We start from the raw sequence: 56,187 nt of genomic DNA, 5'->3' as shown, positions 1-56,187 counted from the left end.
TTGACTTGGACTGAAATACACTGAGTTTACAAAACACCCGCTCTTTCCATGACATAGATAGACTGTCCAGGTGAATCCAGGTGAAAGCTATGATCCCATATTGATGTCACTTCAATCAGTGTAGATGAAGGGGAGGAGACAGGTAAAAAAAAATATTTTTAAGCCTTGAGACAATTGAGCCATGGATTGTGTGCCATTCAGAGGGTGAATGGGCAAGACAAAAGATTTAAGTGCCTTTGAACTGGGTATGGTAATAGGTAGCAGTAGAACATTAGAAGTGATTGGTACTCACCTCACCATCAAGCACTGATTGTGCAACTATGAAATTAGGTGCCAGCCTACTCAGTGACACCCACAGAACACAACTATGTAGAGTTTACACAATTATTAGCGTCTACATAGCTACATAGTTGTGTTCTGTGGGTGTCACTGAGTAGGCTGACACCTAATTTCATAGGTGCATAATCCATATGTTAGGCTGTACAGTGCAATATGAATGTCCAAAACACACAATAGACTGACTGGGATGGTGATTTCCCACAGTCAAAGTCCCCCAATAAGAGCTAAGATGCTAATATTTGGGTAAACTCTACATAGCTGTGTTCTGGGTGTCACTGGAGTAGGCTGATACCCCATTTCATGGGTGCACAATAGGTTAGGCTATACAGTGCATACTGTAAGTATGCCCCCAATGCTATTCTGAAGTCGAATACATCCACAGTGCGGTTTCAACAGATTTTTTAAATGTGGGGGTCAAATGAACTAATAATTGCAATGTTGTTAAATTTATATAACAACATTTCAACCTCGTTTATCTTGTCAAATTGTTGCATGTTTTCAACAGTTTTAGTTTCAATTGGATCCTTTTTTTTTGAAGGCGAGTCGACGATTCCACTATTGTTGCTCACGCTAATGTTGGTCACAACACACTGGTGAAAAACCTCCGAGAAATGTGACGAAAATTGAGTCATATGTTGCACCGCCCACGCAATATGGCGCCTCCTGACTGGTCGGTAACCCTCATTGCAACTGCATCATTTTGCAGTGTGTTATGTTTATGTCTTCGGTTTAGGCGCACAGGACGTACCATTTGGAAAAGCTTTTTTGGTAAAATAATGGCACGCACAGACAAACCCCTGTTTCGGATCGCGTAAGTTGGTTGAAGCTTCAGTATTTCCGAATCAAAATGTATTTTTTCCATTGTCGTTTCTCACTTCTTACAAAATGAAGCGATGCTTCTGTTAGCTAGCGAACTAGTTACATCTGTCATAATTTTGCCTGCAAATAATGTAGCTATGGAAATAACTGAAATAACACAGGCTGTTACATTTTAGGTATACATTGTACACAAGAACCAAACTTGGTTATATGTACTACAAGAGGCAGATGAGGAAGGCACGCGAGCAGTTCCCGACTGGACATTCCAGAGCACAGCCCATGGAATTTAATGGTAACGTTGGCTGTGGTTCCAACAGGCTACTCATGTTTAGTCATTTAATAATGTGAGCTAGCATAAAGATCAGTGCATCACTTACACGTCTCCTGTCACTCATCTATCTACAGGTATTAAAATCATGCCCATTTCAGTACTGTCTGATAACTACAGCTACCTTGTCATTGACGTGGCCTCGAGCGTTGCGGTGGTGGTAGACCCTGCAGACCCACAGACAGTTCAGGTGGGTGACGGGTCATGGTTATGCCTTCTTTGAAGATATTCTTTCTGACCATTTTAATACTCTCTCTTGAAATAGTTGGGACACTATGAAGACTATGTCATGTAAACTTAACAAAGCATCTGGTGAGCTTAGCATTTCATAGGCCTATGCTACAGTGGATATTCAGTATATAAGTCAGCCTTCACAAAATAATTTGGGGCATCGAGTGATTGAAACCCAGAACACTACACTATTAAATGTAAATATGGATGAGCCTCTGAAAGGGCTGACTGTCATAATGTCTCATCTCATCTGTGGCACTTCCTCTTGGCCTCAATAAGACCCTCTTTGATTGGATGTAGCCGGCTCTGGTTGCCAGTCTGGCCTCTGTCCCATACACATACAATGATTGCTCAGTCTGGAGTAGGCCACACTGTGGTTTATGGTGTCCTAGATATATCCACAGCATGTTTCATATAAAAGTGCATGTTTCATATAACATTTTCGCCCAAATGACTTCAAACATTTCATGTCATCTCTAGTTATTATATATAATACAACAGCACTTTTCAGTTCCAGTCTGTGTTTTACGTCAATCTAGTGTAGCCTATATCTATCTAGTGCTTTAAAGTGGTGGGTTTTAGCCACGGTCGTGATATGAATGTTTATACCCTGTCGATGATAATTGATGCCTCTGTCTGTAATCGTTTAGGCAGTCCTTGAGGAAGAAGGGGTGATGTTAGAAGCGATCCTCTGCACACACAAACACTGGTGAGGACCCGAGAGCGTCATTACTTTTAATGCAAAAATACTTGTAGATAGAGGATTAGATGAACTGGGTTGTAGGTGTCATACATATCAATGGACCTGTTCAATATTTTGTTGTTGACACTACATTCAAGTGTTATAGGTCACATTGCAATGTGATATTAAGTTGACATGTTCTGTGTTGTTCATCTACACACATTTTTATAATGTGATATTAAGTAGCTGTTTTTTTTAAATATTTTTAATAGACATATTTTGTTTTATCCCTAGGGACCACAGTGGGGGGAACAAAGGACTTAAAAAACTGTACAGCTCATGTCGTGTTTATGGAAATGCAACTGATAACATTCCTGGCCTCACACAGTAAGTCTAGGCTACAGCTGCGTAGTGAGTCACGATCCTATCTTTGACAGCTTTTCCGCTCTATTTGGAGTTTCAGCCTTCATCTTACGTCATTATGTTCTAGTGAAAATTGTAGTTATGGCAACATGATATGGGAAATTGCATGTATTTTGCCCAATTCTGTGATTCAAAGTCATAGAGGAGGTTGGTATGTCTCATTGAAGATCTTGATCGAGAGGGCAAACATGCATTTCACTTGCTAAACAGAATGTCACCAGTAGTTCTCATGGCACTGTCCTTTAATATGTCTACTATGGATTTGTGGAGAATCCTCAGTCTCAGATTACATCAAATCAGAAAAGGTCAAATGATTCACTGTGACATCACAGCTTCTCACTATTATTGGCTTGTATTTAGCATGTTAATCAGTAATTCATATATCATCAGTGCTTGACTTGGGATGGAAGAAGTACTGGAGCTGTCTTTTTCCATTATGCGAAAGAGATCTGAGTAGTTTCTGTTAACAGTTCTTACACATTTTCCATGACTTCTCCGTGACTTTTAACCACATTTTCATGACGACTATTATAGCCTACATGAAAAAGTAAACATTATTGACACTGGAAAGCTACTGTGTCTGATCCCATGTAGACCTACCACCTCCTGCCGTTGTGCCCTTGATCAAGGCACTTATCCCCCCCATATAGAACTGCACTGTTAGTCGCAAGTGGTAAACCTTCCATCTGGAGAGCTCCTGGGTGTGCAGGCTTGTCTTTTTCAACATTACAACCAAATACTTTTGTCTTTATGAAATGATTCCCTCATTCAATAAATCAGGGATCCATTGGATAAGGTAGGCTACTGCGAAGCAAGATATCTAACTAGACATGCGGTCGTTAAGACACTAACAGCTTACAGACGGTAGGCAATTAAGTTCACAGTTATGAAAACTTAGGACCCTAAAGAGGTCTTTCTACTGACTCTGAAAAACATCAAAAGAAAGATGCCCAGGGTCCCTGCTCATTTGCGTGAACGTGCCTTAGGCATGCTGCAAGGAGACATGTGGACTGCAGGGCAATCCAGGGCAATAAATTGAGGACTGCAGGGCAAGCCAAGGCAATAAATTGCAATGTATGTACTGTGAGATGCCTAAGACAGCGCTACAGGGAGACAGGACGGACAGCTGATCGTCCTCGCAGTGGCAGACCACGTGTAACAACACCTACACAGGATCGGTACATCCGAACATCACACCTGCAGGACAGGTACAGGATGGCAACAACAACTGCCCGAGTTACACCAGGAACGCACAATCCCTCCATCAGTGCTCAGACTGTCCGCAATAGACTGAGAGAGGCTGGACTGAGAACTTGTAGGCCTGTTGTAAGGCAGGTCCTCACCAGACATCACTGGCAACATCGTCGCCTATGGGCACAAACTCACCGTCGCTGGACTAGACAGGACTGTCAAAAAGTGCTCTTCACTGACGAGTCACGGTTTTGTCTCACCAAGGGTGATGGTCTGATTCGTGTTTATCGTCGAAGGAATGAACACTACACTGAGGCCTGTACTCTGGAGCGGGATCGATTTGGAGGTGGACGATCCGTCATGGTCTGGGGCGGTGTGTCACAGCATCATCGGACTGAGCTTGTTGTCATTGTAGGCCATCTCAACGCTGTGCGTTACAGGGAAGACATCCTCCTCCCTCATGTGGTACCCTTCCTGCAGGCTCATCCATGACCCTCCAGCATGACAATGGCACCAGTCATACTGCTCGTTCTGTGCGTGATTTCCTGCAAGACAGGAATGTCGGTGTTCTGCCATGGCCAGTGAAGAGCCCAGATCTCAATCCCATTGAGCACGTCTGGGAACTGTTGGATTGGATGGTGAGGGCTAGGGCCATTCCCCCCAGAAATGTCAGGGAACTTGCAGGTGCCTTGGTGGAAGAGTGGGGTAACATCTCACAGCAAGAACTGGCAAATCTGGTGCAATACATGAGGAGGAGATGCACTGCAGTACTTAATGCAGCTGGTGGCCACACCAGATACTGACTGTTACTTTTGATTTTGACCCTCCCCTTTGTTCAGGGACACATTATTCCATTTCTGTTAGTCAGATGTCTGTGGAACTTGTTCAGTTTATGTCTCAGTTGTTGAATCTTATGTTCATACAAATATTTACACGTTAAGTTTGCTGAAAATAAACGCAGTTGACAGTGAGAGGACGTTTCTTTTTTTGCATAGTTTTATAAGGCTAAAATATTCCTGTTTCGGGGAAGATCTATGCACCGCAAGTTATTTGTCAATTAGGCAATTTTTTTGAATATTTTTAACATTGCAATTACATGGCTACTGTTTAATAGAGGGGAATTCCAGCTTTCCAAGGTGGCAGATTTATTTAAGCTACACCGTGCCGGTGGAAAGGCAACAACAAAATGAATGCTTAGTTAGCTATAGTTAATGTATAGCAGTTATCTCGCTAGTTGTGTTTTGAATTGGTGATCTATTTACTCTGTCATTATTTTATACCTGCTGCTGAAATGTCACGCTCTCCGTCCTTGGGCAACGGCCCACTTGCACTGGCACACGCAGCACCACAGACACGCACTGAAAGGTCAATCCGATAATGGCTGATATGTCGTTTTTTAATTGATTGATCATATTTAAGTGTGCTTTCATTAACTACATTAACAACAATTAGGAACCTAATTTCCATGACTTTTCATGACCTTACAAACCTTAATTTGACAACTTGAAACAGCGCATCATGCCATACAGGCTGGCACATTCTCAATCTGCGCAATCTTGAACAGCCTACTGTCACTCTCAGATTAGCGGCAAATAAACTTCAACAAAGCGGAATCAGGAAATGAATGCCCAATCACCATTGCTATTCAATGAAGGTCCCGCCTTCATTCCGCCTTGATCAAACTTGTTTGCCTCTGTGTGTGAATCTGGGCCAGCGATAGGCTACTTTGTTTTTATAGAGGAGTCAGTATGCAAATCCCCCAAAATTTGAAGTGCCGGTACAGTGTTCCTGGACAGCTCCAGCCCAAGTCAAGCACTGTATATGATACATTGGGGGTACAGCACTGTGGTAGACTAGCGTCCTGTCCAGGGGATGTACTTGTACATCCAGCTGACTCACGCTACAGAAACAGAAGACAGGCTCCTGCTCCTTTAAGCCGTTCCAATTCACACAAACCAAGGCTTGTGCAAGGCGACTTATTTGTACTTTGAAGCATCTCACTGTTATCTGAGTGGTGTGAAGAGGTAAGCAGTGGTATGTGACTCGAATATGCACATCAACTGGCCAGGTGGTCACATGCATGAAGCCTTTTGTCTTCTGCTTGGTTTCCAGCCCACTGACAGACAAAGACTCCATAGACGTGGGCCGTATGCACTTCAAGGCACTGTTCACACCTGGACACACAGTGGGTCATATGATCTACCTCCTGGATGGTCGTACCATAGGAGCCCCCTCCAGCCTGTTCTCAGGTGACCTGGTGTTCCTCTCTGGATGCGGTAAGTCCAGCTCCAAATCAGCTCTGTAGTTAGTTATTTTGAAGCTTTTAGTGAGCAATGTGCACGTATTGAAAAGCAGGTTCACAGTTGTTCGGCTTCTGTAGCTGTAATGCACTATGTTTGCTTTGAGTTTCATCCATTGTGTCATGTGTGTGTACATAACTTGGTAATTGCGGTAGATGATCTATTTTGTCTGCAGGGAGGATGTTTGAAGGCAGTGCCTTAACTATGCTGTCATCACTAGACACGGTCGGCTCCTTAAGTGATGAAACCCTCTTATGGCCTGGTAGGGGAATGAGCTCCTCCTTTTTGTTTGCATTAAGTGCAAATGTATGCATTAGAATTACAAACACAATATTTCAGCACCAGTCGTCTGAAAGAGTTGTATTGATGTCTCTGTTCCGTGTGTACGGACTTGTATTTCCCAGGCCATGAGTATGCAGAGGACAACCTGATGTTTGCTGCCGAGGTGGAGCCCCACAACGCTGCCAGGGAAAACAAATATCAGTGGGTCCTACAACAGAGAGGTCAAAAGCTGTGTACGGTACGGAGAATAATCCATCCTCATTGTTATTCCTTACTGGCATCAAATCCCAAAGGTATTCACTATCCCGGGCTGTGTGGAAGAGAGGCTTGTCAGCAGCCCACAGGGCAGTCTTTGTCAGAATGCCTTTGCACTCCCTCCTCTCACTGAATGCTCCCATCTTTGGTGGTACAACAGTACTACTGTAACTATGCCGAACGTGTTAAACAGCGCAAATCAATTCTCATAACCTCATGTCTATGAAACCTTTATATGTAGGAGACTAAAAATAGCCCTACCATCAGTGATCCCATCCTCCTAGTGTCTTTGATGTTAGTGGATGCAGATTCCAGCGGTGGAATGCATGCCAGACTAGAGCTGTGGGTGGGGTTTTCATTTGGTCAGGAGGATAATACCCAGTTTTTGCTGTGTATTTGACTAATCTGAGCTGCTGGGATCAGGGTGTGGGTCTGATGCCTCTGCCCTCAGGGGAAGCTTTACTAACAAGCAGGGTGTCTGTTATGAAAATGTGGCGCTGAACATTTGACCTGCAGCATTTACATTTTTTTAATTGACCGGACGTTTGAGAAATTTACCGGACCCATATGCATTGGGTGCGTAACCTAATTAGGGCGTCCACTAACGGTGCTCAGAATGTTAGAAATCACATTTAGATTATGGTAGTTAAACATAACATGCAAGTTGAGGATGCAATGACGTGTGTCCTTACCGCGCACTTTGAAAATGTTCGAGTAACGGTCCACATCCTCAGCCAACAAGACGAGTAACGAACAGTCAAATCACTAGTCTATGTACGGACGGTGCGTGAGTTTCAAGTTTGGGGAAGCGCATTTTCACCATAAAAATGAACCTTTATAATAAAGCATTCCATGCATCATTGTATTTGCCGACTTATGTGATGAGTAGATTGGATAGTCATAATTTAGGCTAATAATATAACTCAATCACTGTTTGCAAAAAAAGGCTGTTCAATGCATGGCTGAGCGTGTATAGCGGAGAGGTACGTTTCTTCTTTCTTTGCACGGGAAAAACACATTTCATGCAATTCTACTGCACTTTATATGACTGGAGACATTAGCAGAATCTTTTTTAATACGACAAATTCCAGGTTAGGCTACTCTGATCTGCTTGTCAGTGTCAGCAATCAAAACGACGTTGTCCTATGAGAAGGGGAGACACAAATAGAATATGACGTCTGTCTAAACTGGAGGAGGAAATGATTGTCCAAAAACAAACGTTTAAGTAGCACTGAGCCAACAATGATAGAGTGAATATGTGCAGTGCGCACTTACCGGCGATATGGCCGATGCTCTTCGCTGGTGCCAATACGGTAGGCTATAGGCCTTCTGCTGTTCGGTCAATTAAGTTGAGACTTTTGATAACTAAAAGACAGATTAGTCTTTTTATTGTCTTCTCTTTACAGCAATAGCCATTTGCTTTACGAACAATGTTTTGCGTCAATTGAATTTTGAAGAATTGCGATATGCCTGGCTGGGCCTCATTACTCAACAATCATGTATTTGGTATTTTCTGGGCGCACTGCATAAATAGCACTCTGCCTCTCCTTCCAACTGTTAAATAAAGGTTAAACAAAAATAAACTGTAGGCAATACGATTTTAAAACAATCCACAACTTTTTTTTTTGTAAGGCTATGGGAAGCTAATGATCCTCTGTTGCCAAGTCATACTTTAGTAGCCTATTTTGAATGATTTGATTTATTTCTGTATTGACAGGAGTAGGCTAATTAGGCTATATCATTTTGGCAATTTCATTCAATTTACGTAGGTTCATAGGTGGAGATGTTGTTTCCTACCCGCACCACCTGGGGGCGGCCTGTCAGAAAGTCCAGGACCCAGTTGCACAGGGCGGGGTCGAGACCCAGGGTCTGGAGCTTAATGACGAGTTTGGAGGGTACTATGGTGTTAAATGCTGAGCTGTAGTCGATGAATAGCATTCTTACATAGGTATTCCTCTTGTCCAGATGGGTTAGGGCAGTGTGATTGCGATTGCGTTGTCTGTGGACCTATTGGGGCGGTAAGCAAATTGGAATGGGTCTAGCTCATTTACCTTAGCTTTCTTGGGAACAGGAACAATGGTGGCCCTCTTGAAGCATGTGAGAACAGCAGACTGGGATAGGGATTGATTGAATATGTCCGTAAACACACCAGCCAGCTGGTCTGCGCATGCTCTGAGGACGCGGCTAGGGATGCCGTTTGGACCAGTAGCCTTGAGAGGGTTAACACGTTTAAATGTTTGTCACGTTGGCTGCGGTGAAGGAGAGTCTGCAGGTTTTGGTAGCGGGCCGTGTCGGTGGCACTGTATTGTCCTCAAAGCGAGCGAAGAAGTTGTTTAGTTTGTCTGGGAGCAAGACAATGAATCTGGTGTAAGATCAGAATGTTTAGCCTAAAATGTTGCTATACTATTATTTATTAACATTATTAGCGCAGCAATTCGCACAAGGCAGTAGGCTATGGGCAAATGTGCATTTGGTTACCAGACAATGAAAGAAAGGTGAGAACATGAGATAAGTAAGCTACTGGTTTCAATAGTTTATGGAAGTCTTTATAGAATAATTGCCTACAACGGATATGGTCGGATTTTGCCAAGGCTACTCGAAAGCAAGGTCAAATATGCGTCATAGTATGAAGTAAAATGTTCAGGTTTCAAACAATTAAGTAGCTATATGTTTTCAAAATGCATACGGCCTCCAGCTCATTGCAAAGTGTTGTGACGCGCTTCAATTACCAGTTGAGAAATAAAACTAGTAGCTCTCTTTAATTGTGGCCCCAAAACTATTTTTAACACACAATTGCATTTAGAATGGTTGTGCAATGATTGGGCTTATAAAATCACTGTTTGACAGATTTTCCATTCAAAAGCTCTGTCTCTGTATGCTGTGCTCGTGTGATAGATGAGATACATAACGAATATTTTAATTCCACTAAAATATGCACATTTACGGCATGACGGCTCAAATGTATTTCCATCAAATGGTATTTCCATCAATGAACAGGCTAAAAAGCGTTATTTCACAATGGGATTATTTTGGCAGATTTTTTGTTTTTGTTGCCCTGTTCCAATTTTATCGGCTTTTCTATTTTGTTGACGGCCAAAAGCCGGCTAACAAGTCACCCCCCAGGCAGAGACCTATTGTGACTACCAGCGAGTGTAAAGGATGTCACGCTGCTTGCTTAGCGAGTACCGCTTCCTCCTGATTCGGCTCACAGTGAGGCTCGAACCCAGGACCTCTGCCTTTGCCAGCACACGTGACCACCCTCCTGAAGCGTCTTACCAATCGGGCCAGGCGTAAAGCTAGCTATCCGCTACCGCACGTGGTGACCCTTCAGGCTGAGGAGTACATTTTCCACATTCCCATGTGCTACACGAGCATACCTCTCTGTCTTTACATACAGTACATGCAGATCATTTCTATCAAACCATTCATTGAAGAAACATTTCAGACCTCTACTTGGAAAAGCTAAGGCAAAAACAACCTATAGTATGTTGAATTGAGAGAATGACTATTACTCTTTGTTCTTCATACATTGTTTACGTAATCATGTGGTTTCAGAGTCCCTCCACCATTGGAGAGGAAAAGGAGTACAACCCATTCCTGCGCATCCACTCCTCTGAGCTGCACCAGGCTTTGGGCCTCCAGCAGGACCAGGATGAGGACTGGACACTGTTCCGGGCTCGGGTCTTGGAGGAGCTGCGAAGGCGCAAGGATATTTACAAGGGCAGATAGAGATGAGAATACATTTGAACAAAATGCCTTTAGGTGAATTAAGCCAATAGGGAACTCTATATTGATGTAATGTGAGGTTCAAAACAAATATAGGCAGATGGCATTTTTTTTTTAAAGAATGCCATGTTCCGTTCCATTCCATGTTGGTTGTTCTTTACCTTCCAGCTCTAATATTGCAGGTGACAAATATGAAACCTATTGCTTGAAATATGCACACAGAAAAGTTTAGTTCAGGACACTAGTTGTAGTATCTCACTGTAAAGTTGATCTTGTGTGTGTGTGATTCTAAAAGTTGACATGGCCAACAAATGTATTACTGTAATGCAGCAGTCTTTTCAAACAATTGTACCATTTCTGGTACTCAAACTAGACTGTGTCTAAAAGACTTGTTTGCACATTCATGTTATTTGTTGTCAGATTTCATTAATATTGAACTATGAAGATCAAGGGATAGGTACTGTTAGTTAGCTGCTATTATATATATTTTTTTCGACACGCGGTGTAATAGGAGTAAACAGATTGATATTGGAAAAACTGCATTATATTTTTTACGGTTCAATTACAAACTTCAGGCAGGTACATGCGTGTTAACTCAGTTTTACTGGACCATATTGATACCACTTCAGTCAATGGGCACATGTTTCTATCTTGTATTTTGGCTGAATTGATACTGTATCTCGACATTGTATGCTGTGATAAAATTATTAAGAATTGTTGCCATTTTATGATTTTTTTCAAATGGCTGTAGATTAAGTTATTATTGTTATGTGCAGAAATGAATTCAAGAAACCCTCTAGTTTATAATAATTACAATATTCTTTATAGGTGACTGCTGACTTCTGAAAAGTTAAATATTTTTTATAACTACTTTTCTTGAACGGGTTACTTACAAAAGTTAGATATCCTTTATATTGCATTGAAGGAGACGATTACAAGTCATCATCAATAATAAGTTTGATATTTGGTAGAAGATTGAGAGCACTGGTTATTTGATGAAAATGAATAGGATTTTATTGCAATAAAGATTTTCAAATAAAAGTTTTTGTCACATGCGCCGAATACAACAGGTGTAGACCTTACAGTGAAATGCTTACTTATCAATAGTGCAAAAAAGGTGTTAGGTGAAAAATAGGTAACTAAAGAAATAAAAACAAGTGTAAAAGAGAGGCGAAATACAGTACAGTAGCGAGGCTAAGTACAGACACCGGTTAGTCAGGCTGATTGAGGTAGTATGTACATATAGATATGGTTAAAGTGACTATGCATATATGATGAACAGAGAGTAGCAGTAGTGTAAAAGAGGGGGTGGTGGGTGGCGGGACACAATGCAGATCGCCCGGTTAGCCAATGTGCGGGAGCACTTGTTGGTCGGCCCAATTGAGGTAGTATGTACATGAATGTATAGTTAAAGTGACTATGCATATATGATAAACAGAGAGTAGCAGCAGTGTAAAAAGAGGGGTTGGGGGGGCACACAATGCAAATAGTCCGGGTAGCCATTTGATTACCTGTTCAGGAGTCTTATGGCTTGGGGTTAAAAACTGTTGAGAAGCCTTTTTGTCCTAGACTTGGCACTCCGGTACCGCTTGCCATGCGGTAGTAGAGAGAACAGTCTATGACTGGGGTGGCTGGGGCAATTTTTAGGGCCTTCCTCTGACACTGCCTGGTGTAGAGGTCCTGGATGGCAGGCAGCTTAGCCCCAGTGATGTACTGGGCCGTACGCACTACCCTCTGTAGTGCCTTGCGGTCAGAGGCCGAGCAATTGCCGTACCAGGCAGTGATGCAACCAGTCAGGATGCTCTCGATGTTGCAGCTGTAGAACCTTTTGAGGATCTCAGGACCCATGCCAAATCTTTTTAGTTTCCTGAGGGGGAATAGGCTTTGTCCTGCCCTCTTCATGACTGTCTTGGTGTGTTTGGACCATTCTAGTTTGTTGTTGATGTGGACACCAAGGAACTTGAAGCTCTCAACCTGCTCCACTACAGCCCCGTTGATGAGAATGGGGGCATGTTCGGTCCTCCTTTTCCTGTAGTCCACAATCATCTCCTTAGTCTTGGTTACGTCGAGGGATAGGTTGTTATTCTGGCACCACCCGGCCAGGTCTCTGACCTCCTCCCTATAGGCTGTCTCGTCATTGTCGGTGATCAGGCCTACCACTGTTGTGTCGTCTGCAAACTTAATGATGGTGTTGGAGTCGTGCCTGGCCATGCAGTCGTGGGTGAACAGGGAGTACAGGAGGGGACTGAGCACGCACCCCTGTGGAGCTCCAGTGTTGAGGATCAGCGTGGCAGATGTGTTGCTACCTACCCTCACCACCTGGGGGCGGCCCGTCAGGAAGTCCAGGATCCAGTTGCAGAGGGATGTGTTTAGTCCCAGGATCCTGAGCTTAGTGATGAGCTTTGAGGGTACTATGGTGTTGAACGCTGGGCTGTAGTCAATGAATAGCATTCTCACATAAGTGTTCCTTTTGTACAGGTGGGAAAGGGCAGTGTGGAGTGTAATAGAGATCGCATCATCTGTGGATCTGTTGGGGTGGTATGCAAATTGGAGTGGGTCTAGGGTTTCTGGGATAATGGTGTTGATGTGAGCCATATATGTCCAATATTTCACGGCTAAGGGCTGTTCTTAGGGCATAGCCCTTAGCCGTGGTATATTGGACATATACCACCAAGAACAACACTTAGCTGTGGTATATTGGACATATACCACAAACCCCTGAGGTGCCTTATTGCTATTATAAACTGGTTATCAATGTAATTAGAACAGTAAAAAGTATGTTTTTGTCATTCCCATGGTACACGTCTGATATACCATGGCTTTCAACCAATCAGCATTCAGGGCTCAAACCACCAAGTTTATAATTGTAAATAAATCCTGTTTGTGCATTTGCATAACTACAGATAAATCCAACAGGAGAGTTTGAGTGATAAAAGTTGGACAGAGGATCTCGAAATCTCTGCAAGCAACACTTGGAAGAATATAAAGAAACGAATGTTAGGCAATTTTTTGGCAATTGTGCCGTTATTATGTGCCATATACAGCTCTGGAAAAGTCTGCCTGACTCCAGCCTTGCTGAAGCACCCCCAGATCATCACTGATCCTCCACCAAATTTCACAGTGGGTGCGAGACCTGGAGAGGCCTACAAGCCACAGTGTCTCGCACCCACTGTGAAATTTGGTGGAGGATCGGTGATGATTGGGGGGTGCTTCAGCAAGGCTGGAATCGGGCAGATTTGTCTTTGTGAAGGACGCATGAATCAAGCCACGTACAAGGTTGTCCTGGAAGAAAACTTGCTTCCTTCTGCACTGACAATATTCCTCAACTCCAAGGATTGGTTTTTCCAGCAGGACAATGCTCCATGCCACACAGCCAGGTCAATCAAGGAGTGGATGGAGGACAACCAGATCAAGACCCTGTCATGGCCAGCCCAATCTCCAGACCTGAACCCCACTGAAAACCTCTGGAATGTGATCAAGAGGAAGATGGATGGTCACAAGCCATCAAATAAAGCCGAGCTGCTTGGATTTTTGCGCCAGGAGTGGTATAAAGTCACCCAACATCAATGTGAAAGACTGGTGGAGAACATGCCAAGACGCATGAAAGCTGTGATTGAAAATCAGGGTTATTCCACCAAATATTGATTTCTGAACTAAAACATTAGTATTGGTTTGTTTAAAAATGAATATTAACTTATTTTCTTTGCATTATTTGAGGTCTGACAACACTGCATCATTTTTTGTTATTTTGACCAGATGTCATTTTCTGCAAATACATGCTCTAAATGACAATATTTTTATTAGGAATTTGGGAGAAATGTTGTCAGTAGTTTATAGAAACAAAAATGTTCATTTTACCCAAACACATACCTATAAATAGTAGAACCAGAGAAACTGATAATTTTGCAGTGGTCTCTTAATTTTTTCCAGAGCTGTATATATACAGTACCAGTCAAAGTTTGGACACACCTACTTATTCAAGGGTTTTTCTATATTTTGACTATTTTCTACATTGTAGAATAATAGTTTAGACATCAAAACTATGAAATAACACATTTGGAATCATGTAGTAACCAGAAAAGTGTTAAACAAATCAAAAATATATGATGACAGCTTTGCACACTCTTGGCAATCTCTCAACCAGCTTCATGAGGTAGTCACCTGGAATGCATTTCAATTAACAGGCGTGCCTTGTTAAAAGTTAATTTGTGGAATTTCTTTCCTTCTTAATGCGTTTGAGCCAATCAGTTTTGTTGTGAGAAGGTAGGGGTGGTATACAGAAGATAGCCCTATTTGGTAAAAGACCAAGTCCATATTATGGCAAGAACAGCTCAAATAAGCAAAGAGAAACGACAGTACATTACTTTAAGGTGGGTAAAATTTTAAGAACGTTGAAACATTCTTCAAGTGCAGTCGCAAAGATCATCAAACGCTATGATGAAACTGGCTCTCATGAGGACCGCCACAGGAAAGGAAGACCCAGAGTTACCTCTGCTGTAGATGATAAGTTCATTAGAGTTACCAGCCTCATAAATTGCAGCCAAAATAAATGCTTCAGAGTTCATTGTAACAGACACATCTCAACATCAGCTGTTCAGAGGAGACTTTGCAGCAATTCATGGTCGAACTTCTGCAAAGAAACCACTACTAAAGGACACCAATAATAAGAAGTGACTTGCTTGGGCCAAGAAACACGAGCAATGACATTAGACCGGTGGAAATCTGTCCTTTGGTCTGTTGAGTCCAAATGTGAGGTTTTTGGTTCCAACCGCTGTGTCTTTGTGAGACGCAGAGTAGGTGAACTGAAGCATGGAGGAGGAGGTGTGATGGTGTGGGGGTGCTTTGCTGGTGGCATTGTCTGTGATTTATTTACAATTCAAGGTAAACTTAACCATTATGGCTACCACAGCATTCTGCAGCGTTACGCCATCCCATCTGGTTTGCACTTAGTGGGACTATCATTTGTTTTTCACCAGGACAATGACCCAAAACACCCCCAGGCTGTGTAAATGCTATTCGACCAAGAAGGATAATGATGGAGTGCTGCATCAGATGACCTGGCCTCCACAATCACTCAACCTCAACCCAATTGAGATGGTTTGGGATGAGTTGGGCTGCAGAGTGAAGGAAAAGCAGCCAACAAATGCTCAGCATATGTGGGAACTCCTTCAAGAATGTTGGAAAAGCGTCCCTCATGAAGCTGGTTGAGAGAAGGCCAAGAGTGTGCAAAGCTGTCATCAAGGCAAAGGGTGGCTACTTTGAAGAATATAAAATATATTTAGAATTGTTTAACACTTTTTTGGTTACTACATGATTCCATATGTGTTATTTCATAGTTTTGATGTCTTCACTATTATTCTACAATGTAGAAAATAGTAAAAAATAAAGATTATTATTTATTTTTTTATATTTTTTTTTATATAGAAATGCCATAGAAATGCCATGCAGTGCAATTTAGAAGTAGCTCAAAAACCCACCACCTGTGAACAATACATTTTCACTAGCATTGTTTTCAAAGTAACACAATTTGGAGGGAAAACCGTGAACATGGATGTCTTACGCAGCGGGTTAGAATAAATAACGTAGCAGTTTAGGATAATTAGGCTAAGGTTAGAAAATGGGTTAGGGTTACCTAACATTTTCTGTTAACCTGCTACGAAAAGTCACTTCCGGTCGTAGCTGTACTCTATCCAGTCACAACCCATTCATCCCGATTAATTCACGCCACTGGGGCAAATATTTTTTATAACTAATGCAAGATAGAGCAGCACCTGCCGTTTTGAATAGTAGCAAATGACTCACAGTGGGCAGAGCCAAGCAGAAGCTAGAGAGAACCAATGGGCTCGTTCTGGCAATTATTTGCATATTTCCGTTGGGGAATACCTGCTCTTTGAAGTGCTCCTGAACAACACAATTTTGGGAAACTTTGACGAAGGGTAAAGTCTACAAAAACGGATTCCTCTCTGTTTGTTGCAGGTATGGAGATCAAAAGCTTCATGGTTAGAAAATTAGCAGAATGTCGGCCAAAATCCACCCCTCTCCATCTTCTCCCATTTGGTAGGAAGTGGAAACGACAACCGGATGCTTCACATTTATACATCCGTTGAAATATCTGGCTTATTGTTCTATGACTGAGGTATAAGGTTCTCTTTCTGACACACAAAATAACTCAAATTCCCATAATCCTCAGTTTTACGCGGTGACGTATTGAGCATAACAAACAACTCAGGAAGAGCATATTTGATCCAGGTTAGACAGCTACCTACACATTCAAAATGCTGAAGGCTGTGATTCTCATTGGAGGCCCGCAGAAAGGTACGTGTTAAATACATCACTATTTTACAAATGCCTACATGTTCATTCTCCAGTACTGCTATATAGCCATGTATCTTGCTAACGTTAGCTAGCTAGCCAGCCTTGCTCTAAAGGGCTAAGTTTAGCTAGCTAGTTGTAATGAATGACGTGGAGTGATCATGGAAAACCTCAGGTGCAGTTTGCCTATCTAAACATTCTAGCAATAAGCATTTTGTCGAAAAAGCAAGCAAACAAACGATTACATGGGCTGACAGCTTACCATCAAGATAGTTGATAGCCTGGCATAAACATTCTGTGCTAACTACCAGTACTTGCATTGGCATTAATTGAACGAGGTGGGTGCGTTCAACTCCGTAGAATATAATAGGTTGGAGTGCTTTTTACTACATCAGAATCTAGAATGGAATAATACGTTTTTCCTTTTCCTAAGGTAACTTCTGAAAATGTTATGTGATCAACTGAGCAGGTGACTTTCATTGTCATACAGGGACACGGTTTCGACCGTTGTCATTTGAGGTCCCAAAACCCTTGTTTCCAGTTGCTGGTGTGCCCATGCTACAGCATCACATTGAAGCATGTGCCAAGGTCAGTTAGCACTGATAAAATGATCAATTTCTACATCTTCATTGGTAGAAAGAAACATGTTTTTAATTTTCCCCATAGGTGCCAAATATGAAGGAGATTTTGCTTATTGGCTTTTACCAGCCAAATGAAGAACTTACCAGATTCATTTGTAGCGCACAGCAGGAATTCAAAATCTCAATCAGGTAAACAAGAGGATATTACAGAAATGTCCTAAAAAGAACATAGAACACATTCAGAATGGATGGATCATTGATAAACTTGTTGAACCTTTGTAGGTATTTGCAGGAGTATGCTGCTTTGGGCACTGGGGGTGGAATCTACCACTTCAGAGATCAGATTCTATCTGGTGGCCCAGAGGCATTCTTCATCATGAATGCTGACGTGTGCTCTGAGTTTCCTCTACCAGAGATGCTCAACTTCCAGAAAGAACACGGAGAGCCAAGCAGTTTCGTCATCCTGGGGACAACTGTGAGGAGACATCCATGATTTCTATGGCTCAATACAGGGAAAGTTGGCCAATGAACTGTTGGGAGTATGTTTGATGGGGACATTGGGGTATAATTCCTTTGACTTTCATTTGTTTCTTTGTTTTGCAGGCAAACAGAAAGCAGTCCATGAATTATGGCTGTATTGTGGAAAACCAGCAAACAAATGAGGTGATGATGCAGCACATTTTAGTCATGGGCAATTCCACAGTAACAGAATTTGCGCTGAGACTCTATCTTTCACTTTATGTATGCCAAACAAAAACCATTGATTTAAAAGTTTAACAAACCATACAACTCTATGCACAAGGACTACTTTTAACAATTTACACTGGACATTTTGCAGATGCAAAGTTAGGTAATGGAATTTCTGTAAAATCGCCATGTCTTCAAAACTCACATATGCTCCAAATTTAGATTCAACAAAGTCTGCATAAAGAATGGGATGTCAGCTATGACATGACACGTTGACTTTGAAAAAAATATTTTGTTATTGAACTACAGTAAGTGAAGTGGATTTATACCCGGTAACAGAATTTTATCATGGGTCCTTGATCTTTACTACACAGAAATGCATAATTAAGGATATGAATGTCATTCTCGTCATGGTGATGTATCCTAAATAGGTACACAAAGGTTTAAATAGGCAATATCCCCTTAGCATATTTGGGTATTATTCAACACACTGGTTATTCTTTTAATGAGCTCTGCCTTCAAACCGGCCAAATCTGAACCAATTATAGACATCTGTGTTTCACAAGTTTGGACATCAAAGTACAACACAGTAGAATTCAGTACAGTTCAGTAAAATATACACTGATGAACAAAATATTAGGAATATTAGACTGACCGGGTGAAAGCTATGATCCCTTATTGATGTCACTTGTTAAATACACTTCAATAAGTGTAGATGAAGGGGAGAAGACATGTTGAAGGACTTTTAAGCCTTGAGACAATTGATCGTGTATGTGTGGCATTCGGAGGGTAAATGGAGGGTGAATGGAGGGTGAATGGAGGGTGAATGGCCAAGACAAAATATTAAGTGCCTTTGAACGGGGTATGGTAGTAGGTGCCAGGCGCATCGTTTTGTGTGTGTCAAGAACTGCAACGCTGCTAGGTTTTTCACGCTCAACAGTTTCCTGTGTGTATCAAGAATGGTCCACCACCCAAAGGACATCCAGCCAGCTTGACACAACTGTGGGAAGCATTAGTTAACATGAGCCAGCATCCCTGTTGAACGCTTTCGACACCTTGTAGAGTTCATGCCCCGATGACTTGAGGCTGTTCTGAGGGCAAACGGGGGTGCAACTCAATATTAGGAGGGTGTTCCTAATGTTTTGTACACTGTAGTTCAGTAGAGTACTTTAAAATACAGTACATTAGTGTGCTCTACTGTGTATTGTACTGAACTCTACTATACTTTTCTTTACTGTACTGGGCTGTCCCAACTTGTGAACCCAACTGGTCTGTGACTACTATGATTTCCCATTGTAGCCAATTTAATTGCAGAAATTCTGTTATTAATTTTTATTTATATACACACTACCGTTCAAAAGTTTGGGGTCACTTAGAATTTATTTATTTTTCCCATTAAAATAACATCAAATTGATCATAAATACAGTGTAGACATTGTTAATGTTGTAAATGACTATTGTAGCTGGAAACGGCAGATTTAAAAAAATATATAAAAAAATAAAAATGTATTTTTATGGAATATATACAAAGGCGTACAGACTATAGAGGCCCATTATCAGCAACCATCACTCCTGCGTTCCAATGGCACGTTGTGTTAGCTAATCCAAGTTTATCATTTTAAAAGGCTAATTGATCATTAGAAAACCCTTTTGCAATTATGTTAGCACAGCTGAAAACTGTTGTTCTGATTTAAGAAGCAATAAAACTGGCCTTTAGACTAGTTGAGTATCTGGAGCATCAGCATTTGTGGGTTCGATTACAGGCTCACTGGCCAGAAACAAAATAACTTTCTCCTGAAACTCATCAGTCTATTCTTGTTCTGAGAAATGAAGGCTATTCCATGCGAGAAAATGCCAAGAAACTGAAGATCTCGTACAACTCCCTTCACAGAACAGCGCAAACTGGCTCTAACCAGAATAAAAAGAGGAGTGGGAGTAGTACATTAGAGTGTCTAGTTTGAGAAACAGACGCCTCACAAGTCCTCAACTGGCAGCTTCATTAAATAGTACCCGCAAAACACCAGTCTCAACGTCAACAGTGACGCGGCGACTCCGGGATGCTGGACTTCTAATCAGAGTTGCAAAGAAAAAGCCATATCTCAGACTGGCCAATAAAAAGAAAAGATGGGCAAAAGATCACAGACAGAGGAACTCTAGAAGGCCAGCATCCCGGAGTCGCCTCTTCACTGTTGATGTTGAGATTAGTGTTTTGCGGGTACTATTTAATGAAGCTGCCAGTTGAGGACTTGTGAGGCGTCTGTTTCTTAAACTAGACACTCTAATGTACTTGTCCTCTTGCTCTCTCCAGAAATTCTGTTACTGGTTTGGTAACGGAATTGAGTTAATCACGTAATAATTTATAAACAAAATTGATATCATTACAAACACTAATTAATTGATAGGTCTACCTTCTGAACTTTCATTAGGGAGAGATGTGAAAATATCTTAAAGATATGGGTTTTTGGTAACGGAATTTTAAGGCAATGTTTCTTAAACTTACAGAAGGCAGAGCAAATTCTAACAAAACTAAACGTGTTGATATTAGTTGGCAGGGGTCTTTACTTCATGATTGTGTTTTGATGTAAATACCTTCAGACTTTTTCTCCTAGATGTTTTCTATGACCCCTTATCCATCTATTTGACCTAAATTCAAAGCCTTTGCTTATTTGTAATTTTTAGGATGGAAAATGGTTGAAAAATGTCTGCCTCCATTTTTTCTGAAGTAGACTTACCCTTTATTTGACATTTTTGTCATTTAGCAGACATACTTATCCAGAACAATTAGGGTTACGTGTCAAGGGCACATCGACAGATTTTTCCTCTAGATGGCTCAGGGATTTCAACCAGCAACCTTTTGGTTACTGGCCCAACGCTCTTAACTGCTAGATTACTTGCCATCCACTTCATGTTGGTGCTTTTACATGCTTTTCTACAAACATTTGACAGTTCTTACTTGATTCAGAAAGTAATCTCCTGCTCTTATTTCAGGTTTTACATTATGTGGAGAAGCCTAGCACTTTTGTTAGTGACATCATCAACTGTGGAATCTACCTGTTTACCCCAGAGATCTTCCAACACATTGGGGCAGTCTTCCAGAAGAACCAGCAGGACATGCTGTTGTGAGTGGGAGGGATCCCTCGGGGACCCTATCGCGGGAGCATAGAGATCCTATTAAGATCCTAGGATTTCTATGCGTGGGAGTGGTGCATGTGCATTTGATCAATTCCTATCCTTGGTTGTCCTCATGTCTTTATTTTCCCTTTCCCCTTTCCTGCCATCATTCCGTTTCCCATCACCAGATATCCATATGAGGGGTAAGTCGGTACAGCTAGGCTGCACAGTGTGGTTGTAGAGCTGGGCATTAGTAAAATACGTCACACAAAAATATGTATCTAGAAAGTGTGTTTCTTCATGGAGTCAATACCAGCACATGGGGTGATACAGTTCTTAAAGCTGCAATATAGCACTTTTTGGGCGACCTGACAATTCACAGAATGAGTTATAGATCTGTCATCCTCATGCAAAGCAAGTCTAAGAAGCGGTAGATGTTCTATGTGCACTATTTCTATGCCTCCTGTGTTTAAGTCTTTTGTACACCAGCTTCAAACACAATATTTTTGGTTATTGAAAATATTTCACAGCGATTTAGATGTAGAATGATTATCTATACTCTACATTGGAAAGTTTGACAAAACAAGCACACACTGCACATCATCACTTTTCAATATAAGTTGGCATAGATTTATACAATTGGTTATTAATCACATGTACAATCATTTCAATAACATTTGGACACATTCAAAGGGGTTGTGATATTTGTATATTAAGATTCTTTGAGTATGTGTACCATTACTCAAGTCAAACATGTTGCCTCTGATTCTTCTGTCAAATAAATGTTCCTGTCACAATCCATTTGAATACTACTGTGGTTGTCAACTTAACACTCCATGTATCCTTAAGCACTTGGTGAATCCTACTCACTTTTGTTTACAGCCCTTCAAACTGTCTTGTTGCCTTTCAAAAATGTACTACAGAATAGTCTCATACATTGATCTCTTCCTCAGAGATGAGCAGACCAATGGCAACGGCTGGCATCGGGCTGAGGCCATTCGGTTAGAACAGGACATTTTCACAGCCCTGGCTGGGCTGGGCAAGCTCTATGTCTACAAAACACCTGCCTTCTGGAGCCAGATCAAATCTGCAGGGTGAGTAAGTCGTCTCCGTCAGTGAAACCTGAAGACGTAGTGTACTGTCATGAATCTCCTTCGACTCATTTTTGTTAACAGGTCTGCAATATACGCCAGTCGGTTGTACCTTAACCAGTACCATAAAACACATCCTGAAAGACTGGCTACAACTGAGGATGGAGGGCCTAGAATAACTGGTAAACTAATCCAGTACTTTTGTTAGCTTTGCAGTTTCTGGTTTGTTTACACACCAGTGATTTGGTTTTGTGTCCCAGGAAATGTTTACATTCACCCAACAGCCAACATTGACACTACGGCGGTGGTAAGTGCTTCTTCCTCGGTATTACTTACACAGCACAAGACAACAAAAACATTTTCCTAATAATGTTTTTCTATAGTTAGGTCCCAACGTCTCCATAGGCACAGGAGTGACCATCGGGGCTGGGGTGCGTGTGAGAGAGTCCATCATCCTCCACGGGGCTACCCTACAGGCAAGCAGTTACCAGTGGCAAAAGTCATTGTTTAAATTTGCCAGTTCCCCAGGAGAAAAATTAATGCTTAACTGGCTCTTCCCATGATAAATATAAAAATGTGAGCTATGATCATGTCCACGTGTTTTAAAGTAGGATTGATAATTGAGTGACCCAATTCCATTGTCATATGGTTCTTTTTAGGATCACAGTTGTGTGTTGAACTGTATAGTGGGGTGGGACAGCACTATTGGCAAGTGGGCCAGAGTTGAAGGAACTCCCAGTGACCCAAATCCAAATGACCCCTATGCAAAAATAGACAGTGAAACACTCTTCAGAGATGGAAAACTCACACCATCAATCACCATTCTTGGTAAGTTTCAAATACTTTTACATTTAACACTGAGTTGAGCTGTGCTGGCTTGGTTACGCATACACCATAGTTTCTGAAACCGTGCTGAAAAGGACTACAATAGAGCTAGCACAGTCCAACGTTAGTGAAAAAGATATTGGATACGTGTTTAGATCATGTGAAATAATTGTATACAAAAGTTAAACGACATACCACCTGCCCAGACCCACTCATCACTTTCTGCCACATGGCCTCAAACTGCACCATTCTGTTTGTCGTCCACGCTTTTTCAATATTTAGTGTGTACGACAGGATTGGCTGATTTCCAGTTGACAAGGTTTTAATATTGCTCTTTTTTTCCCCCCAGGTTGTAATGTGACTATCCCATCTGAGGTGATCATACTCAACTCAATTGTTCTGCCACACAAAGACCTCAACAGGAGCTTCAAAAACCAAATTATACTGTAGATAATTTGCTGCGTTCTGTGTTCATTTAGTGTCAAAGTAAGGATTGTAGCTTGAAGAACAATGTCACTGCCTCTGGGTTATTGTATATAAGATGACACTAGGTGTTTGGAAAGATTGTAGGTTTTAGCCTTTATGAATTAACGGATGTTATGAGATGGTTTGGAGGATGATAGTGGGTTGGTTATTTACCTCACCATGAATGTCATCCCGTAACCTAACACCCGCCTGTGTTTCGGTAAAAAGCTGAGGAATGAGCCTGGAGAAATGTAACCACTCAATTTCAGAGCTATGGATGCAACCATGTTGAGGCTAGACAGTGTTTAAACATTGGAGTAAAACAAGCTTTTATTTTGGGTTCTGATGGGGTACAACAGTTGAACTAAGCACATGCATAAGTTAATCTTCAAGAATCAAAATGGGTGTGTTCACACAATTAAGTCAAATGGATGTAGCAACTAAGGATTCTAGTTTCACATTTCTGCACTATCCCTATGATTAGCTCTACCATGTAAGAGAAATTAAAACAATGGTTATTTTGGCATAGGGTTTGCTAGCATTACTTACCATTTGTTGGTGTCAACCTAGTTACTGAAATGTAATCTTGAAAAAAAAGTGAAAGTCTGCAGCTGATTTAGTCAGATTGCAAAATTAAAGGAATTGGTTTGTTTAATTGTGAGGGGTAATTTGGGGGCCTTTTTACATGTGCTTTGATTAAAACATGACCATTAATTGCAAGCGTTTACATTCTTCTTTGAAAGAAATTACTCAGTTTATTTTGGTTAAAAGGGGCAAGCAGCAGTTCGAAATAACAAAGCGGCAACCCTGCCTGTTTTGGTAAATAGCCGAGGGATGGGGCTGTTGAACTGTACCACTTCAAATAGACAACGCTAGGGATGCAAGGACTGACCAACCATGAGATAAACAGTTTAACCTTGAGGCTAGTGTTTGTCCAAAAATGAATGTACCAATTGCAATCAAGAAATGTTTGCCTTCAATTTGAACATGGCAGGGAACCTAAAGATTTGGGGCTGTAGGAGAGATTTACTTTAATGAGTTGCCTTTGATTTTGTACATGTGACAATCAAATGGGAAATTGTTACCCAGTATAAAATTGTTGCTGCATGCCTAATTTGCTTCAAATCAAGCGTTCCTGGTTTTAAAAATACAAAACCACCATTTGTAACTAAATTGCAACAGTCTGTGCCAAGTATAGGAGAAAAGGTGTTGATTGTCACGTTCATGCAGAAGTCTCATTTCACAGATCTCTCCATTTAGAAACAGTATTACAACAGTTTCATAACGTAGTTTATTTAAAGTTTCTCATGCATTAGTGTGGTTCCTAAAATGTACACCGTTCTAACCCTTATACTCCATGTTATGATACGAAACATTTTTACACTGAAAAGATAGCCAAATGTGAAGTGCTTTAGTTACTCATGAATATACCAACAGTCTATGCCACAGAACTAATCCAACTTAGTCTGGAAGCCAATGATATCAGTTGGGGGATGTGAAGAACTTATTTTTGCCCGGGTCAGTCTTTGCCCTGTTACTGCAAAAAACAAAACCCACCACAAGTGACAAGATTGGTTCTTGTAACAATGAGAAGAGCTAGCAAATCATTGTCATACATCCACAAAACTACTTGAGCAAATTACAAAAATGTTTTAATTTAAGAAAAAAAATCTAAAGTGGTCTTACGTATTGTTGAAGGCATTCTTCATTCTGCCCTTCAGGGAACCACTGGTTGGAGTCTTGGGGTATTTACTCAGCTCTGGGGAAGTCAGCGGTTTAAACAGACGATCTGAAGAGATGGGAGATGCATGTTAGAGGCACCATGATGATTTAGCATTTGTCATAGTCCAGCATCATGTACACAAGTAACTCCCGTGACATTTGGGTGAGGGCTGTTGAGTCACCATTGATGGAAAAATGTAACAGCACAGCAGCTTAGTGTTGCTGACAAGTTGTGCGTTTACCTCTGTCTGTACTATGGCTCTCGCTATTGATGTTGGCGTCGACAACTGATGATATAACTTGGTCCCTCGCCACCATGATGAGGCGTTTCCAGTACTCAGCAGGGAACGACAGCATTCTGCCTATGACCTGAGAGAGATTAAATCAACAAACCGGTTTCACAAATACAGAGGCATCACGCCGAATTCAAATTGTATTACCATCTCTATGGGTGACATTGACAGTGGAAGTGTTTCAGCACCGAATCATTGGAAATACTGTGGCACTTCAGGAACACTGCTAAATACTGGAATAGTGACTCAATTGCATTACATTCATGCACAAGACAGTGCCCACCATTGGCTGAATGTTTGTGTCCCTCATAATGGTCATTGGGGAGGGCTCTGCCATTCCATGTCCAACAATGGTTGGTCCAAACACTCTGGACAAATTGTTCTTGTCCATCTGACAGAGGGGGCTCTGCATGACTCTACAGTGAGAGGGGAAGGCAGTGTGCAGTATTTTTTATTAAGACAACCTCATTAAATATAGACTTCCTGTTTACTCATGCAATAAAATGCACCTGAGTGGTCCAATTTTGCTTAACTACAATTATCGTGACACGTTATGGAACTCGACATTTATGGGACTGCAAGTTGAGAAAATGGTTCAACGTCACAAATCAGTGCCCGATCATGGCGAGAAACCAATCACTAAAGCCAGAGGTATCCCATCACCCATAGGCGTTACCTCTGCAGATGAAGCATGAGGAAAGCCAGTGTGTCTCTGTTGGGCTTAGGTAGATCCCCTATGGCCCGGTACATTATTGCTGCGCTGTTGTCATCATCTGGAATCTCTGTAATTGATACACATCCCATCAGCGAAGGCCCTTGGGACACCATAGCATAGAGAACATCGTAACAATGCTGAGAGATACAGTACACCTCAAATCTATACTCACTCAGCAGATTGTAATCTTTCAGTTGATTCGCTCACTTCATTATGACCGAGAAGGCCTCTGGAGAGTGTAGAAATTATAGTTCTCTGTAGCATTAGCATATATCTATTATTGGCTGCCAAGGAAGTTAGACAAAGCAACCCTCAGCTCCCTCAGACGTCAACGCAATTGACAAAAGAGAGGTGCTATGTCCTAAAGTCAAATCGGCTTTTCTAAGAGGCAGCGAGAAAGACTAATTTAGATTGGATAATTCCCGGCACGGTGCAAATTACCACTTACCCTTCACTCAAGATCATATACAAGATTGAAGTGAATATGCTGAAAGTAGACAAACTGGGCTGGGAGAAATATTGAGCGTTGATTGTTTTTACAGTCATCAGGGAGTTTGTCGGGAATTACAACGAAATAACCATCTGCCCTAAATGGATGAGCTTAAGTAAACGCATTCCATGTCTCCAGCACTTTATACCTAAAGCTTTCCAAGGCGATATTGAGATCATTAAAAGTCCATCCATGAGTTACTGCCAAATGCATTCCATTTATGTAGATTACATAGATCAGATACTCTAGTGCGGCTTAAAACCAGAAGCCAAATCACAAAGTCTGAGTTCAACACTCAGATCCTGCTTTTAAGTTCTGGGTCCATACGTGTTAAGAGAAGAGAAAACGTGGAATGAAGAATTCCACCTTCTCTCTTTTCAAGTTACGGGGAAGTCTATGGGCCAAAATGTCCCTTCTGAAATTTTAAAGATGCCAACACCTGCAGAAATCATGATTTATACAAAGCACCGGAACTAATGCATCCCGTTGTATCATGACAGCTCTACGGTACCATTTAGGTAGTCTGAAAAAAATCTCGTGGACAGACTACTACTGTATTGGTTCTGCACAGTGGTTATAACCTAGTGCGCTTCGGTGTTAATAATCCAATACAATTGTAATCACAGCTGCTCAACAGGCAATTAAGACCACCGCAAGAGAGGTTGACTATTGTATACCCTCCACTTGAAAAACTATGGCTGCGTTTAGACAGGCAACCCAATTCTGATATTTTTTCCACTAACTGGTCTTTTGACCAATCATGTCAGCGCTTCACATCAACTCTTTTTCAGAGCTTATCCGATTGGTCAAAATTTGTGAAAAAAAATCTGAATTTGTCTGTCTGTAGACGCAGGCCAAGTGTCCTTTCCATTTGGTGGTGTGACATCTTAGTGACAGTGGAGGAGTCCCAAATGGCACCCTATATATAGTGCACTGCTGTACTACTGTTGACCAGGGCCCGTGTGCCATTTGGAACAGTGTGTGGGAACACATACCACAGGCCTCCATGAAGGTTCTATGCAGCCTGAAGGTGATGAGAGGCTCCTTCAGTTTCCTCAGGAAGTCCTTGAGAAGTCCACAGACAACGTGGATCTCACCCACTCTACTGAGCATGAGCGGCCTTTTCCCATTAATATATCTCTCCCTCAGCGCCTTCACCATACGCTCACCCCCAGGAACACGGTAGATGCCTTTCTGCAACAGAGGGAGGAGGAAGTCAAACTTATGTTGATAACTAGGCAAATATAAAACATCTGAATGGAAAGTATTCCATATTGAGAACATACCTCCTCTAATCCTCTTTTCTCAATTTCATTCACGCACTGAACAATAATCTGAGGGATCCTAGGCTGGGTAGGTGGGGCAAAGCTCTCTAACGTGTCCTGCAAGTGAATGTAAAGAATATATATATACTCATCTCAAACAGAACAAAGCAAGGTTGGAACCTTAGGGAATATTGAGTTGAGGTACCTCAGACCCATGAGCTCCACATGAGGCAGAGCAGCTTTCCAGGCACTTCGGTTTACATTCGGGATGCGCTACCACACGGCAGTCCCTGCACTTCACAGCCATCTTCCCAAACCGGATCCTCTTCCCACATGGAACACACGTTTCTGGACGAATCACCTGAAAAGGGCCCAGATGGTTAGAAGTTGCATTCACATTCTAAATAGTACTAACAATTCCTATTCAAGAGTCCATATGTTGTGTAACATGAGACGGGAATCCATGAAACAGTTCTTACCGTTTTAGACAGGAAGTAGTGTCTCAAAGTTTTGCTAACAGTGGGAGTGAACACCTGGTTAAATCTAGGCTCTGTGGTGGACTCCATTTCTGTCATGGTGTCAGGCTCCATGGTAGTTTCAGGCTCCACGGTAGTTTCATGATCAACAGCGGTTTCATCATTGGGAGTCCACACGGACGTTTGCTCTGAAGAACAGAAATGTTGACAATTTCATTGAATGGGAATTGGGAAACATCGCTTGAGCCACAGCGACCGTGGAGTACATCTCCCTTACCGCCAACAGATGAAATCTGGTGCTCCTTCAGGTAAGTCCTGGGTGGTTTCTCAGGTGTTTCCTGGGTGATGTCGATCACCATGTGAATTTGACCTCCGCTCTCTGGGGTTGTGACGGACGCGGTCACAATCGTAGTCTCAACTTCCTGAATAAGAGTGCGAAACACTTGCCATTGTCACGATTCGTATTTCATTAACTAACCTGATCTTTCCATGCTAACGGAGTTAGTCAGTGCTGAATTGTTTGTTCCCTCAGAGTGAAGTGGTCTCTACAGCACATGTGGAAGAAGGAATGTGACCAAGGTAGACAAAGACTGCATCCCAAATGGCACTATTTCTTACATACTGAAGTAGTACACTATAGGAAATAGGGTGACATTTCCACCTGTGCACTGAAAGGATGACACCGAGCAGAGGCCCTGGAGACTGACGAATGAGCCACCTAATAGCAAGTGACAACCCACTGGGCACAGACGTCAGTTCAACGCCTAGTTGACCGAGTTGTCAACTAACGCGAATGCAACAAACAAATGTCACCATGTCATTGGATTTAAGTTAAAAATATGAAATTGCGTTGACCATTTCAAATCCAAGCAGTTTTCCATGTGGATTCAGTCACAGATATCTGGTTGAAATGACATGGAAACAACATTGATTCAGCCAGCTTTTGCCGAGTGGGTAGGTCCAGGGACCCAATGGCCAGGAACACAGATGATTCTGCAGAATACACGTCTAACCAGGAACTGCTAATGTTTTAACTCTATTCTAAACCATCATGGGTGCAAATTAACAATTCTCTGTTAATCCAGCAAGGTTCTTTCTATCCCACAAAATGTTCAATGATTTATTTTCAAAAAGACACAAGCTCTAATGACCTGCTGATAAAATGAATGTATACGTTTGAACTAAAAAACCTTTTCATATTTTTGTGCTTAGGGCTTAAGATAGACTGGCTGAACCAAGTCACCATCTCCCCGGTGAAAAGGCATTAGTTCCACTCCAGCTGATTCAAATAACTTTCCCGAAAACTAGACTGCCATTGCATTGTGAAGCCAAATACGTTTTAGCAGATGATTGTGTAAAACCAGAGGGCATCCATTTTTAAACAAAGGAATAAGCATCAATTTGCAACATGAACAATTCAGAGTCCATTTTTTGTGGTTGAAACCGAAACCCCAGTGAATTTTTCTTATTATGAAAGTTAACAAATCCACGAACCTCAATGTTGCAGCGTTATGTTTATGAAAAGAATGTTTGGTCAAATCACTCATATTTAGCCTTTGCGTACCTTTTCAATTGGTCTTCTTTCAAGGAGATCGTCTGATCGGCCACCTACTCTTCCCCTCTTCCCTGCGTGCGCACCTACAGTCGGTCCCATGGAGGAGCGCTGGTAATGCCCAAGAGTGCAGAATATGGGTCAAAGCACCATCGTAATCACAGCTTCAACCTCAAGACGTCCACACTTACCCTTTTTTCCCTTGCTCTCGACTTAAGTGGTTTCACAGCTGTCACATCCAGGTCCTGTTCATATTGAAACAAAATGTTCACGGCAAAAGGTGACACATGGACAAGCCACATCCAGCTTTGACATTTAATTATGTGGATGTTCAGTCATAAATACCAACAAAAAACACCTACCATGTCATCATCAGTTCTATCATAACTAATATCAGAGTGAGACAGGAATGAAGACTCATCGATGACAGATAATCTAAAGAGAAAGCAGAAGAAACAAAATAAAAAACAAAATAAAGGAAATATGAAGTAATTTAAAAAGTAATGGCTATACGTGTGATACCGTTTGCTCTTGTGCTGGGTGACGTTGGCTCCCCTGTGGTTGAAGTTGGCCAGCAGAGATCTCTGCTCATCATTCAGACACGCATTGGACTTGCTGTCGTGGACCAGTATGTCACACATCAGTTGCATCTGCCGCTGCTGTGTAGGAATACAACATGACAGACCGTTAAAGGAGAACATGCCCCATCTTCATACACACTTTACAAATCAACCCATGCATTTATTTATGAACGTCGAAGTGCATCACTGACAAGTTCACAAGTTTCACGCGAGGTATAATGGTGCTACTACATTTTCCATGAATAGGACACCGGCCATGACATTGTGAAAGACATGGACTTCTAACAGTGTAAATCATGAGTTCCAATAGGACAGTGCAACGAGGTTAAAAGGAGCCATACCAGGTACTGAAAGTCTGCCTCAGCCTTATAGCGCTTCTTAATCTCCACATCGACCTGGTTGCGACAGTGTTTTAGTTTGACCTCCAGGGCAGCCTGGGCTATGTCGGACTTCAACAGTAGCGCCTTGTGCCTCTTCAACTCCAGCTCTGTATGTAGCCATTTCTTCCTTGTGGCATCATAGTTATTCACTACCTCAATAAACTCTGGCGGAAAGAGAAGACAAGTGATGAGGCTTGGGTCAGATACCAATTTGAACACCATAGGCAGCAAGAATTGCCTGTTCCGTGTGTGTATATATATATAACGCCAGAACAAAAAGGATATACCATAACAAGAAATGAGTACATGCCAAGTCTGGTCATAACATCCCACTACAAATCACACATGAACATGTCTTCTAGTGGAATACACCTTGAAAATATTCTCAAGTCACATGTCTGAGACTATACTGTAGTGTACCATTCAACATTGTCTGTTCACATTTTAGGAGCCGTAACGCTTCCCGAGCTGAAAAAAAGCAAAATAGCATGTACACACAAAAATGGATTTGACTGGACATTCACTTATTTAAGTCCCAGGTAAACCCATGGAATGTTAACATCTGAACAGGAATATGGTATTGCAGAGAGGACTTCTAATTCTGTGAAACAGACACTCTGGCCAAAACCAAAATGTATAGTGTAGAGCCAGAAACAAAAACCTGCATTCTGCAACAAGTTCACAACGGCTATTCAGATTGCATTCTTACCAAGTTCAGTGTTGTTCATTGCATTTTCCTCCACAGCAATCCGTTGAAGGCACAGAGAGAGAAGTTCCCTGATAAAGGCTTCGCCCATTATACTGATGGATAGAATAGTTTGCATCTAAATACATTGAGACTAAATTCAGAGACGCATAGCGCAATGGCATAAAAATCGAAAACTATCAATAGGCCTACACTACAGCTCCTCCTTACCTTTCAGGTAGGACGCAGGGTGTCAATTGAACATGCTTTCGGGGAGCCAAATAAAAGCCCATACCAAACACTGGGATAATCCAAAATGCACCTAAACAGGTAGGCTATTTCATGAATTTAAATTAATAAATCAATCAATAATCGATACGTATCACTAGTTTCAAAATCACTAGCCAATAAATAATACATTACAACAAATGGGGATATAATATCACATTAAAATTTGAGGACTAAAATAAGAATACACACCTAAACATAGAACATTCTAATTACAAAGCGCTCGCACCTGCTGCTGGATGTGTGGACGTGACCACCCAGCGCGATCCCGTTGCCTGTCCACAAACAGCTGTGGTGTTTAGTATGCCTGGCCTACCGGTCGGCAATATAATGTAACTTCTTAACAATATTATTTGATGTTAACATTTTAGCCTACACGCTAGTAACATCACAAACATTTACAAAAACTGTTGGTGCTGAATCAGTAGGTCTGTCTGGGCATAGGAGGCAACGATGAATATCGAGTCTCCTGTCTAGCCCAGTTAGCTACCGTTCATTCCCCCCATTATACTAGTGATGTCAAGGGCATAACTTTGTTTTGGATATTGGGGGGTCAGGGTCAATGGGTTCCAGTGTCAAAAACACCTCCAGGGGGGTTTGGAGCGTGCCCCGTGAGATTTGTTGTTTTAAATAGCTGTTTCTGTAGAATTTGAAGGCAAAATACATCCAAAAATGTCCTGATAATTCCGTCAATATACCCCAATCACCATTTTTATCACCATCCCAAAGTGCAATTTTAACCTTCCCAAAATAAAATACTTCATTTATTTTTGTTTGATATGCCAACATATGTCTACCGTAGGACCTACAGTAGGTCATTCACAGTGATTTTAAAGGCTAATAAGAGTACTACTGAAATAAATAAACGGGGCTGTCCAGAAATTCTAAGCCAGAAATTCACCTCTAAAAAGGCCAACATTGGAATAATATTCAAGTCTATTTAGCATAAATGTATAGGTAACTTACAAAATAAAGGGAACACTTGCGTAAATGAGGTATACAAAGTATATTGAAAGCAGGTACTTCCACACAAGTGTGGTTCCTGAGTTAATTAAGCAATTAACATCCCATAATGCTTAGGGTTTTGTACATGTAGGATATAAAAATGCCAGGTTGCCCATTATTTTGTCTACCATGGCAAAAGAAGAGAGCTCAGGGGTCTCAAAGGAGCATAGGGGGTTTAAAGGGCGAGTATGCGGGCGGGCGGGCGGGCGTCTCAGTCACCAGATCTCAACCCAATTGAACACTTATTGGAGATTCTGTAGCAGCGCCTGAGACAACCACCATCAACAAAACACCAAATTATGGAATTTCTCATGGAAGAATGGTGTTGCAATCCCTCCAATAGAGATACGGACACTTGTAGAATCTATGTCAAGGCAAATTAAAGCTGTTCTGGCTGCTCGTTGTGGCCCAATGCCCTATTATGACACTATATTGGTGTTCCCTTTATTTTGTCAGTTAGGCCTACCTGTACATAAATAATTAGCCTACATTTCAAAGTGTAGCCTAGGATATATGTACACATTGATGCTGATATGAGGGAGGCACCAGAAAATGTAGCCAAACTTTTAATTACATAAATTTAGGCTAAACGCCAGTCATGTTTGACAAATATAATGTAGGATTATATTAACATTAACGTCTAAAGGCTTGATTTTGTTGACATACTCAAGGAACAGTTTGTTCAGATCAAATGGTCACAAGAGTGGGGAGAAAGGCTTGTACACATCACCCACCTTGCAATCTGAGCAGAAGCAGTCAGCATTTTGAAACTATTTAATCATAAACTTAATTGTTTAAAACCTGGAGGTGTTATGCAATTTTATGAGTCATGTCTTAACTTGTTTTAAAGTAGCCTATGCAAAATCAGACCTAGTTGCAAAATCCGACCTTTTTGCCATTGAAACCAACATTTCTCTCATGTTCTGTTGGATTTCAAATGAACTTTTTTTCATTGTCCAGCAGCCAAAGACACAATCCTAGTCATATTAACAACCCATGCCAGTTGTTTTTTTATTTTACCAGGTAAGTTGACTGAGAACACATTCTCATTTACAGCAACAACCTGGGGAATAGTTACAGGGGAGAGATGAATAAGCCAATTGGAAGCTGGGGATGATTAGGTGGCCATGATGGTATGAGGGCCAGATTGGGAATTTAGCCAGGACACCGGAGGTTAACACCCCTACTTTTACAATAAGTGCCATAGGATCATAGTGACCACAAAGAGTCAGGACACCCGTTTAATGTCTCATCCGAAAGACAGCACCTTATACAGGGCAATGTCCCCAGTTACTGCCCTGGGATATATATTTTTTGACCAGAGGAAAGAGTGCCTCCTACCAGCCCTCCAACAACACTTCCAGCAGCTTCTGATCTCCCATCCAGGGACAGACCAGGACCAACCCTGCTTAGCTTCAAAGACAAGCCATCAGTGGGAGGCAAGCCAGCAGTGGGATGCAGTGTGGTATGTTGCATCTTTGGATCTCCCCTCTTTCTAAATTTTAAATTGATATTTTCCTCTCTGTCACATGAAACCGCCTGCATGTGCAGTGCACTTTTTAGAACAGCGTGTTCCCGCTAATTGCATTTTGGAACATTTGTACGAAGCCTATGGGCCTACTGCCATGTGCGCATTGCTGCGCAACTAAAAGTGTATTTGTCTGTGGGGGGATACAATCATAAAATGAGGAACTGAGTCACTGCGGTGCGATGCCACATATTTCCAGTAGCTTCCTGGCATTTTACAGTGGGGATTTTTTCTCTCTCCAATCAATCAAACGAATCATGGTAGGATGTTAAGGGGGGTCAAATTTACCTGTTTCTAATACTGGGGGGGGGGGGGGGTCATGACCCCCATCCCCCCTGCAATTTACGTGCCTTAATGATGTGCAGTTTGTGAATGATGTGTTCTTTTTGAACAACTCTTTTTACTTACTTGAGAGTCATGATCTGTTTTTCAGAGTGACTCATTAATTTTAGTCATTCATTTGACTTGCAGTAATGATTTATACAGGAGGATTAATACATGCTCCTCCGGCTCAGCAGCTCCAACTGTCTATCATGTGCACGCAGAAAATTTGATCATGCATGCAGGCAGCATAGAGAAGAAAAGGGCATGTTTAGTACTGATAAATGATTGCATGGTGCAATAATGAATGCAATTAATTGATTATTGAATGTTATCGATGGACACAGCTTTGTAGAACCAAAACATACACAGCCTGCTTCTGCTTAGCACTCAAACTGGAGAACTAATCATATAGGGGGGGCTAATGCAGTTTGCAAATGATATTGTGCTCATCTCCCTTGTAGACCTCGATTCAAAGGTATTCATAAATAATCATATTTTCAGGTCTCTCCAGAGATGCTTGATCTGGTTCAAGTCCGGGCTCTGGCTGGGCCACTCAAGGACATTCAGAGACTTGTTCTGAAGCCACTCCTACATTGTCTTGGCTGTGTGCTTAGGGTCATTGTCCAGTTGGAAGGTGAACCTTCGACCCCATCTGAGGTCCTGAGTGCTCTGAAGCAGGTTTACATCAAAGATCTCTTTGTGCTTTGCTCCGTTCATCTTTCCCTCGATCATGACTAGTCTCCCAGTCCCTGCCGCTGAAAAACATCCCCACAAAATGATGCTGCCACCACTATGTTTCACTGTCGGGGTGGTGCCAGGTTTCCTCCAGACGTGACGCTTGGCATTCAGGCTAAAGAGTTCAATCTTGGTTTCATCAGACCAGAGAATCTTGTTTCTCATGGTCTGAGTCCTTTACATGCCTTTTGGCAAACTCCAAGCAGGATGTCATGTGCCTTTATTGGTTGGTGGAGTGCTGTAGAGATGGTTGTCCTTCTGGAAGGTTCTCCCATCTCCACAGTGGAACTCTGGAGCTCTGTCAGAGTGACCATCGGGTTCTTGGGTACCTCCCTGACCAAGGCCCTTCTCCCCCGATTGCTCAGTTTGGCCGGGCAGCCAGCTCTAGGAAGAGTCTTGGTGGTTCCAAACTGCTTCCATTTAAGAATGATGGAGGCCACTGTGTTCTTGGGGACCTTCAATGTTGCAGAAACATTTTGGAACCCTTCCCCAGATCTGTGCCTCGACACAATCCTGTCTCGGAGCTCTACGGACAATTCCTTTGACCTCATGGCTTGGTTTTTTCTCTGACATGCACTGTCAACTGTGGGACCTTATATAGATTATATAGTGTGTGCCTTTCCAAATCATGTCCAATCAATTGAATTTACCACAGGTGGACTCCAATCAGGTTGTAGAAACATCTCAAGGATGATAAATGGAAACAGGATGCACCTGAGCTCAATTTCGAGTCTCATAGCAAAGTGAATACCTATGTAAATAAGGTATTTCTGTTTTTTATTTTTAATACATTTGTAAACATTTCTAAAAAACTGATTTTACTTTGTCATTATGGGGTATTGTGTATAGATTGAAGAGGGTAAACAATACTTTTATACATTTTAGAATAAGGCTGTAACATAACAAAATGTGGAAAAAGTCAAGGGGTCTGAATACTTTCTGAATGCACATCTAATGAGAATTCCACTAGTTCCTCAATGTACACTGAACATAAATATAAAACGCAACATGCAAGAATTTCTAAGATTTTAGTGAGTTACAGTTCATATGAGGAAATCAGTCAATTGAAACACGTTCATTAGGTCCTAATCTATGGATTTCACATGACTGGGAATACAGATATGCATCTGTTGGTCACAAATATCTTTAAAAAAGGTAGGGGCATGAATCAGAAAAGCAGTCAGTATCTGGTGTGACCAACATTTGCCTCATGGAGCGAGACACATGTCCTTCGCATAGAGTTGATCAGGCTGTTAGCTGTGGCCTGTGGAATGTTGTCCCACTCCGCTTCAATGGCTGTGCAAAGTTTCTGTATATTCGCAGGAACTGGAACACGCTGTTGTACATTTAAATCCAGAGCATCCCAAACATGCTCAATGGGTGACATGTATTTTGAGTATGTAGGCCATGGAAGAACTGGGACATTTTCAGCTTCCAGGAATTGTGTACAGATCCTTGCAACATGGGGCTGTGCATTATCATGCTGAAACGTGAGGTAATGGCGGCGGATGAATGGCACAACAATGGGCATCAGTATCTCGTCACGGTATCTCGGTGCATTCAAATTGCCATCGATAAAATGCAATTGTGTTCGTTGTCCGTAGCTTATGCCTACCCATACCATAACTCCACCTCCATCATGGGGCACCCTGTTCACAACATTAACATCAGCAAACCTCTCGCCCACACAACACCATACACGGTGTCTGCCATCTCCCGGGTACAGTTGAAAACTGTCAGACAGTTTCTGACAGTTTGTGCATAAGTTATTCGGTTGTGCAAACCCACAGATTCTTCGGCTGTCCGGGTGGCTGGTCTCAGACAATCCTGCAGGTGAAGAAGCTGGATGTGGAAGTCCTGGGCTGGCATGGTTACACGTGGTCTGCGGTTGTGAGGCCAAATTCTCTAGAATGACGTTGGAGGCGGCTTATGGTAGAAAAATTAACATTCTATTCTCTGGCAACAGCTCTGGTGGACATTCCTGCAGTCAGCATGCCAATTGGAGACTCCCTCAAAATTGGAGACATCTGTGGCATTGTGTTGTGTGGCAAAACTGCACATTTTAGAAGGGCCTTTTATTGTCTCCTTTGACAAGATAATCCGTCCACCTGACAGGTGTGGCATATCAAGAAGCTGATTAAACAGCATGATCATTACACAGGTGCTCATGAAACATGGGACCAACACATGTTGCGTTTCTAATTTTGTTCAGTGTATTTAAAAAAATCTTTACAGTTCTCTCCCTTTCGATAATCACAGAGCCTCTGCTTTTATAAGCCTATCTCTGCATTCTATGCTAAGTTCTTTAGCTGCCATTTGCTCACGGTGTAGGCTATCATGCAATGTGTCCATTTGGCAGAGGGAGGCGCTCTTGCATTAGATACATTTTCAGTTTTAGAGTTGGCATCATTTTCATTTATATTTAGGGAATTTAGATTACCAACATGACAATGATTTTGAGATACAAATACGTTATTATAATTGAAATGAACTGTTCCATGAAAATGTGCACATGAAAATCATAACTAGCATGCAGATCAGTAGAAATAGTAAGATTAGTTGTAAATTGGCACTCCACATGAAAAAGGTATACGACCCCTGGTTCTAGCCTATTACTGACAACTGTAGGAGCGATACATGAAATGAGTTGCAAAATGAATAGGAAATATAGTCAAGACGTTGACAAGGTCATAAATAATGATTTTTAATTGAAATAATAATTGTGTCCTTCTGTCACGACTTCTGCCGAAGTCGTTGCCTCTCCTTGTTCGGGCGGTGTTCGGCGGTCGACGTCACCGGTCTTCTAGCCATCATTGATCCATTTTTCATTTTCCATTGGTTTTGTCTTGTCTTCTCACACACCTGTTTTCAATCCCATCCATTACATGTTGTGTATTTAACCCTCTGTTTCCCCTCATGTCTTTGTCAGAGATTGTTTATTGTCAGTGTTGTTTTTATGTGTATAGGTGCGCGACGGGTCTTCGTACCCATATTTGTTTATGTTCTTTTCTTATTAGTGTTATGGAGCATGTTACTTGGACATTCATTAAAAGACTCCATTTTACACTCCGTTTGACTCTCCTGCGCCTGACTTCCCTGCCACCTATACACACGACTCTGACACCTTCAAAGTTTGCTTTCGTCAAAGAATCCTCCATTTGCAGCAATTACAGCCTTGCAGACATTTGGCATTCTAGTTGTCAATTTGTTGAGGTAATCTGAAGAGATTTCAACCTATGCTTCCTGAAGCACCTCCCTCAAGTTGGATTGGCTTGATGGGCACTTATTATACTATGTACTTGGTTTTTTACCAAATAGGGCTATCTTCTGTATACCACCCCTACCTTGTCACAACACAACTGGTTGCACAAATGCATTAAGAAGTAAAGAAATTCCACAAATTAACTTTTAACAAGGTACACCTGTTCATTGAAATGCATTCCAGGTGACTACCTCATGAAGCTGGTTGAGAGAATGTCAAGAGTGTGCAAAGCTGTCACCAAGGCAAATGGTGGCTACATTGAAGAATCTCAAAGATAAAATATATTTCGATTTGTTTCACACTTTTTTGGTTACTACATGATTCCATATGTGTTATTTCATAGTTTTCATTTCTTCACCATTATTCTACAATGTAGAAAATAGTAGAAATAAATAAAAACCCTTGAAAGAGTAGGTGTGTCCAAACTTTTGACTGGTACTGTAGATGGTAAAATATCAAATTTCTGGACTGCAACTTTGTAAGATCGTGCCCCCCCACCCCCCCACAGGCACTTCTCGCTCTACAAACATTGACAAGTAGGTTATATTATATTTATTTACTTCAAATAATGCATGAGACACCTTTGCTATCTGTCTCCGTAGTCAATAAATAGTGAAACACTAAATATGATATACTTTGTTCTAACCTACAGTTGAAGTCAGATGTTTACACACTTAGGTTGGAGTCATTCAAACTTGTTTTTCAACCACTCCACAAATTTCTTGTTAACAAACTATAATTTTGGCAAGTAAGTTAGGACATCTCCTTTGTTCATGACACAAGTAATTTTTCCATAAATCGTTTACAGTTAGATTATTTCACTTATAACTCACTGTTTCACAATTCCAGTGGGTCAGAAGTTTACATACACTAAGTTGACTGTGCCTTTAAACAGCTTGGAAATTTCTAGAAAATGACGGCATGGCTTTAGAAGCTTCTGATAGGCTATTAGACATAATTTCAGTCAATTGTAGGTGTGCCTGTGGATGTATTTCAAGGATCCTTCAAACTCAGTGCCTCTTTGCTTGACATCATGCTAAAATCAAAAGAAATCAGCCAAGACCTCAGAAAAATAATTGGAGACCTCCAAAAGTCTGGTTCATCCTTGGGAGAAATTTCCAAATGCCTGAAGGTACCACGTTCCTCTGTACAAACAATAGTACGCAAGTATAAACACCATGGGACTACGCAGCCGTCATTCCGCTCAGGAAGGAGACGCTTTCTGTCTCCTAGAGATCAACGTACTTTGGTGCGAAAAGTGCAAATCAATCACAGAACAACAGCAAAGGACCTTGTGAAGATGCTGGAGGAAACAGGTACAAAATGTACCACAGTAAAACAAGTCCTATATCGACATAACCTGAAAGGCCGCTCAGCAAGGAAGAAGCCACTGCTCCAAAACCACCATGAAAAAGCCAGACTACGGTTTGCAACTGCACATGGGAACAAATATTGTCATTTTTTGAGAAATGTCCTCTGGTCTGATGAAACAAAAATAGAACTGTTTGTCCATAATGACCATCATTATGTTTGGACGAAAAAGGGGGAGGCTTGCAAGCCAAAGAACAGCATCCCAACTGTGAAACATGGCAGTATCATGTTGTGGGTGTGCTTTGCTGCAGGAGAGACTGGTGCACTTCACAAAATAGATGGCATCATGAGAGGAAAATTATGTGGATATATTGAAGCAACATCTCAAGACATCAGTCAGGAAATTAAAGCTTGTTCGCAAATGGGTCTTCCAAATGGACAATGACCCCAAGCATACTTCCAAAGTTGTGGCAAAATGGCTTAAGGACAACAAAGTCAAGGTATTGGAGTGGCCATCACAAAGCCCTGACCTCAATCCCATTGAAAATGTGTGGGAAGAACTGAAAAAGCATGTGCGAGCAAGGAGGCCTACAAACCTGACTCAGTTACACCAGCTCTGTCAGGAGGAATGGACCAAAATTCACCCAACTTATTGTGGGAAGCTTGTGGAAGGCTACCTGAAACATTTGACCCAAGTTAAACAATTTAAAGGCAATGCTACCAAATACTAATTGAGTGTATGTAAACTTCTGACCCACTGGGAATGTGATGAAAGAAATAAAAGCTGAAATAAATCATTCTCTCTACTATTATTCTGACATTTCACATTCTTAAAATAAAGTGGTGATCCTAACTGACCTAAGACAGGGAATTGTTACTAGGATTAAATGTCAGGAATAGTGAAAAACTGAGTTTAAATGTATTTGGCTAAGGTGTATGTAAACTTCCAACTTCAACTGTATATGCATGAAACATACATTATGGAAAACATCCCTCACACTCAGTCAAAGTTAGTAGTAGAATAATGGATTGGCGAGAATTTGGGGCCGTGAACGTTTAAAAGGTTAGTAGGAAAGTTCTACCCTGACTTTGAAAAATAAATTTAGAAATCTATGTTATTCAATTATTGCACCCACACAGCTCGCGCTCAAGGAGGTTCTCCGTTGCCAAGGGCTAAAATAGAAGTCCTTTCTATTTCTGACGCAGATCGCGCTGCAAGTCCTGCCTCTCCCATCTCCTCATTGGTTTATAGAAGCAGGTACCCATGTGCCATCTCCTCATTGGTTATACCCAGGTGGGTAATTGAAATACAAACTGTGTTGCCGGTCGTCGTGGTAATGCTATGAACGTTTAGATGCCAATCACCATATAAGTTCAAAGATGAAAAAGCCTGGAAGGAGGAGAGATGACTAGAAATGATTCGGATGACCGTTTTATGTGTGGATTAATTGTCAGAGTAGAGGACCTTGTGCATTTCAGGTAAAATAACAACTGGGGCGGCAGGTGGTTAGAGCGTTCGACTAGTAACCGAAAGGTTGCAAGATCAAATCCCAGAGCTGACAAGGCAGTTAACCCACTGTTCTAGGCCGTCATTGAAAATAAGAATTTGTTCTTAACTGACTTGCCTAGTTAAATAAAGGTAAAACAATATATATCCCAGGACAATTTAGCTAGCAAAAGCAAGCTAGCTAAATAGGACAAATTAGCTAGCAAGTGCAAGTGTAACAGTATAACTTTAAACCGTCCCCTCGCCCCGACACAGGCGCGAACCAGGGACCCTCTGCACACATCAACAACAGTCACCCACGAAGCATCGTTCCACAAAGGTTTCAGAGCAAGTGACATAACTGATTGAAACGCTACTAGCGCGTACCCGCTAACTAGCTAGCCATTTCACATCCGTTACACTCACCCCCCTTTCAACCTCCTCCTTTTCTGCAGCAACCAGTGATCCGGGTCAACAGCATCAATGTAACAGTATAACTTTAAACCGTCCCCTCGCCCATACCCGGGCGCGAACCAGGGACCCTCTGCACACATCAACAACTGTCACCCACGAAGCATCGTTACCCATCGCTCCACAAAGGCCGCGGCCCTTGCAGAGCAAGGGGCAACACTACTTCTAGGTTTCAGAGCAAGTGACGTAACTGATTGAACCGCTACTAGCGCGTACCCGCTAACTAGCTAGCCATTTCACATCTGTTACACAAGCTAACTATCCATAAATGTTTAATGCTTTTCGACCTGTCCCCAAATTAATGTAATTGGGTCAGAGTTTGTTTTGATATTTTAACCTGCGTGTCGTGATCGCGTTTGGTGTAGGGGGACAAAATAAATGTATGCACGATGGCGCACGCACGCAGCCGGTGTGGTTTCCGTGTTAGCCTAATCATTTAAACCACCTAATATATTCACATTCCCTGAACATTTAGTATTTGAAACTCAAACATTCCCCAACTGCTTTGACTAAAATCCTACAAAATCTTTATCATTCTCCCTACCTTATATTCCAATGCATTCAACATTGTGCATGTCCACAATGGTATTGGGCAGCTGCTGACTCATCTGATTTAGAAATCAAACTCTGGTCATCTTATCGCAGAGCACATTGTATACAGTTTGCCTAGCCTTTTTTAAAGACTGTATTGCAAGGTATATGTGTAGGATATGCCGTGTTGGATAATATGCATTTGCAGCTGTAACGTTCGTTTTTAAACCTCCATTTTAGCATACATGACACACCACACATCTGTCCATTTACAGTACATGCTTTTAATTGTGTTTCTATGCAAATTATATGATTGAATGTTTATTTAAGCCTGCAGCTAGTTAATTGAAATTAGACATATAACCATGCCAAAACATGATTAAAAAATGTAATTCACAGACAGAGTGCTAGCTAATGAAACACTAGCTTCTTGATCAGGAAAATTGACATTTACAGTAGCTAGGCTAGTCAAACTGTAACATTGGCTAACGTTCAATAAATTGGCTAAGTGGTCAACAGAGTTACCTCTTCATATGATCAAGACAATTTGCATTGCATGCTGTATATTTCAAGTGCACTCAAACAGATATTTATGTTACTTCAGTCATAACACACAGAGAGCAGCCAGAGTTTTCAGGTGAGGCTGTGTTTCAATGACTGTCTGTCTGTGTTTACATCTTAAATAGAAGCCGGCCATTGGCTGCCTTCATCACGAGGCATATGTACGGGAGTTCTGATTGGTTCCAAGTTTAGCACTTCGGCAAATTTGCCTGAGAAATAGTGTTGAAATATACTTTTATGAGAAAATGTGCAAGAATTGCCAATACATTTTATAGTAAAATAATCTGCTCCTCCCTAGACGGTTTCGGCCCACCACCTAGAAGTCATAATTCTGAGATAGTAGGTCACAGTGTATTCTGTGTTTGAATCAATCAATCTGATGTCAACACACACACACACACACACACACACACACACACACACACACACACACACACACACACACACACACACACACACACACACACACACACACACACACACACACACACACACACACAATGTTTGATTGACTATAGGACATACACCTCATACCGTCATGACCTACTGACTTACAATCTCATAATAACGACATGCTGTCTCATAATTATGACTCACATATCTCATAACTATGACTTACTATCTCATAATTATGACTTACTATCTCACAATAATGATTTACTATCTCATAACTATGACTCACATATCTCATAATAATGATTTACTATCTCATAATTATGACTTAATATCTCATAACTAAAAGTTTTTTGGGGGCGGTGGGAACAAGCTTCCATAGCAAACAGTTATTGCATAGCCTAGTTGGGATTGAAAATTTCACCTCGCAAACACCTTAACTACTCTTCTGCCACCAAATCAGGTGAGGTTGAATTGAAATATGCAAAGAAATGTCTAGGCTACATTGCTTTTGTTTACTAGGCCTACATGAATAATGTAATGTGCATTATTGCAGTGCAAGAAAATATAGGGTTGGGTTATGTAGGTTGGCTGTGAAAACCTCTGTAGGCGTATGAGTAGGCCTAGTCTAAGGTTGATTTTATTGTGAGGCTTTAGTCCCTTCCATATCCATAGCACAAATTGAGGAAGTGGCAGAAACCAAACTACTAGGAGTGCAGCTAGACAACTGCTTATCATGGTCAGCTCAAATAATTAATCTATTTAAAAATATATATAAACTGCATGCATGATCAGAAGGATAGCTAAATATTTACCGGGAAAGATTCTTAATCGGGAGTCAGGTGAACTGTTGTTCTGTGGTCAAGTTAAATTAGGAGGCTGGAGATTGCACAGAACAAAGCAGCAAGAATTGTTTTAAGGTGGAGATATGCTTCTTCTGTTGGTCCCGTGTGGCTCAGTTGGTAGAGCATGGCGCTTGCAACGCCAGGGTTGTGGGTTCATTCCCCATGGGGGGACCAGGATGAATATGTATGAACTTTCCAATTTGTAAGTCGCTCTGGATAAGAGCGTCTGCTAAATGACTTAAATGTAAATGTTGTAGTCATGCTCTTGGTCGGTCATCAATCAACAAGATAATAAAAAAAACATGCTTATTTTATTTCACAATGCACACCATTTAAAATGGTCAAACTCTATTCACAACGGTATTTAGTTGGTAAGAGACAGACATTCTGTAAATACTAGGAATAGATTTCCCACCATCTATGTGTTATCCTGACAGAAAAGAGAAATAGGCAAAAAGAACATTTCGATTTAGAGCGGTAAAGAAATTGAATCATTTATCTGAGCAAACCAGAAACCTTTCAATATATAAATTCAAACAATACTTTAAAACCATTTAACTATAATAAATTGGAAGGTTGTGCGGGACTATGGTAGATGAAGGAATCAATCTATCTTTTCAGACCGACATATTGACTATCTGGTCATTATGTCAGTGTCATTATGTCTGTTTGTAACAGTGAAAATGTGATCGGATTATAAATTGCATTTTAATGTTTAAGGACTCTTGGAAGATTAGTCCAAACGAGGACTAAAGGAGATCCTAACAAAAGCAAATCAAATCAAGCACTGGCAGTTTCCAGAAAGCAGAGGGTGGATGTTCTCATAAGCATCATGATGTTAATGAATGCTGCTGCAATGCATTCACACATTATTCTGAAGAAGGTACATCATTCATTTGATTGGAGAAAGTAATGCTGTCACTTATTTACAGGAGATGGCAGTGTGATTATTTTCATTATTTCCATAAAATCCTAATTTTGCACATTCGGTACATTTAAGGTTAAAGCGTATCAGGAACTTGGAACTCAGACAGCCACCGCATGATAATAAGTGTTATATTGATGTGTTGTCAAACTATAGTTATGTTCACTAACAAATCTCAGCTACCCTGCTCTGACTGAGCACAAGGGGTATGTTCAAAATCAAACAGTTGTGAACGTTTTTATCACTACGCAACGCGTTTCAGGTTTTACTGTACATCATGGAGTCTGGATAACATATTCAGCAACGTGCCCATTACATTTTTACTAGACCCCGACTGTTCATAGGCCTACTTCATCTGCAGAAGAAGAAGAAATGTTTGTCACCCTGCAAGAATATGTTGTATAAGCCTGGTTAGACAGAGAAACTGGTGAGGCTAATTGTTTTAAGAGACATTTGAAATAGTTGCAAATAGTATATATTTTTTTAACAAACCATAATGTACTATTTTTTTTTTGATAAATGTGTGCTGGGCTAGTCTGACGTTGACTCAGTTACTGATAGCCTTTTTATTGACTCAGTGCACCGGACAAAAAAACCACTCTAATGGTTGCATGGAATAGCCTTGGGTGACGACATAATGGCCATTGACGGTGCATTTTACAGGCTAAGAAGGCCTTTTCTGCATTGTTTGTTGATTCTCTACATTGGCGTATAGAAAACCAAATCAAACCAATCTGCTGTTTTAATCGCAGTACGGTCTAGACGGCCACAGCAGAGTTTATTGTTTGACTAATAATACAGACTTACTTGTGGTATTTTTATTTAATCAATGGCCTCAGATGGTGTTTGCATAGCTCCATACATAACACTTGCGTACTGCTCCTGTAGTGCCAAGGTGATGTGGGATATTGTTTTTTCCCCCCAGTAGAGGGCACTGTGGATATTCATTCTAGGATAGCCAGTAGCCAGTACCTCGTTTTAGTGTGTGGTAGTGTGGCCTCAGTGATTAGGACGATGTTTGAGCAAAGCTTTGTTGTGTTTGGTTGGCTTTACGCTACTCGCAAGAAAAAAATAAGCTCCCTGCTGATATCAAAGGTGTTGGTCCTTTTTTCTCAGTGTTGAAATTACTCTATTACACAAACAGTAGTTCTAGCTGGCTAGGAATCACTTGAATTAGAGACCCATATTTTGACGTGAAATGAGGCCCTTGAGTCTAATGTAGATCACAAGCAACACTGCTTGGTTAGCTCCAAGTTTGAGACACAGGTGTGAAACTGTGATTTTACTCTTGCCTTGAGCGTTTATTCATTATGAGGTAAACACAGACATTGTTGTTAAGCTCTTAATTAGTTTGAAGGTAATTAGCTTCCTATTCATACTGATTTTTGATTATTAGACAGATTGGAAAGTAATTTAAAGTTAAATTACAGTGGATCTACCTCTTTATGTGACACTGGTAGAGATTTTACCTTTGAATTAAAGCTTTCCGCTGTTACACAAGAATGTGTATTGCCTATTAGTTGTAACACAAACGTTCCAAAAAAATAAAATAAGGAAAGTACACTGGCTACAAATAAGTACTTCATATTACGGCTAATGCTTAGCAGAAGTGCATCTGTAAATGTTTTTGAATATTTAACATAAGTCTGAGTGCAGAGCAAATCTGAACTTCCCATGTTTTTAAAGAACATTTTAGAAAAGGTGCAGTATTAGATACACATTTTGACTCTCTGTGATGCAAATATGGTACACTACATCTAGGAGAAAGATAATGTGTAATCTTGCAGGTGAGCCATCACTCCCACCCCCTTACCCTATTTTAGTTGCAATATGTCTATTTGAACGAGAATAGACTAGAGGTATTTTAATGAATCCTTTGTATAAAGCAATTTCTATGTATCTTTCTCTTTTACCCACCTCTCTATCTCCGTGCCCTCTTTCTCACACACTTTTATTCTCTCTGTGCCCCCCTCTCTTCACCCCATGCATATAATTCCAGTGTGATTTTAGAAATTGAGTTTTGGTCTCTAAATTAAATGCTCTCCCAGTGCCATGTTGATAAAAATGTCATTCTGATAGGGAGTGTTGCGTTGAATGCAAAATCTGTTATTCTCCGGAGTATATTCCTATTTGCATTGTTTAGAAAACCCTAAAAATAATCAATTGGGTGATAATAAGACATTTGATTCATGAAAGCCTTCATTTGTGGGGGAAATTGACATTGCAAATGATTTTCCTTGGATTAACACACGTTACTGCTGTTAATGTTTGTAGAGAGAAAATTGTTTTTTGCGTCGTCTTAAGCATACCATTTAAAGCTTAGTTTTCTATTGTGGTATGAGTTCCACTATTGTTGATTGGTTTCTGCCAAATGTATAAATTGGACATCAGGGAGATGCTATGTCAATGTAAATGTACTATATAACAAACTATACACAGATGAAACTTAGTTGAAATGACCATCTAAAAATTATCCCAAATGTATTCAGAATTAGCCGTGTGTTTAGCTTCAATTTTTACTCTACTCTGTAGTCTTGGTAGGGCCACTAGCTGGTCATTGCACCTGTACACAGCCCATCTGTAAATAGCCCACCCAACTACCTCATTCCCATATTGTTCTTTTTTTTTGCTCCTTTGCACCCCAGTATCTCTACTTGCACATTCATCTTCTGCACATCTATCACTCCAGTGTTTAATTGCTAAATTGTAATTATTTCGCCACTAGGGCCTATTTATTGCCTTACCTCCCTAATCTTACTACATTTGCACACACTGTGTATATACTTTTATTTTGTGTTATTGACTGTATGTTTGTTAATCCAATGTGTAACTCTGTGTTGTTTGTGTCGCACTGCTTTGCTTTATCTTGGCCAGGTCGCAGTTGTAAATGAGAACTTGTTCTCAACTGGCCTACCTGGTTAAATAAAGGTGAAATAAATAATAAAATAAAAGATGTCACTTGCGCATTTTAAAGATTATTTTTTGTAATGAGAGTCCATTTGGGCAACTTTTGTTTCTCGCCTCAGTGATTCTACAGTCTTGACCTCCTCTTTCTCACTCTGAGTCCTCATAATTCATTTAAGCTGGTTTCACATCCAGTCCAAAGCACAACTAGTCTAAATAAAAGGAAGAATATGTCCCTAAGAGGATCTAGTATTATGAAGCATTAAGGCTAGACATGAACACAATCTCAACCATCTGTAAGGAAATTATACCTTTCATATATCAATTTGTGCTATATTGTTTGTCTTCTTACCCAGTAGCTATCAGTGGCAATGCACTTACAATAGGCAGTTTTGTTTGCATAAAATAGAATTTTGCTAAAATTCACGGTTAGCCAAGACGACTGATGCAAGTTGAGTAGTATTAGGTTGGGATATTACGTCTTAAGTAAGGTTGTTATGCAAACGTCATTGAGCAAAGACAATTGGTTCTTGTTCATGGGCATGGGTAGGCTATTTACTGTAAATTATTTTACCATCAGAAAATGTGTCACTGTTTGATACTGACGCTTGCTATTGACAGGCCTGCTTGTGCCAATCTGGAACGGTGGTCACCCCAGAGTCTACATCAAATCTCTTCAATTGGAATGACACCATCTACACTGAGAGCCACCACTCTGCTAAGTACAGAACATTCACTTAGTGATGTACTTTGCTTAAACACTGCTGGGCCGGTGAGACATTGATTTTAGTGTGTAGCATTTCTGTCTGTGGTGCTGTTATGAAGGTCGAGGTGTGTACTAAACAAGGGATGCATGGCACTCCAAAATCCTCTGGGATCCATTATCAGCATCGCTGATGCAGGAAATAGATTCAATGTAGAAAATAATACCTTTGAATAATTAATTTGTTTTCAATGTGCCACTAACAGACTGCACCCAGGGGAGGTGGAGCAGGTAAGTTTACAAGTGCTGTTTAAAAAGCTTTGGGAGACCTTGGGACTGTCAATAAGAAGGCAAAGGAGAGAGATTTAAAGCAGTTCTTTAGCGTAGAAAGCATTCAAAACATTGGATCGTTGACATTGAAATCAGATGAAAACAAGAGTGGGGTTTGAGTATGTTCAGCGTACAGCATGTCAGTCAGCTGCAGGGTCAGAGGGTCAAGTGGTCAAATTGTGTGATGACATCAGTCTGGTTGCTGAGGACATTTGGAATTGACATGTGAGAATCTGACGGCTCATGTCTCAGGAGGACATGGGTTTAAATACTATTTCAAATACTTATCTGTGGTTGATTGAGCTTGCCTGGCTTAATAGAGCCAATAGAATAATCGCCAGAGTTATGGCACTCCAGGCAGACTCGGGGACGCTAAGTATTTTAAAGATTTCAAGTAGTATTTAAACCCAGGTCTTTTTTTAGCTAGTTGTCAGAATAAGACCCCAAATACTTTGAGGCATGCTGATTGCTTCAAACATTTGCTGAGGTGTGTTTCTGTGTCAGTTAAGCCAATGAAAGGTGACTATTCACTAGACTGTGGCAAAGCAATGCATAAATGAATTCATGGGTTTTGTATAGATGCAAATTGGAATGTTTGTCGACAGAGGAGGTTTTTTGTAATGTTTTAATGTATTCTAAAGAAGCTTGAAAGATAACCTACAATGGGGGCGAAATGTCAACTTTGAACACGCAAATCTTGTTCCGTCTCGTACGCAGCCCTTTTAAAATGCTTTTCTCCACTGGCTGTTTCCAGTGAGAAGGAGATGTTCAGTACAAATGTCACTACTTGACCTTTTGGTTGCCATTCCATTTAATTAAAGGACGCTAGCATAGGCTTCCCATAAGCCTTCCGAGATGTTTGGTATTAGCGAAATGAAGTGTCCCAATTAGGAATGAGAAATTAAGTGTCCCAATTTTGTCATGTTTTATGTGACTTCAAACCACACTATATGCCCTGATATGTTAGTTGAATCAGCAAGCATGTTGAACTACTGACAAGCTTTGAATAGAACACTTGGCAGCCGAGCACTTCATTTGTTGATTTTGTGGAAATGTCACAGTTTCCCAAATCTTCTATTTGAACATCACCTCCCGCTGCAACTGCTCACTTAGTCAGACTGTCAAATTACTGTTAAGGTTGAGAGGCATCCATCAGCTTCCATCGGACGTGTTCGTTTTTATTTATTACAAGTTATTTTCTTCATTCATGATGTTTCTCCTGAGAGCAACCATCGTTTTTCTGTGAAAACACACACACACAATTAGTGTGAAAACAGGACCCATATGAATTCAGAGTGAATCGGGAGGGAGAGAGTGGTACAAGAGGAAACAGTGAATTCAGGAATGGACTGAAAGTAAACCAGACATAATGAAGGAATCTCTGTTCTACATCTCAGGAAGCCCGTTTATTCTTTATTCATGTTACGTTGATTTGAATGTGTCTTTGTTTGGTTCTTGAATGAATGAAGACACAAGTGGAATTGTGTCATAATGACTTCTGAGGATAGTCTCCCAGCTGGGCGGCTGCTTGTAAGCCCAGCGGTTGTTTGTTGTTTGCATTATATGTATTATGTAGTGTTTGTTGTTTGCTCTGAATCAGATAAGAAGTATGCACATGCATCTGAATACTGTATCTTGCACAAGATTGGTATTCATGCACATTTCCTATGAGAGAGGTGATGATGCCACAAATATACTGTTCTGTTATGCCAACGTATTATACCCCCATGTAAATTGGGTTGTGGTCTCTATTTAGTGATAACGGGTCACTTGAAGCTCAATGCTCATGCTTATGATTAGAGCCTAGTCTGGACATGGCACTACATTAACTCTAGGATGTAGTTGTTTATTTTAGTTTTAGGCATCTTTCCAAATACAATGAGCTCCTGGAAATGTTTGTTCTCTCTTGGTTGAGCCCTTAAGACCACTTGCATTAGACTGCATAAATTAGACTGCTATCAGCCCAAGAGGTTGGGCATTTTTTCCTGATATTTCATAAATAATGGCAAAATTCCAGGTGGCTGAAAGCCCTCAAAGTCATTTTGTTCAGAGTTGGAGCTCCAAGGACTGTGTTTATTGGTGCCTTGGCTGATAAGGTAAGAAGGGACAATTCATTACATGCCAGAGGCCAGTGTTGCTAGATTTCGCTTCATTGTTCAAAATGTCTCTGAAATACTTTTTTTGAATGACCAAATATAGGCCTATTTACCCCCCCCCCCCCCCCCCCCTATCTTGTTTCCATGCTAACCTGTGTTTACTGTTTACACACTAACTATCAAACGAATGAGCCCTTATCATCATATATGGTCAAGATAGTAAGTTAACACAGCTTTTTCAGTGTGCACATTCTTGATTGGTGGAAGGACAATTATTTGCATAGTAGTACTGATGCAACCTTTTACAATAGTTTCTGAGAGTATTGAGTTTAATCATCATGTTGAACACTAAATAATCCCTTAGGAAGCGTTAAACTTCTAGACTTATTACACAGCCTATTGTTTACATTTGTTTGCAATCAGTTAAACGCAGAAGAGAATTTCAGTGTGAGAAAAAAACTCAGCTCATCATTTTGTTACCCTAGCCAGACATGGAAATATTAATTAGTTGGGATTCGTCATTTATGGAAGCTAATTACACAAAGTACATGGTTTTTAGGCATATCTGGGAGGATAAGGAGTGTAGGAAATCGTGATATTTCTGCTCAGCCTGCTTGGGGTAATTTGGATTATTATGAGGGAACTTTAGCAAATTGAGTCGGATTAAAAAATCATTATCAGTCTCTAATGAACATGCAGTTTGGCCTGTGATTTAATTGTGAGCACAATTTTAAACAAACAGGATGAAGAGATTACAGTAAACAATCACAATTTATTCTATATATTTCTGTGTCAAACGCCACAGCACAATTTAATCAGGGAATGTCACGCGAATCACTGCAGGTCTTACAGAAAGACAGCAGGTAAACCTGTCCATGTCTCTTCTGCTTGAGGCAGATATGATATGTTTTAATTAAATGTCCTTGTCCCTGTTGGACCGTGTGTATTATTATTTCCATTTATTCACATTATTCTTTATTTCATGGGCCACACTCCTCTCTGAAAAGTCAAATGATATCTGGCCAGAGGTGTCTTCTTCCGTTTCTTTTCACATTATGTGCGTTTTATTTTTGTTCCAATCGTCTGTGATGCGGAATGATACATTTAGAACTCACTTGAGTGAATACGTTCCAGAGTCCATTACTCTGATGGTAAAAAGTCTTCAAAGAATGAAAGTGGTGAGCCGGTACCAGCAATTAGAATGTCTTTAATTCGCTATGGGACAGCAGGATGAAAACCGACACTTTTGCACTGTCATTCCTCATAGGCCTGCTAATAAACTGCTCACTTGTACATACTTCACGTGTCCTGCTGGCCGCTGGTTCAGACTAATGCAGTTTGTTCTAACGAATGGGAGACATCGTCAAGTTGGCCGCTTCCCCCGCCCCCAAGTATTTGTTCATTTAAATGGTACAGTTTAGCCAAATCTAATAATGGAGAGGTACTGAGGAGAGTATGGGGAACAATCACAACTCTCTTAGAAAGTATTTGTCTTTAGTAACTTGCCTTAATGTAACAATGGTCAGTGTCTAACAGAGTCTAGATATTCTGGATGTATAAAGTTCTCTGTGCCCAGGTTTACAGCAATTTACAGCAATATAAAGATGAACTATGATGTCTGCAACAGATACTCAGACATCAATCTTCTTCCCACAGATAATATGATCCGGCGCAGTATAGGGGCTATCCAAGCTTGAGCACAACTTCTATTAAATTGTTGCCTCTCCTGGACATTTCCATGACCCTGTACCCACAGCAGCCATAGAAATACTACGTTGAGAGGTAGAGCTGGGACTTGGAGCCGCAGGAGAGAGAAATGAAAGGCATTGGAGTTAATTGGAAGCTAGCTAGGCCAATGCCAGATCAATTTTATTTGAGCAGGTTTAAGAGCCTAGGTTCTACAGGCGGCATGTTGCTGTCCTCTCACAGACTCATGCATTACAAAAGGGGATATGACAGAGGTTATGGGGGAGATTATATATTGAACAGTTTATTTTTTATAGGAATCTATGATTTAAGATTCGACGGGATATGTTTTCCCCGGGAGCTTGGTCGTTTTTCTCCAAACACTGTACCACAAATCCTTTGACCCAGCTTGAAGTATGTTTGGTTAATTGCAATAGTTTCTGCCCCTTTAACTACCGAATGATTTAACATATGAACTTTATGTAAACAATGCAAATTGTAGTGACCTTCAGAGTGAAGAATCGATGAGGTTCCAAGCATCATCCTGTTTTCGGAGAGTTTCTTAGATGTATTATTGGATGAAGTTTGAGCATCGCCGAGGGAGATGATTGTGATCCTTTGACAGGCAATACAGTACAATATCTCGCCTGACAGTACTGGATACTGGAAGGTTGGCTAAGAGGGTGTTAATCTTGTAGAGATGGCAGGCAGAGAGGACATGCTGTGTCTTGGCTGCACTCTGATCAGTGTCGGCAGGACATCACACTCCCTATAGTGAGATGTCTCACTGGGTTGGGGGTTGTTTGGGAGGAAGCCAGAGCCCACTTCTTTGTTTAACAGCAAATCATTGCCTGGCCATGAGTGGAAGGATGGCAAACACTCTAAAATATCTATGTTGATATAACCATAATGTTGAACAATCTATCTACAAGGACTTTGTAGTCAATATTTAGCTTGAGTATTTTTCATTGAAGATATTTTACTGAGTAATACTCAAATGGAACATGAACCACAAAAACTGTAGGCCTGAAACATATTTTCTCAAGGTTGCTCAACAGTGCTGTCAAACAAATACTATGTTTTTGGATGCTTTCACGCAAATCTGTTCTAATGTTGCTAAAGCATGTCCCATTTTGCTGATCAATAAGCCCTTATCATGCCTGTTATCTGAACCAGAGGGAACAAAGGCCATTAGAATAGCTTCCTGCACTCATTCAACCAAAAGAGAAAGCTTTTTATATGGACATTTTTACATCTATTCTACTTTGTTTTTCATTTATGATCTAGATATTTGATTGCATTTTTCCTGTTGTGAGGAGCTTCGTTGATGATAAAAGGTTTGTTGATGGAAAGGGTAATGTGGTTGACTTTCCTACTGTGGTTTCTTTCCCTGTGTGTAATCCTCCGATGGTAATTTTGAAACAGTGGAGTGGCTGTGTCTCTCCGATGCCAGAGATACACACTCAGTGGCCTGTTTATTAGGTACACCCATCTAGTACTGGGTCGGACCCGCCTTTGCCTCCATAACAGCCTGAATTCTTCGGGGCATGGAAACATTGCTCAATTGGTATCAAGGGACCTAACAGGTGCCAAGAAAACATTCCCCACACCATTACACCACCGCCGCCAGCCTGTACCGTTGACACTAGGCAGGATGGGCCATGGACTCATGTTGCTTACGCCAAATCCTGACTCTGCCATCAGCATGACGCAACAGGAACTGGGATTCGTCAGACCAGGCAATGTTTTTCCACGTCTCAATTATCCAGTGTTCGCATGCCCATTGGAGCCGCTTCTTAAGTTTTTAGCTGATAGGAGTTGAACCCGGTGTGGTTGTCTGCTGCAATAGCCCATCCGTGACAAGGACTGACAAGTTGTGCATTCCGAGATGTCGTTCTGCGCCATTATTTGCCTGTTTGTGGCCCACCTGTTAGCTTGCACGATTCTTGACATTCTCCTTCGACCTCTCATTAAAGAGCTGTTTTCACCCACAGGGCTGCCGCCTACCAGATGGTTTTTGTTTGTCCCACCATTCTCAGTAAACCTTAGACAGTGTTGTGCATGAAAAGCCCAGGAGGCCGGCCATTTCTGAGATACTGGAACTGCCATCGACGATCATACCACGCTCAAAGTTGCTTAGGTCACTCGTTTTGTCCAATCTAACATTCAATCGAACAGTAACTTAATGCCTCAATGATTGTCTGCTGTCTGTTAGGAGCGAACCATTTTTGTAAATTGGGTGGTGTACTGAATAAACTAGCTACTGTGTATAAAAGGCAATTAAATCCACTTCAGTCTTGTTCACTGTATTATTGACTGTATGTTTGTTTTACTCCATGTGTAACTATGTGTTGTTGTATGTGTCGAACTGCTTTGCTTTATCTTGGCCATGTCGCAATTGTAAATGAGAACGTGTTCTCAATTTGCCTACCTGGTTAAATAAAGGTGAAATAAATAAAATAAATAAAATTGTTAGTTGGCTATGAGGTATCAAATGTTAACAACACATTTGGGTGTCCTATTCATACTCGCCCCGAGGAGCTGAATATGCCAGAAGATTTGCAGAGGTTTCCCAGCAGAACGTCTCTCCATGGTCTACTACATGCAGTCAGCTGTGGTTCCTCCAGCATCGGGCTCTGCCTTTCTGGCTTTCTCCGGGTCATTCTGCTTCTTCTTCTACCACCGCATCTGTGGTATCACCTACTACTTCTAGTTCCATCATATCACCAAACTTGATGAGAAGAGACCAACAGAGATACTTCCCTGCCGAAACCTTCTGCAATGTCAATACGGTTCGACTGTCTGCGCTGGCTGCATACGATGTGGAGCATGTTGGGAAGATGTGGGCTCCTTCCGCTGAACACAAAGCGAAACCTGACCAACCATGTGGATCAGTCGAACGTAAAGCAGACCTGTTCTCCATGACCGAAGAGGAGCGCCACCTTTGTGCGTTTGACTGGACCGACCTGTACGAACGTCTTGTCGCTTGCATAAAG

General features: G+C 41.1%; 3 protein-coding genes across 7 annotated transcripts; 2 read left to right on the top strand and 1 right to left on the bottom strand.

Annotated features, from left to right (window-relative positions):
* The first annotated feature begins 967 nt into the window (after positions 1 to 967).
* On the top strand, positions 968 to 11,617 carry pnkd (PNKD metallo-beta-lactamase domain containing). 2 transcript variants are annotated; one of them, XM_071355953.1, is made up of 9 exons: positions 969 to 1,150; positions 1,335 to 1,450; positions 1,564 to 1,676; positions 2,368 to 2,426; positions 2,694 to 2,786; positions 6,126 to 6,289; positions 6,489 to 6,575; positions 6,718 to 6,833; positions 10,406 to 11,617. In XM_071355953.1, exons 1-9 carry the CDS (start codon positions 972 to 974, stop codon positions 10,577 to 10,579), a joined length of 1,101 nt encoding a protein of 366 aa, XP_071212054.1. In that variant the 5' UTR covers positions 969 to 971; the 3' UTR covers positions 10,580 to 11,617. The 2 variants fall into 2 exon arrangements, with proteins under 2 accessions (XP_071212055.1, XP_071212054.1); XM_071355954.1 differs by lacking the exon at positions 2,694 to 2,786 and having other exon boundaries at positions 968 to 1,150.
* Positions 11,618 to 16,738: 5,121 nt separating this feature from the next.
* LOC139546956 (mannose-1-phosphate guanylyltransferase regulatory subunit alpha-A) lies at positions 16,739 to 24,368 on the top strand. 2 transcript variants are annotated; one of them, XM_071355951.1, is made up of 13 exons: positions 16,739 to 16,891; positions 17,379 to 17,476; positions 17,555 to 17,658; positions 17,752 to 17,944; positions 18,073 to 18,132; positions 21,145 to 21,275; positions 21,456 to 21,470; positions 22,221 to 22,361; positions 22,443 to 22,540; positions 22,619 to 22,665; positions 22,742 to 22,834; positions 23,018 to 23,186; positions 23,533 to 24,368. In XM_071355951.1, the coding sequence occupies exons 1-13, from the start codon at positions 16,852 to 16,854 to the stop codon at positions 23,631 to 23,633; spliced, it is 1,290 nt and encodes a 429-aa protein (XP_071212052.1). In that variant the 5' UTR covers positions 16,739 to 16,851; the 3' UTR covers positions 23,634 to 24,368. The 2 variants fall into 2 exon arrangements, with proteins under 2 accessions (XP_071212052.1, XP_071212053.1); XM_071355952.1 differs by lacking the exon at positions 21,456 to 21,470.
* Positions 24,369 to 24,916: 548 nt separating this feature from the next.
* On the bottom strand, positions 24,917 to 32,351 carry LOC139546955 (rac GTPase-activating protein 1). Of its 3 annotated transcripts, none has more exons than XM_071355950.1 (17): positions 32,325 to 32,351; positions 31,832 to 31,923; positions 31,084 to 31,286; positions 30,684 to 30,820; positions 30,524 to 30,596; positions 30,353 to 30,406; positions 30,174 to 30,272; positions 28,887 to 29,031; positions 28,613 to 28,797; positions 28,339 to 28,494; positions 28,155 to 28,250; positions 27,864 to 28,062; positions 26,340 to 26,478; positions 25,947 to 26,079; positions 25,613 to 25,739; positions 25,335 to 25,437; positions 24,917 to 25,185 (listed from the first exon to the last, which is right to left on the bottom strand). In XM_071355950.1, the coding sequence occupies exons 2-17, from the start codon at positions 31,917 to 31,919 to the stop codon at positions 25,131 to 25,133; spliced, it is 1,992 nt and encodes a 663-aa protein (XP_071212051.1). In that variant the 5' UTR covers positions 31,920 to 31,923; positions 32,325 to 32,351; the 3' UTR covers positions 24,917 to 25,130. The 3 variants fall into 3 exon arrangements, with proteins under 3 accessions (XP_071212051.1, XP_071212049.1, XP_071212050.1); XM_071355948.1 differs by lacking the exon at positions 32,325 to 32,351 and adding an exon at positions 32,039 to 32,206; XM_071355949.1 differs by lacking the exon at positions 32,325 to 32,351 and adding an exon at positions 32,039 to 32,202 and having other exon boundaries at positions 26,340 to 26,445.
* Positions 32,352 to 56,187: the final 23,836 nt, after the last annotated feature.

Source organism: Salvelinus alpinus, chromosome 20, assembly GCF_045679555.1.
Source record: "Salvelinus alpinus chromosome 20, SLU_Salpinus.1, whole genome shotgun sequence".
Lineage (NCBI taxonomy): Eukaryota > Metazoa > Chordata > Actinopteri > Salmoniformes > Salmonidae > Salvelinus > Salvelinus alpinus.
Note: the sequence above shows the minus strand (reverse complement) of the source record. Positions and strands in the feature narration are given on the sequence as shown.

Excerpts from the sequence above, each read along its gene's own strand:
- pnkd (XM_071355953.1), top strand. The coding sequence starts at position 972 with ATGTTGCACCGCCCACGCAATATGGCGCCTCCTGACTGGTCGGTAACC. Across the intron at positions 1,677-2,367 it reads CAGACCCACAGACAGTTCAG|GCAGTCCTTGAGGAAGAAGG; the intron begins GTGGGTGACGGG and ends GTAATCGTTTAG. Across the intron at positions 6,576-6,717 it reads TGAAACCCTCTTATGGCCTG|GCCATGAGTATGCAGAGGAC; the intron begins GTAGGGGAATGA and ends TGTATTTCCCAG.
- LOC139546956 (XM_071355951.1), top strand. The coding sequence starts at position 16,852 with ATGCTGAAGGCTGTGATTCTCATTGGAGGCCCGCAGAAAG. Across the intron at positions 17,945-18,072 it reads TCGTCATCCTGGGGACAACT|GCAAACAGAAAGCAGTCCAT; the intron begins GTGAGGAGACAT and ends TTTGTTTTGCAG. Across the intron at positions 23,187-23,532 it reads ACCATCAATCACCATTCTTG|GTTGTAATGTGACTATCCCA; the intron begins GTAAGTTTCAAA and ends TTTTCCCCCCAG.
- LOC139546955 (XM_071355948.1), bottom strand. The coding sequence starts at position 32,100 with ATGGGCTTTTATTTGGCTCCCCGAAAGCATGTTCAATTGACACCCTGC. Across the intron at positions 30,597-30,683 it reads ACCCAGCACAAGAGCAAACG|ATTATCTGTCATCGATGAGT; the intron begins GTATCACACGTA and ends CTTTCTCTTTAG. Across the intron at positions 30,273-30,352 it reads CGAGAGCAAGGGAAAAAAGG|CGCTCCTCCATGGGACCGAC; the intron begins GTAAGTGTGGAC and ends GGGCATTACCAG.